Below are 72,089 nucleotides of genomic sequence, written 5' to 3' on the forward strand. Positions count from 1 at the left end.
AAAAATAATTTTCAAGCAAAACTCTCGCGACAAAGGAGCTCCTTCCCCCGCTGTGCTCCCTGGCGCCAAACTAATGTTAATACACTTGGGGAGAGTCAAGTCTTTTCAACAAAGCTGACATTTCAGAAAAAAATAGAACTCCTTTTCTGATCATTACTGAGTAATTTTTTCCTAAGTCTTCAAAATGTGACTCTAATTTAGAATAAGCTTCCTTTTTCTAAAAGGCCCGTCATTTTTGAAAGGATTCCTTTGAGCCGTGCCCCCCACTTCAAGTAGTCTCCCAGCTTGACAATGGGTGCATCTGCTCAGCCTAGTTTGGTGAAAAAGATGTGGATTGTAATCATTTGTATTTATACGACCCCTGAAAGCGTGTCTGGCATTTTACAGATAAATAATAGCAGATAGCCCCTGCATTGAAGAGCTTACTATCCAATTTAAACAGAAATGACGGGATGAGGAAAGATCAAGGTAGGAAAAACCCAAAGATAACAGAGCAATGGATAAGGGGAACAAGAGTTGCAAATACAAGGTCATAGTCCTGATTCTGATTCTGCCTGATTCTGATTCTGTAGTTACTTAAAGCATGATTCTGCTCCCATTGAAATCCATGGCAAAATCCCATTATCTTTAATTGGAGCAGGATCAAGCTTGTAGACATGTGGAAAGTGGAGGCTGCCATTCTGATCTGGTCTCCATTTTACATCCACTTTGCACTTGTTCGCTTTGCACAGGAGTAAATAGCTACACAAGATGCAAAGCCAGCAAGAATTGGCCTCCGTGAATTTATCTGGTTGCTCTGCCAGCATCTTGGAAAAGCTGTGTCTGTCTGTCTATCTGTCTGTGTCTGTTAATGGTATTTCCTCTTTGTGTTTCAGGATTTCATAGATTTCTAAAGGACCTAGTGTATTTATCATGAAAACCATAATTTCATAAACAAATAAAGAAAACAGATACGGTGCCAGCTTTGGACACGTCTCTTTTATTGTAAAGCACTCAAGTACAGTGTTGAAGTAGTTTGCTCTACTTGCTGCTTTGTTGTATAAAAGCAGGCAGCTTATTTTCTGACCTAAAGAGGTCTGGCTCCATATGAAAGGGATTCTAAAACGAGCAATAAAAAACGTAGCTATAAAAAGAGCTGGTATCTTTGCTGACATTTTGTATGTCTTGGGCCGAAGAGAGGTGATGGAAACAGCGCAGACCCAGAAGGAGGGAAGGATTAAAACGATAATGTTAATAGCCATACTGCATTCATTGAGCTTGTTAATGCTAAACCTTCTGGCTATGAATGTCAGTGTGCAGAGTAACCAATTTGTCTCACATAGTTCCATCTATGCCTACTCCACAGAGGACAGGATTCTGTCCCAGCACTCAGCTATGGGGCATAGTTTTCCAGCTCAAGCGGTAGAGGCTTGTCCTTTAGCTCTGGAGGTCACAGGTTCAATCTTCATTGACAAGTGAGATGACAGTCATTGAAACTACTTTACTCACTGTGAGGAGACAGTACTATATTATAGATGTTTCCAGTAGGAAATAGCTGTGGGTCAGATCATGCTTCTTATTATAGAAGTATAGTATTTTTATACTTCTATCATGAGGAGAATGCATTGTGGAGATATGTTCCAGTTATATGGATCTTCCTATCTAGGCATTTATTCAGTTTAATTTATTTAAATTAAACATATTTTTCTCTTTAAAAATAAACATATTGAAAAGTAAATTTGAAATTGTGACAACTTATATTAAGGCCTAAATTTACTATAAACTATTAAAATAATTTCCCAAGCAGTATGTGTCAGTTGCCAAAGTTTTAAAGAAAGTCAAAGCACTGAACTGGTGAAAGTTACTGGCTAAGGACTTAGAACGAGAGTTTGTTACAGTGATAAACCAGCTTTTGACTAGCATCTTCTGCAGGTGTCAAGAGAATATGTTCATTTCATTTCAGTTTATTCAAATTGTTAGTTCAATGACTAGTTCATTGCAAGCTGTGGAACCGGTTGGGAGTTGAAAAAGCAGGAAAACTTGTTTTCCTTTTCCAATCTATGAATAAAAACAAGGAGTGAGAAGGTGAGACCTACTAGTGCTAAAATCAGTTCAAGTCATTAACTACACATAATACTTCCTTTAGTTAATGTATCCGTTAATTTGAAATGCAAAATATGTTTTGCAAACTTACTTTTTCCCCTTCTATATCCACAAAATGTAAGGCTGCCGTATTTTAACTAATTAACAACAACAAAAAATGCTGTTTTGTGCATTTTAATTGCATTGCAATTTCCGGCCAAGTGCAGCTTAACACAATACAGAAGTAAAAAATGAATCATCTAGTAAATAAGAAATGTGTCATTCACCATTTTCTAACATCATAAAAATGTGAAAATTAAGAATCTGAATACATATGTTAAGCTACATAATTGCTTCAATAAATGTGTATCTGTATAGTATATCCTCCTTGTTAGCAAAAAGAAGTATCAAATTATACCAACCAGTGAGAATCAACCTTTCTTTAGGAAAATAACTCAAAAGTACTAATTCAACACAAGATTAAAATGGATGATTTAAATCAAGGTTTCCTGCTTGATGATGATTTAGATCATAATTCAAATTGGTGATTTAAATCACTTTGAATTAAATTAATCTAGCCAATGGGACCAGATTTCTGAAATCCATAGATACTGACCCTGAAGGCATTCACTTCTTGCTCCTACACTATAGAGGATGGTCTTTATATGCATATGTGAGCACATTTAGTCCTTTATTTTGGAATGATAAATATTTTATTCAAACCTGTCATAAATATAAAGGGAAGGGTAACCACCTTTCTGTATACAGTACTATAAAATCCTTCGTGGCCAGAGACAACATCCTGTTACCTGTAAAGGATTAAGAAGCTCAGCTAACCTGGCTGGCACCTTACCCAAAGGACCAATAAGGGAACAAGATACTTTCAAATCTTGTGGGGAAGGGGGAAGGCTTTTGTTTGTTCTCTTTGTTTACGTGTTTGTTCTCTCTTGGGACTGAGAGAGGCCAGACAGAAATCCATCTTCTCCAACCCATCCTAATCCAAGTCTCCAATATTGCAACCAGTATAGGTAAACCAGGCAAGGTGGATTAGTTTATCTTTTGTTTTCTGTGAATTTTCCCTGTGTTAAGAGGGAGGTTTATTCCTGTTTTCTGTAACTTTAAGGTTTTGCCCAGAGGGGGATCCTCTGTGTTTTGAATCTGAATACCCTGTAAAGTATTTTCCATCCTGATTTTACAGAGGTGATTCTTTTACCTTTTCTTTAATTAAAATTCTTCTTTTAAGAACCTGATTGATTTTTCATTGTTCTTAAGATCCAAGGGTTTCGGTCTGTGTTCACCTGTACAAATTGGTGAGGATTCTTATGAAGTCTTCCCCAGGAAAGGGGGTGTAGAGCTTGGGGGGATATTTTGGTGGAAGATGTCTCCAAGTGGTCTCTTTCCCTGTTCTTTGTTTAAAACGCTTGGTGGTGGCAGCATACTGTTCAAAACCAAGGCAAAGTTTGTACCTTGGGGAAGTTTTTAACCTAAGCTGGTAAGCTTAGGGGGTCTTTCATGCGGGTCCCCACACCTGTACCCTAGATTTCAGAGTGGGGAAGGAACCCTAACGAAACCCTTATCTCTTAATGCTGTTCTCCTTTTTTGTCTTGCAAATTATGTTCTGATTCCCCCCCCCCCTTGCAATTACAGTGTGAAGCTGTCAGAGAAAACTTGCATCTCTTTTGTTCAGCTAAATGGTATTATGCTAAATAAAATCCTGCAATCCTTGATGTGAGTAGCAGTTAATACAGGGCATGTCTACATCTGAGCTGGGATGTGTGATTTCCAGCTCACGTAGCTATACCTAAATTAACTCTGCTTGAGCTAGTGCCTGAAAGAAGCAGCCTGGCCATGGCTAGCCGCCCTGAGTACACTAGCTGCCCTGAGTACAATCCTTCCTGTCCCCCTGGGCACATACTCAGGCAGCTAGCCCGAGCTGCTACCCCAACACATTACTGACCATATTTTATGCAAAATGAATTAAAACTACAATTTCAAAGGAATGACTGAAACTCTATAGATCAATCAGAGGTCATGATACTTAGTATTTTATGGAAAATTAATCAAATGCATACCTGAAAATATCCTTTTTTCTAAGCTATAATGCATTTTGGTTTTGATATTAAAGGACTTCATTTTTATGAACTGAAACTGCACCATGTAATCCTGTAAAACCATGGAGCCACTAAATAATATGTGTAATGTTCAGATTTTAAAATGTGTTCTCAATACAATGTTGAGAGAGCAAAAGGTTCTGAACCAAGTAGATTCTTGTCACAATGTCCCAGCAGTGCAGTGTCCAAGCATTGAGTTACTAGAATGTACACTATATTATAGGCTATTAAAAATCTGTCCTTAATCTGTGCCCTTTTTCTGTTCAAGAGAAGCAAAATAATCAAGATGGATATACTAATTATTCTGATCTCACTTATATCTATATAGATCAGGAATAATCCCAGTGAACCAGTGAGAGTTAAGATTAGTTACAATATTACAACTCTACACGTGAAACCTACAAAACAGAAGTCAGCTATCTGAGCATACATGCGACAATTGCTCTCATGCTGTCGATCTTCAGGCTGCCTCCCTTTAAGCCTACCACTCCCTAACTACTTGCCAAGCTACAGCCCCTCATTTGGACTCTAGTGGCTCTGTGTTGTTCCCCATGTCAAAGATTCTAATTGCTATTTTAGACAAGTCAGTCTTCTAACCCAAATGACATGGAAAATCAGCATTTACATCCCTGTCCATAATATTTCTGATATCCAAACCAAAGGATGTTCTGTCTCAGGTTTCATGTATGGGATATTGAATAGATCATAGGTTATGTCTCTCAAGATGTTCATGTGAAATTACCATTCAGAATGTCCCTCTCTAGTAAACATTGTTTCAGCTAAACCCAGAATTTTTTAGGAGAGTCTTCCTAGATTTTAACATGACCCTCACTCTAGGTGGACTCCTTGTTCCTTTGATTGCACTGATGGGCATAGGGTGAACAGATGTCCCAGTTTTATAGGGACAGTCCCCATATTTGGGGCTTTTTCTTATATAGGCGCCTATTGCCCCTCCTCCCCTGTTCCAATTTTTCACGCTTGCTATCTGGTCACCCTAGATGGAAAGCCTGGGTGGGACTGTGCAGATAAAATTCAATTCCCTTTAGACAAAATGATAAATATCCTATATATTTATAACTAAAATTCATACCGGATTAACAGCCACTTTTTGATAGGAACATATGATATCTCTTACCAGATCGAAACAGTAGTATTTCCAGTTCCCTATTCAGTCTCTAGAGGAAGGTGCAAGAAAACCTGAAAAGGACAATTATGGAATAGCATGTGCACATAGAGAAAAAATTCTTCTTAACTTCTGTCTGGTAGTGGTTGGTTTATGTCCTGAAGCATGAAGATTTATACCTCTAAAAATTTTGAATCCTATGTAATGTAGCTATTGGTGTTCTCATTATCTACATAAATGTCTAATCCTTTTTTGAATCCTGCTAAACTCTTGCTAAGCCATATTAATTTTTATCTTTGTTTACCCTACAGGTATCGCCCTTCTGACTCTCTAAAGACATGACAGCAGGAGAGTAGGAAGTTCTGCAAGAATATTTGTAGTATCTTAATCATCTATGAATCTAGATTTGGACTCCGTGAGTCTCCTGTAGCTGTAAGAAAATCTCCCTGACAAGTCTTTTTAATTTTGCTAATAATTCTGCTAAGTTCTTCTCCAAGAAATTGGATGCATTTACACACTTTCTTTACTAAAATAGAATTTTGCCTTCCTTGGGCAGAAAATCAATACTTAAGTTTTAAAAAAATTTGGAAACAAATGGGTCTAAATTAGCTGTCCCACAGACAATGGTTCAGACTTTGTTGTCACTTTGGTTGCTTAACTACCTTCAGTTTTTGCTGTAAATATAAGAATGGGGGCTAATCTTTTGTGGTTTGATTCATCATGTACTTCAACTATTGCAGATATTCATCCACTTCTGTTATCTAAATGCAGAACACCATATGGGTTAGAATTAATTTGTAGGGTTATTTATGCGTTTCTTGCCATTTACATCTCATTCTTTGCTAAATAGTTGTGGCGCTGAACAGACTTATCAATGAGTATGATTTCAAGATTTCCACTCTTTTCTTTTCTTTTCTTTTTCTTTTTTTTTTTGTGGGGAGGGGGTGTAATTTGATTACAGTGTTATAAGTACCTACTTAGGGAACAAATATTTAATAAGGGTCTTTTCATTCTAGCAGAGAAAGGTATAACACACAATTGCTGGCCGCTACACAAATTCAGACTGGAAATAAGGTGAAAAATGTTAACTGTTCGGCCATGTCTACACTACAAAGTTAAGTAAACTTCATGTAAGTCACCATCGAGACTCCAGTTAAAGAAGTCTGTCTTGCATATCCACACTATGCTCATTGTGTGGACGGAGTGCACCCTCACTAGCAGGGCTTTCATTGACACACGGAGCACGACACTGTGGGTAGTTATCCCACAGTGTGTGTAGAGAAGTGGAATTTTGGGTTGGGCTTCCAATGCCTTATGGGTAAAGATTATAACACGGAGGTTGCGGAAGTCATGGAATCCGTGACTTCCAGTGACTTCTGTGACACTGGGGACCCTGCACTTGACCAGCAACTGCTGGCAGCAGGGGACCCCACAACAGCCCAGCCTCCACGGGTGGCAGGACCCCCTGCAGCTGACCAACCGCCATCACCAGCAGCGACCTCTGAGTTGCCCAGCCGCCACCGCTGCCAGGGGTCCTCTCTTCAGCAGTTCAGCTGCCATGAGCAGCAAGGGCTGCCCCTCAGCCCCCGTCCTGCAACTCCCAGCCGCCACCGCTGGTGGCAGAGGGACCTCAGAGCTGCTCAGTGGCCACGGGGTGCCTCCGCTGGCAGGGGCCCCCAGCAGATCCCTGCTGCTGCGGGCGGCAGGGGATCACCTCCGCAGCTCCTGACCCCGCAGGGTCGGGGGGACCTCTCCCAGCCACTAGGCAATGAGGTCCCTGCAGCTCCCAGCCACTGCAGATTGCTGGACCCTCCTCCCTCCCCATTTTGTCAGGAACGTTTTTAGTAAAATCAGGGACAAGTCACAGCTTCTCTGATTTTTCGTTTATTGCCGATGACCTGTCCATCACTTTTACTAAAAATATCCATGACAAAATCATAGCCTTACTTATGGGACCAAAACATTGTTGTGGATGGTTATGGGAACATGGTTTTAGCCTCCCATGATGCACTTACCTCCCTCCCTCAAACCAAGCCTTTTTCGCAAGCCTGGGTTACCCACACGGATGCCATGGCAGGATAAGCATGAATCCTGCTGAGCTGTACACTGTTGCTGTGAGCATGACAAACACCTCACAACTTATCCTGCAGTATTTACACAGCCAATACAGGAGCCTCCTCACAGAACAATGTGATGCCACGCAAGCAGCAATGCTGGAAGACATAAAGCAGAGCAATTCACAGTTGCTGGTGACAGTCATGCGTCAACTTGACATGGCTGAGTGCCATTTCTGGGCCCGTGAAACAAGCACTGACTGGTGCGACCACATCGTTATGCGGCTAAGGGATGATGAACAGTGGCTACAGAACTTTTGAATGCATAAGGCCACTTTTTCAGGAACTGTGTGAAGAGCTTTCCCCATCCCTGAAGAGAAGCAATACTAAAATGAGAGCTGCTCTGACAGTGGAGAAGAGAGTGGTAATAGCTCTGTGGAAGCTTGCAACGCTAGACTGCTACCAGCCAGTGGGGCATCAATTTGGAGTGGGTAAATCTACTGTGGGATCTGTCACGATACACATTTGCAGAGCCATAAACAGACTTCTGCTAAGAACGGTAGTGACTCAGGACAACATGCAGGATATAGTAGATAGTTTTGCCATCATGGGATTCCCTATGTGCGGTGGGGCTAGATGGAATGCATATCCCTAGCTTGGCACCACACCACCTTGCCAAAGAGTACATAAACTGAAAGGAGTACTTCTCAATGGTGTTCCAAGTGCTGGTGGATCACAGGGGCTGTTTCACCAACATCAAAGTGGGATGATCGGGAAAGGTGCATGAAACGTGAATCTTTAGGAACACAGGTCTGTTCAGAAAGCTGCAATCAGGGACTTTCTTTCCAATCTGCAAAATAACCATTGCTGATGTTGAAATGCCAATTGTGATCCTGGGAGACTCAGCCTACCCCTTGCTCCCATGGCTCATGAAGCCGTACACTGGCAACCTGGACAGCAGTAAGGACTGGTTCAACTATAGGCTGAACAAGCACAGAATGGTGGTGGAATGTGCCTTTGGACGTTTAAAAGGTTGCTGGCGTTGTTTGCTTACTAGGTTAGACCTCAGTGAAAGCAATATCCCCATTGTTATTGCTGCCTGCTGTGTGCTCTATAATATCTGTGAAACAAAGGGAGAAAAGTTTCCACTGGGGTGGGGGATTGAGGCAGATTGCCTAGCAGCCAATTTTGAGCATCCAGACACCAGGGCAATAAGAAGAGCACATTGACCGGCTCTGCATCTCCATAACACTTTGAAAACGAGTTTCAGTAGTGAGACAGAGTAATGTGACACTCATCTGTATTATTCCTTACCAAATTGTCCCCTCCAGTGCATTTTCTCCCCTGTAAACTCCACCCCCACCAACCATCATGTGTTGAATGAATAAAGAACCTTTTCTCCTCAATCCATTGTTTTATTATGTACACAAACACAGAGAGACAGCAAAGAAAAGTAAGATAACATGGGGCAAAAGGGCTGATAACACTGTGGTGGGAGAAAGAAGGAAAGCTTGCTTACAGATGCACTGTAATAACAGTCAAAGGGAATGGGTGCCTTCTAGTCCCTGTACCCTCCCCTGGTGTTGAGTGCAAGGGATATCTAACTCCCTGCCCCGCGCCTCATAGGCCATTAGGGAAGGAGGATGTAGAACTGGGCGATGATGGCAGCAGGTTCAGCAAAGGCTGCAGAGGCACTCTAGCATCTAGTTGCCTTTCTTGAACCTCAGCCAGATGCCTCAACGTGTCTGATTGCTCCTTCATAATCCACAGCATCTCTTCCTGTATGGCATGCTCTTGTTCCCTGCATGGTCTCCTGTCTTTCCTGTCCATGTCCAGGTTCTCAGACAGTGTAATCCTCCATGCGCTGAGCTCCATCTTTGTCACTCTCGGAGGTGTGCATTAACTTATTGAACATATCCTCCCGAGTTGTATTTTTTCACTTTCTAATCCGGGAAAGTCTCTGTCCTGGTATGGAGAATGCGCTGACGGACAAGGTTTCAGCTGCAAGGAATGCAAAGCACAAGGATAGCATTGTTTCTCGTGCAGGGTTCAATACACTTCACTGTAAGCCACAACGTAATCACAATTGCTGGCTATTGCAAGAGTCAGTTTGCTGCTCCAGCCACGGTGAGTGAGGTGACAAGTCATGAGTGAGAGGTCTTGTGCTGCTGCTTTTGTGAAGACAGCCTTTGGATCACAGGTTAGAACTTGAGAAAATCCCCCTATCTCCTTGCAATCTGGATGGTGATTGAGGACAGGAACCAGTGTAAAATCCCACAAATATTTTGTTTGAGACAAAGAGGAAGCCACCAATCCCCCTCTCTTTTTTCAATGCTGCTTCCAACCACAACCATGGCACATTTGGGAAAGCGTGGTTGTGTGACCCAGATTTCACCAATCAAGGGGTGGATTACCTGCTGAATTATTTGCGGTTTAAGGGCTAGCATTCAAAACTTCCCCCATTTCCCCTAGGTGACCCTATATGCTATCACTCTCCTGAGGATAACAGAGGCAGCAAGAGAGCAGATGTTGCAAGCATCTGGGGACAAATCTGGTCCTTATGCTGCAATGCTGTGTGCTGCAATAATGCCAGCAGAGTTAATACTGGAATGGCACAGGAAAGTGTCCTACGGTGGTGGATAAAATAAAGCAGCCCTTCCCAGAAACCTTCTGCAAAGGATTGTGGAGTACCTCCATGAAAGCTTCCTATAGATCTCCATGGCGGATATCTGGGCCATCCCCATGCACATAAACAGTCTTTTTTGGAGAGAACCTTCTGCACAGAGTACTGTAGAGTACCCACTACACCTACATTTTTGTGCAGATCAAACATAAAAAATAATAGCATGTAACCCCTACAGTTTGATTGGAAATGTGTACTTACCAGAGGTGCCTTCCCAGGCCTCACATTCTGCTGCAAACTGGTCCTGTGAAGGGACAGACTCCAGGGTTAAAAACAGTTCTGCCTCACATTCTCCTCCTCCTCTTCTTCCTCATCAACAATGTCCACCTCATTATTGCTCGAGGTCGCCCGGGGCTCCTGGGTGGTATCCACGGAGCGTTTTGGGGTAATGGTGGAGTTGCCGCCAAGAATTTCATGCCGCTCCTCATAAAAGCAGCATGTCTGTGGGGCAGAACAAGAATTACTGTTCACCTCCCTTGTCTTCTGGTATGCTTGCCATAGCTCCTTTATTTTCATGCAGCAATGCTGCGTGTCCCTGGTGTAGCCTGTCTTCCCCATGCAATTTTGGCATAGATGTCAGCATTTCTTCTGCTGGATCAGATCTCTGCCTGCACAGACTTTTCTCCCTACACAGCAATAAGATCCACCACCTCCTGTGTACTCCATGCTGGAGTGCCTTTAAGACCTCGAGTCTCCATGATCATCTGTGCTGGCGAGCTTTCCATGCTGATCAAATAGGAAATGAAAATTCAAAAGTTCCCAGGGCTTTAACAGGGGAGCAAATGTTTCCTATGTACCTGGCTGACATGCAGTGGAGTTGAAAGTGCTCTCCAGAGCAGTCACAGTAGAGCACTGTGGGACACCTCCTGGAGGCCAATTCATTCGAATTACGCAATGCAGTATCTACACTATCCCCATGTCAACCCCTGGATATCAACTCTAGTGCTACACCTCTCGCAGAGGTGGAGTACAGAAGTTGACTTTATAGGCCACTTAGGTTGGTGGAAGGGACTTGGTAGTGTAGACACATACATTATTAGATCGACTTAATGAGGCTTATGTCGACCTAAGTTTGCAGTGTAGACCAGGCCTCAGAATAATGAACCACTGGAACAATTTATCTAGGGTCATGGTGGATTCTCCATCACTGACAATTTTTAAATCAAGATTGGATTTTTTTTTCTAAAAAGTTATGCTCTAAGAATTATTTTGGGTAAATTCTGTGACCTGTGCTATACAGTAGGTCAGACCAGTGGATCACAGTGGTTCTGTTTGGCCTTAAATTCTATTAATCTTTTGTTTTCGTGGTGGGGCAGAGTCTTAAAACTAGTAATATTTATTTTTGATCTGTGTTTTTTAGACTATGGGCATTGACTTAGTAAAACAGTTAGATCCAGCTCCTCAAAGGTATTTAGTTACTCATCTATCTTTGATTTTAGTGGGAGTTTGGCACCTAAACATCTTTTTGAGGCTCTGGGCCTTAAACACATGCTTAATTTTGAGAACAAAAACTTTGGTTTCAACTGGACTACTCTTGTGCTCAAAATTAAACACATGCTTGAGTGCTTTCTGGGTTTGGAACAATGGCGATTCAGACTCAGATTTTCAAAGGATCCTGAGAGAAGTAGGCCCAAACTCCACTGAAATTCAATTAAATAAATTGATAAGATGTCCTTGGGCTTCAGTTTTGTGTTTAAGATAGGGATGTCTGAAGGGTGTATTTATTCACTGAAGGGCTGATCCAAAGTTCTCTGGGAGTCTTTCCTTTGTTTTCAATGGGCATTGTGTCACATCCTAAGGGCCAGATTCTGCAGTCTCTACTCACAATGGCGTGGAACCACTCGTGGAATAAAGGACTGTTCACCATGAACAAAGGTGGCAGAATCTGACCCTTAATGTGGAATGTCATGGCCCACATCTCAAAAAGGACACTCCTGCTACAGTGCCATTACTGTACCAGCTATGGTGTATAGGTGTTGTTGAGATTCATTGAATGACATAGAAGGGAATTACTAAAAGCAGGTTTGGAAATTTTTCATCAAAGCATTTTATCAAAGGAAAACCAGGAATAAGTTGTAGTGAGAATATTCACAGCAGTTTCTCTTCCTGTTTTTTAAGCCAGCTGGTTCCACTTTAATTGCAAAATGTGTTTGATGGAAAGAATGGGAAGTACTGAGCAGATTTCATTTTCACACGTAATCAAACATTAAACAGGATGTTGGGTTGTTTGTTCTCTGGCATTTGGGATATGAAGATTTCGTTTGATTGACTGGTTTTTAAATACAATCTTGGTACATATTGTAAGAAGGCGATACAAGACTTGATTAATTTTTATGTACCCATTTCAGCCACTTTTCGTTAAAGAGAATGAACACACATTAGCAATATAACAGCTGATTACCACTTCAAAACCTCCATTTTGCTGCTGCTTCTCTTTTCTAAATTTACAGCTCAGACTCTTGAAAGTTTCAGGAAGTCCATGATGCAAGAAGCAAATTGCTGTGAGGCAATACCCTCCATTTCTGATCATGGTCACTACAGGCTGGTCTACACTAGAAAGTTAGGTCAACCCAGCTACATTGATGTGGGGTATAAAAAATTCACAACCCTCAGAGACTGAGGGTTTGTCTTCACTATGGGGGTAATTCAACCTAAACTACATCGACTCCAGCTACGTGAATAACATAGCTGGAGTCCACATAGCTTAGGTTGACTTATCCCAGTGTCTTCACTGCACTGAGTCAATGGGAGACACTCTGCAGTCGAGTTCCCTTACTCTTCTCGGACAGCTGGAGTACTGGGGTCAACCAGAGAGTAGTACCCCATCACTAGACCTGCTAAATCGATCCCTGCTGCATCAATTGCATCAGCATTGATTTTCCCGTAGTGGAGACCAGCCCATAGTTAAGCTGACCTAATCCCCAGTGTAGAGATAGAGCTAGGTCAATGGAAGAATTCTTCTGTCCACCTACTAATAGATATCAGAGAGGTGGATTTAAAACAGTGATGGAAGAACCCCTTCCGTTGCCATATCAAGAGTCTACACTGGAGAACTATTGGGGGGCAGCTGTAGCATTTCTAGCGTAGACACAGCCTAAGTAAAAGAATGGGCCCTAAATACTGTACTCCATGAGGTAAACACCATTCCCTTTGGCTGTATTTTTTTTTTACTATTATTATTAGTACTGTAAAAGAAAATACTGAGTACTCCTATAGCACTTGTCTTCCCTAAAACACAATGTGCAGGGAACAAGGTGAATGTTGTCATTTCCATTTTATGGAGGAGGAAAATGAGATTGAGAGAATGTTTACTTAGAGACATATAGTGAGTCAGCAGCAGAGTCATGGGTAGCACCCATGTCATCTGACTCCCAGTCCCATTCATTATCTACTCTGCATCTAAATAAAGCTTCCTCATCACAGGCTAACTAAGTAATGAACCAAGCAAACAAAGAGCATATGACAGCTCTGCCCTCACATGAACCAGTTGATTTGCTGTGTGTATGACAGCAAGGCAATAACCAACAATTCGGAAGGATTTTGAATGCTGTGTATTTTTATGAAGCGACAAATGGATGTAAAGACATTTATAGACATGGCTGTGGAGTAAAAACAAAAAAATATTTTAACATTCTTGATTTGGTTCCAGAACACAAGTCATGTTCTGTTACGAGTACATTGGATGACTAGAAATGGGATGTGCACTTTGGTTCCATGCAAGAAAATGAAATCTACTTGTAAGAGATACTGAAGCTTAATTTTTCCCAAATGCTGTAATTACAAGAGTCACTGCAAAATGTTTTAGGAAAATATTGCAGAATCCTAGATAAAATATTTAAAGAATGTCTATGTTTCAAGGAAGGAGAGAAATGATTTAGTATCTTACATGTGTGTACATAGAATCATAGAACTGGAAGGGACCTCCAGAGGTCATTTAGTCCAGTCCCCTACACTCAAGGCAGGACTAAGTATTATCTAGACCATCCCTGACAGGTGTTTATACATAAGTAATACATATATATATGTAATATGATGAAACTTTAAGAAAAGGACAATGTTGGCTGAATATCCGTGAAATCTTTCTGACAGTGAGATGCATTTGACTGTAGAATCATCTCCCAAGGGGAGTGGTATAAATCCTATCCTTGACGAGATTAAAAACTAAATGGCACAAAGCATTTGAAAATGATCAAACAGTGAACAATCCTGCTTCGGTACAGAAATAGATTAGCAGTAATTCTTCTAGAAGTAGTTCTTTTACCACCCCACAACAATTTTTGACTTGCTGAAAATGTTTCTCATCTTGAATCAGGATGAAAAATAAATCTCTAAAATTTTCACAAATGGAGAATTGGGGGAAAAATGGATCTGGTCAAACAAAATATTTTGTTTTGATCATTTTGAAACATTCCATTTTGATATGGACCTTTCTTCTTTCTGTGTTTAACTTTTTTTAGTAAAAATTAACTAACTAAATTTTTTAAACAAAAAGTCATTTCAAACCAAAACCCCAAATTTTTTGTTTCAAAAATGTCAAACCAGAACCTTTCAACAATTTCAAAACTTTCTGAACTTTTTTTCATATCAGGAGATTTCTTGAAACAGATATTTTCCCATGAACAGTTTGGGTTTTGATGAATTGGCATTTTCCAACTCCCCCGCCAAAAAACGTTCCATCAGAAAATTGACCAGCTCTTGAGCCTGGTCTTCTGTTGACTTCCAGTGAAACTTAGGATCCTAAGGGTTTGTCTACACAGCATTTTTGAGCAAGCAGGGAAGAGCCTCCCAGGCAGGGTCAACGGATTCAGGGTAGTGGGATCATGCTAACACTCTAAAAATAGTTCTCTAGATCGTACTTTGAAGATGCTGCTTGGGCTGGAACTTGGGACCTGAAGCCCATCCTAGACTTGAGGGCCCGAACCCCAATCCAAGCTACAACCTCAAAGCACTGTCTATACAGCTATTCTTAGAGAACTAGTGTGTACCCTGCTAACCTAAATCTCCCAAGCCAGGCTCAGAGGCTCGCTCCAAAATGCTGTGTAGACATACCCTGAGTCACTTTTGAAAATCGGACTCAGGCTCCAAAGTCACATAGATTCCAAGGCCAGAAGGGACCATCATGATCCTCTCATCTGAGTCCCTGTCTAGCACAGGCCAGACAACTTCCACAAAAGAATTCCTAGGGCAGCGGTTCTCAAACTTTGTTGCACTGTGACCCCTTTCTGACAACAAAAATTACTTCATGACCCCAGGAGTGGAGACTGAAGCCTGAGCCTGCCTGAGCCCCATGGCCCCAGGTGGGGGGGCCAAACCCCAAGCCTCACTGTTCTGGGCGGGGGGGGGGGGGGAAGCTGAAGCGGAAGGGCTTCAGCTCCAGGCAGGGGTCCTGCAACCTGAATCCCGCCACTCAGGGTTGGAGCCCTAAGGTTTTGGCTTCAGCTCTGGGCACTGGGGCTTGGGCTCGAGCTTCAGCCTTGGGCCCCAGCAAGTCTAAGTCATCCCTGGCGACCCCATTCAAAGGGGGTTCTGTCCCACTTCGGGGTCCCAATCCACAGTTTGAGAACCGCTGTCCTACAGCATAACTTTCAGAAACATCCAATCTTGATTTTAAAATGTCAGTGATGGAGAATCCAATATGACCCTTGGTAAATTGTTCCAATGAATAAGGAGATATTAAAAAGACTGGGACTGTTCTGACATCTAAGAGGAGAGATGATATAGATCTATAAAATCATGAATGGTGTGGAGAAAATGAATAGGGAAGTGTTATTTACCCCTTCAGATGACACAAGAACTAAGTGAAATTAATGATGAAATTAATAGGCAGCAGACTTAAAACAAACAAAAGGAAGTATTTCTTCACACAACGCACAGTCAACCTGTGGAACTTATTGTCAAGGGACATTGTAAAGGCCAAAAGTACAACTGGGTTAAAAAAAAAAGGAGGATATGTGCATCAATGGCTATTAGCCAAGATGGTCAGGGATGCAACCCCATGCTCTTTGTGTCCCTAAACCTCCAGCTGCCAGAAGCTGAGCTGAACAACACAGCTCTCGATATTGGCCTGCTCTGTTCATTCCCTTTGAAGCATCTGGCACTGGACAGTGTCAGAGGCAGGATGTTGGGCTAGATGGACCATTGGTCTCACCCAGTACAACCGTTCTTATATGTTCCAATTCTTTTACCAGATTCCAATCTCCTTGAATTTATCCACTTGAATTCACTCCTCAGTCTGTTTTGCAAGCCCTGTTTAAAAACTCAGTGAATAACATTGACCATAGATCATTCATTGCAAGTATTTAGCAACCAGCATATACAATTTGAACTGTTGGTTAGTTGTGATGGATCAAAACACCATCATGATGGAAATGGCCCACCTTGATTATCACTACAAAAGGTCTCCTTCCCCCTCCCCACTCTCCTGCTGGTAATAGCTCACCTTTCCTGGTCACTCTTGTTACAGTCTGTATGGTAACACCCATTGTTTAATGTTCTCTGTGTATATAAAATCTCCCCACTATATTTTCCACTGTACGCATCCGATGAAGTGAGCTGTAGCTCATGAAAACTTATGCACTAATAAATTGGTTAGTCTCTAAGGTGCCACAAGTACTCCTTTTCTTTCAACATGGTTTTGTTTCCCATTCCCCGATTGGATGAGTGCATGTTCCTGTAATAGGATGACTTGTAGAAGGCACTGCAAATTTGACTATTTTAGGAGTAAGTGGCCATTTCATAAGAGGTTATGTAATAGCGTTGGATGCTACCCAAGTGCCTCCTTGTGGCTAGAGGTCACTCTGCAGTGCTCCATCCCTGTTGTCTCCTTCATAGGGTTCCTTAAACAAACCCAAGGCAGTCCAAAGGAAGGTAAAACTTTCACCACCTGGGGTCCAACTTATTCACTCTTCAAGTATATGCTGGCCCTCCCAGCCCCAACCCTAACCCTAACCCTAATTCAGTTTCTCTCTCTCCTTAACTGGGGGGAGGGAGGGTTTCCCAGCCCTAACCACAGTTCAAAGCATCTGCAAGAGCTAATCTTCCTTCCTCTTCTCAAAGTCCCAGAGCAAAGTAGCCATGGCAGTGTGTTTTTAACATGAACTAGCCCCGCAAGTACTTACCCAGGGTTCTGCTCGGGTTTGTCTAGCTCATGCTGAAGCCCATGGTGCTTCAGCATCACTGCTCTGGGACCTGAGGTAGGTAGTTTAAAGCTAGATCAGGTACATCTACGGAAGCTGCACTCACACCCTGTGATTGCACTGTAGTGAGTTCTAGTTCCAAAAAAGCAGCTTTTCAGGTCTCCATTTCTTGAACATCTCCCCACCTAGTGCGGGCACCTGCTGCCCTGTATAGGGAATTTCCTGACACACATGGGGCTTATCCTGTAATCAGAGCTGGGTTAGCCCCAGGCTATCCAGCCCCTGCGCAAGCCAGCCTATTAGAGTTTTCAAATAAACAAGATTAGAACGTTTTAAACTTTTTTCTGTATAGTCTACAGCAGATATCACCCAAGGCATCATTTATAGAGAATTTGGCCTACTGAAAGACTTATTGCTTGGTTTCTCAACTTTAATACTATATCAGTGATATATTGTAAACTGGAATACATATTACTTTAGAGCTCAAAATATTATTCTCACAAGACATAGTCACTTGAGGCATTTTGAAATGTAAAATCAATTTGTTTGGTCTTCTTTTATTGCCTAAATTTAAAATACAAAGTTAATATTTCAGTTTCAAATTGGCTTACATCTAATACATGCTGAGGAAACTTTGCATGGCGCTTTTAAATGAAAGTTGCTAGATTAAAGGAGTTTTAAGTGTTTCTTCATTGTTCAGTTTGTCTTCCCACTCACTGTATTTTAAGACCTGAGCTATTGATAATGTCTGTTTTCTTCTTTTTTTCAATACTGAAGATAAAAGGAAAGCATCATATTTTGTCAGTATCTTGCTGAAAATAGAAGCATAAGGGACTTAAAATGTATTGCAGAAAAATGTTGCATTCTGAATGTGGGTTATTAAAAGGTATATAATGTTTAGTGGGTTTTTTTATTATGGAAATTTTTTCTACTGCTAAATGTTAGTGATCTTGTTTTAGATGTGGTTTCAATTGCCAGCTTTGCTTCCCCCTTCCCGACAAGCAAAAACTATAAATATAAGAAAAATGCTGAATGAATATAAATATTGTAACAGAGAATCAGTCAAAAGAGTCTGAAGAAAGAGCAAGAAAAAAAATCCAACAAATACATTTTAATTGAATCCAGTGGTAACTGTGGTATCTGCCCTTCAAGAGCACATTTTGCTTGTTTTGATTTGAAAGTTTCCAAGACTGTCAGTCTCTGAAGTTGTTGTTGGTAACAGGGCTTGAACCCAGGATCTCTAGTTCTAAAAGAACAAGCTTGTACAGACAAAATGAAAAGACAAGGCTCTCTTAGCAAAGGCTGCAGCAGGCTTATCAATCGCTATGTGGCCCAACCACCACTAGAGGTAGACAGAGTGTCACACTGAGTGGGTGTGGATTACACTAGCTTCCGGCAAAGGTAGTTCATGGACTTTGTTCTGGCTTTCTGCACAAGAATTCAATTTCTCCCATTAAGGTTAATGATATGCACACCCTAGAATTTTAGCTACTTATTCAGATTAACTGGCCCTCTCTTGGGTCTGTAAATTTGGGCTAGTTACTGTGCAAAATGCGGGCTCTCTCATGAAGGTCTCCAAGACTTTGTGCTTTACGTTGGCAAGAAATACAGTCCTGTGGTGGTGCATTTCGGGTCCCAGCTAGAAATGAGATGGGCAGACAGTTAAAAAATGAGAAGAAATTAACCAAACTACTTCAAAGCTAGAACATATTCAGCTTGAACATGGGGGCTGTGAATGTTTCTTGCTTAACATGATCTTGTTTTATCTGAGCCAGTTGAGGGGCTGATATTGTGGTAAGCTAAATTAGCAGGGGGTTAGTGCCCTCTGTAAGTTGGCAATGCCAGATAGCTACTGGTCAATCACAACCACTTTGGGGTGGTGAAGTCCTCTGTTGGGATCATGGTGGGGCAGGTTTGCGGAGCCATCAACACTGTCATCTACCCGCTGGTGGTTGCCATTACCAAAGCTCTGGAAATTATAGCTGAGTTCCAAAGGATGGTGTTTCCAAACTGCATGGGGGCCATATCCCCATACTCTGCCCACCTGGAGGAGCGAGTGAGTATGTCAAACAAAAAGGTTATTAGTCACTCATTCTTCACTGCTTAGTGGACCATAAGTGCAGGTTCATGAACACTAATGTCGGATACACAAGAAAGGTCCATGACACTGAGTGCTGAGATCAGGCCTGTACTTCCAGGGGATGGAATGAATTTTATTCCCCCAAAATGAGATAGCTCCGTACAGTGTCTCCATACCCACGGTTATTCTGGGGCACTCTGTATACCCACTCCTGTCCTGGCTAATGAAACTGTACCCCTACATCAATGATTCAGCAAAACCATAATTCAACTTCCAACTAAGTAGCTGCAATACAGTAGTGGAATGTGCCTTTGGAACGTGAAAGGCTCATTGGAGATGCCTGTGCAACTGGTTGGATGCCGATGTGGCCAACTCCATCTGCATTATTGTGGCATGCTATGACCGTCAGAACACTTTTTAGACTTAGGGCATGTCTACACTTACAGGGCTGCTGTAGCACAGCTGCACCAGTGCCACTGTGACACCATTGCACTTAGTGAAGATGCTACCTATGCCCAAGGGAGAGCTTCTCCCATCGGCATAGGGACTCCACATCCCTGAGAGGCAGTAGCTATGTCAACAGAAGAAGCCCTCGCATAGACATAGCACTCTTTACACCCCGGATAACGTTGTTATTCCAACATAAGTTGGTAGTGTAGACGAAGCCTAAAGGCAAGTGCTTTAGGACAGACTTCAGACAGGGCAGGACTGGTTTGCCAACCCTTTGCAGAAAGCCTGATCCAGTGGATATTTGTACTGGTTCCAATGGAGTAGGGAAATCACAGATGCAATCTGTGCTCACATCTTGGAACAGTGGGCAGCGGGATGACCTCAGCCTGGTCCCAAAGAAAGCTCCATGTCCCATCCAAATGTTGTAAAAGCACAAGCAGGAACAGTCCCACTCATGTTTCCATGCACAGTTTTGTTCTCCTCCTGCAGATGGTCATTAGCCAGTCATTTAGGTAATAAATTACAGGTAACTAGGACAGGGTGCCTCCACAGATATAACACCTTCTGGTTTGTGATTGTTCCGCAGGGCATGTGGGGGGAACGTCTACCCAGTAAAATTGCACTTATTGTTCTTTCGTTTTGTGTTACTGTACACAACTGCTAGCCAGACCAGAGTTTAGTGAGGATTGCTTGATGCTTGTAGGACTGTGAGAATGTGACAGATTTATGTTACCAATCTGCCTGGAGCATCAGGTGGTCAGGCTGAGGCCGCAGGATCTTTAGGGGAGGAGATGAAGAGCCTACCAAGAGTCTGAATTTTAAAGCTTTATTAATAAAATAATAAAATAACAGCAGAGAGTGCTGGGGATTCCCCACGTCACTCAAGGAAGGAAAAAGCGAAGTGTTAGTGCCCCAAGCCCTAACCCACTTTCATAGTCACACCCACACTACCCAAGGCTGGCCAAGCCTGGGTGTAACGTAAGAAGAAGAGGGGGAAGGGTGGATGGGAGTTCTTGTCCCGTGCATGGGTCATCCAGGGTCCGCTGTTGATCTCTGATTTGCCTGAGCTCCCGGGAGGGTTTTTAAGTCCCTGGGATCTCTTGGGTGCGTCTCCTTCTGGGACCTTTGTTCCACAAGCTCTGTGTACAAATCCAAGCCAGCCTTCTGTGGCTCCTTCAGCTTTCCCAAAACACACCGGTTTCAGAGCTGTGAGACTATTATGTTTTTCCCTTGTTGGCCTTTGCCGTCTCGCTCCTTTTCACGGCCCCTGTGATTTCGTTCAACAACTCTCCTTTCTTAGGGTTGGTTGGTTGGAGGGGGGACCTCCCCTCTTTTGTCTTGGCAGGTAGCAGAGTGGCCTTGGGCTGGAGTCACTCCTTATCTTTGGGGATTAGCTGGAACATCAAGTTAACCCATTCTTTTCTTCTTTCCTCCCCCTTTGGCCTCTCGCAGCCTGCAAATAAATCTTCTACTCCACACTCACACCTTTGACCCTCCCAAAATGCTTTGCGATGCTTGCAACAGCATTAGCAACATGCAGTGTTGATCCACCTTCCCAGGGGACCCCCTGGGGGGAGGGGCCGTGGCGGTGTGAAAAGAACCATTGATGAATGGGTTTGGGCAGGGCTTTTACAACTGGTTTCTGGTGACTGTGATTGGGTGTGGTCCAGCTCTTTGAAGAACTGGCATGTTGGAGAAACCCCTCCCAGAGTGACTGCTGGAGTCCTTTGCACTCTGGTACCAGAGCCTAGGGTGCTTGATCTGTCCCCAGCACTGGGTCAGCAGAGTCTAGTGAATGCCTGCCTGTGCTTGTCCCAGCTTCTCCAAAACTTCCCAGGGGAGGTGTGGCTCCCAGCTCCTCCAAAACTTTCCAGGGGAGGTGTGGCTCCCAGCTTCTCCAAAACTTTCCAGTAGAGGTGTGGTTCCCAGCTTCTCCAAAACTTTCCAGGGGAGGTGTGGCTCCTAGCTTCTCCAAAACTTCCCAGTAGAGGTGTGGTTCCCAGCTTCTCCAAAACTTCCCAGTAGAGGTGCTTCAGGAGAAGTCATGGAGGTCGGTGAACACCAACCACACATTTATCAGGACCCGGGTGTGCTCAGCTGACCAGGTGACTGCTGTCAGAGAATGTTCTGTGTTCGTCTGTACTGGTCACAAGAGTGCAAAAGAAAGCTGTTATGAAGTGGACAGTGCAGCTCACTACTACCAGTGACAACATAGGTCCAGGGATCTTTATAGATTTGAAAGCCATGCTTTAGGAGGGGGTGGGAGGAGCCTAGCACAGCCACATGCACGGAGGTGTCCAGTCCTCATTTTAGACATAGTCCTAGTATAAGATGTAATCCAGCCAAACTAGGGAATTCCAAGTTAAGACTCCAATATGGCATCACATCCTTCGCCAGTCATGTATTTAGAATACACATGTAGTGTTTTATTTCACTAAGCTAAATTGATAGGTTTTTTTGGAACTCCTGGGAATAGTGTATGTATGGCTCTGTTCCCAATTGGGCATAAGGTGTTTGTTTGATTCCTGTTTCCAAAGTTCTTATTGCAAGTATTATATTATTGAAAATAAATGCTCTCGGACTAATGATGTTTGGAAATCATGTTAAGCACACTGCTCCAGCAGGGTGACAAGCATGTTCACTTTCCTCTTGTGTCGTCAGTGCCTTTCGGAGGCTGGCAGTGGATCCACAGTAAGAGTAGAAGGGAAGTTGTATCCAGGTCCTGATCTGAGAATGGAAGAATTGCAAAATGCCACCGCAAGACAGGTATGAGGCTTAACACGGAGAGACCAGACATGAAACAGCCCCATAATCATGACACCATATGCTAGTTGAAGTTTGATGAAGGTAACAGTTTGATTGGATAGAGATTCCACAAATTGGGTGAATCAATCACAGCAATTTATTTTACTGTTTAGCAAATGTATAGCAGGTGTAATACAGCAGTCATGATAGGGTTAACTGAGTTATCCAGAATATTTTCGGATGGTCCGCAGGAACACTTAGTCAGTGGGAGTTTTCCCCTCACTCTGTTGTGCTGCAGTTAAATAAAGCAGCAAGGTCTGAGTCTGCATTTCTGTGAGTAGATTTGTTTGTATGAGTGTGTGTTGTGTGTGTGAGTTGAACTATCTCTTTACAAAACTGGCAATCAGGAAAACATAAGAATGGTAACTTTTGCAAAAATTGAGGAGCTTCATGAAGCAATATATCGAAAGATCTGGCCACTGACTTCTTGCAAATGTAATGATAGCTAAGGACAAACAGAAAGAAATTGCCTTAGTATCTGTGGTAGGGCTGTCGATTAATCACTGTTAATTCACTCGATTCACTCAAAAAAATAATCGCAATTAATCGCAATTTTAATCACACTGTTAAACAATAGAATACCAATTGAAATATTGTGGATGTTTTTCTACATTTTCATAAATATTTTATTCTGTGTTGTAATTGAAATCAAAGCATATATTATTCTTTATTACAAATATTTTCACTATAAAAATGATAAACAAAAGAAATAGTATTTTTCAATTCACCTCATACAAGTACTGTAGTGTAATCTCTTTATTGTGAAAGTGCAACTTACAGATGTAGATTTTTTTTGTTACATAACTGCACTCAAAAACAAAACAATGTAAAACTTCAGCGCCTACAAGTCCACTCAGTCCTACTACTTGTTCAGCCAGTCGCTAAGACAAACAAGTTTGTTTACATTTAGAAGAGATAATGCTGTCCTCTTCTTATTTACAATGTCACCAGAAAGTGAGAAAAGGCATTTGCTTGACACTTTCATAGCCAGCATTGTGCCAGATATGGTAAACATTCATATGCCCCTTCATGCTTCGACCATCATTCCAGAGGACATGCTTCCATGCTGATGACGCTCATTAAAAAAAAAATGTGTTAATTGAATGTGTGACTGAACTCCTTGGGGGAGAATTGTATGTTCCCTGCTCTGTTTTATCCATATTCTGCCATATATTTCATGTTATAGCAGTCTTGGATGATGACCCAACACATGTTCATTTTAAGAACACTTTCACTGCAGATTTGACAAAACACCAAGAAGGTACCAATGTGAGACTTCTAAAGGTAGCCACAGCACTTGACCCAAGTCTTAAGAATCTGAAGTGCCTTCCAAACTCTGAGAGGGATGAGGTATGGAGCATGCTTTCAGAAGTCTTAGAAGAGCAATGCTGTGATGCAGAAACTATAGAACAGGAACAACCAAACAATAAAATCAACCTTCTGCTGGTGCCATCTGACTCAGATAATGAAAATGAACATGCATCCGTCCGCACTGCTTTGGATTGTTATTGAGCAGAACCCTTCAACAGCATGGACACATGTCCCCTGGAATGGTGGTTGAAGCCTGAAGGGACATATGAATCTTTAGCGCATCTGGCATGTAAATATCTTGTGACGCCGGCTACAACCGTGCCAGGAGAATGCCTGTTCTCACTTTCAAGTGACATTGTAAACAAGAAGTGGGCAGCATTATTTCCTGAAAATGTAAAGAAACTTGTTTGTCTGAGTGATTGGCTGAACAAGAAGTAGGACAGAGTGGACGTGCAGGCTCTAAATTTTTACTTTGTTTTATTTTTGAATACAGATTTTTTTGTACATAATTCTACATTTTTAAGTTCAACTTTCGTGATAATGAGATTGCACTATGGTACTTGTATTAGGTGAACTGAAAAATATAATGTATTTTGTTTTTTTACAGTGCAAGTACTTGTAATCAAAAATAAATATAAAGTGAGCACTGTACACTTTGTATTCTGTGTTGTCATTGAAATCAATATATTTGAAAATATAGAAAACATCCACAAATATTTAAATAAATGGCATTCTATTATTAACAGTATGATTAATCACCGTTAATTTTTTTAATCACTTGACAGCCCTAAACTGTGGTAGTAAAACCTACTCCATTTTAAGGAGTTCCTTATAATGTTAGAAACTAGGATATTAAAGTTTAGTGTACCTGGAAAAAAAAAAAAACTTTTAACCATATAGTACACACCAAAGGCAAACAGTATTGTGGAACATTTCAAGTCTCATAATCGAATGGGGAGTCAAGATGAAACTGTAGCTCTGTATATGGCAGAGCTAATAACATTTTTAACTGTATATTGCTCAGTTGAAAATGTCCTAGAGGATACGATGTGGGACAGTTTAGTTTGTGGTATTAATAATGAAAGACTTCAAAAACACTTGCTGGCAGCGGGGAACTTAACCGGGCCCAAAGCAGTAGAATTAGCAAGAGCAATGGAAGCAGCAGTGACAAACTTACAAGATTTGCACTCAGAATGCAGGGGCAATCAAACTGATTCAATAAGCAAAATGTAAAGCCATTTGCAGGGGATTCAGGCTCCTGAGGGGTGTTTCTGCTGCTGAGTCGCTCACTTTGCATCAATCTGTGAATTTAGAATGGCCCAGAGTCACAAATGCCTCAAGATTGGACAAAGTGGGTGAGGTACTATATTCTATTGGACCAACTTTTGTTGTGAGAGAGAGACAAGTTTTCCAGCTACATAGAGCTCTTCTTCAGATCTGGGAAATGTACTCCAAGTGTCACAGCTAAATACCAGATCAAACAAATAATTTAGCACAAGTAGTTAGCACATATTCTAAGGAACCATTCAAGGTGAAGTGGCCCATTAGCACCCCCATATCACAAAAAAGGGGGGAATAGTGGGTTACAGATTGTTGCAATAAGACATAAATCCAATGTCTCCATTAAGACCATGATTTTTAGTGTCTAGCAAAGTTATGAATGACAGGTTTCAGAGTTATGAATGTAAACTCCCAGGCTTGTCTTTTGAAAGCATTGTTCAGGATTCCTTTGAGGATGAGGAATGATAGGTCAGATCTAGATTGACCACATTATGAAAAGTTTTCACCCACAGGTGATAGAGTGTTTTTGTCTTTTATCGTTTTCCTGTGGGAGTTAATTTGAGAGACTAGTGATTGTTTGGTTTCACCTACATAGTTGCTATTGCGGCAGTTAGCACACTGGATGAGGTACAACATATGTTGTGTAGGACCCAGGTAGAGCTGTAACTAGGGCATTTTTGCACCTGGGGCGAGCAAGCATATTGGAACTCCCTACCATTTTGTTTCCTTCATTTTTCTGTCCCATTTTTGCACCCTTGCAGCTTTGCCCCAACCTGGTTACAGTGCTTTACCCAGGGGTCTTGAGAGGTGTATTTTGGGGTGGGGGAGTGTTGATCATTTTAGCAATGGGCATATGTCTGAAGATTGTGCAGGGTCTGGTGGCCCTTTCAGTTGGTGTCTTCTGGTCTCTGGGGAGCTAGCTTCTGAAAATGAGCTTCGTGAAGTTGGGAGGGGGGTTGTCTGAAGGCCAGAAGAGGGAGTTCAGAAAAGATTTCTTTCAGGATAGGAGTATGGGTTGTAGTTGCTTGATAACACCCCATAGGCCAATTCTTCCCCCTGGAACTCAGCTGGTCACTGAGGTATTCCAAAGGGTGAAAGAAGGTAGAATTCTCCCTCCCTCCCAGATCATGACATGCAACTGCTGTGAAGAAGCTATTGCCACCTGAAGTGTGAAGTAGTGTTGATGGCAAGGGCGCCGGAATAATGGGGGCCATGGCCCTCCCACTTTTTGAAAGTGAATGGGCCTGGTCTGTCCACTTTTTGTCACGGGCCCTGCCTCTCCTCTCCCCCTCGATGCCCTCCCTCCCCCGGCCAGGCCAGCAGCTGGAGCACAGGCAGCCGTGAGGCGCCTCGCTGTGGACCCTCCAGCAGCCCAGGGGAGCGGTGAGAGCCTCCCCCGGCCCATGTACCTGTCCTGCACTCCCCAACCCCACCCACAGCAGGAGGCAGGTCCATGGCTCCCCACGGCTGCCCACACAGTTCTTACCATGGCCAGGCTGTGGCCCCCCACAGCCACAGCCAGGTTGGAATAAGAGCTGTGTGGGCAGCTGTGGGAGCCATGAACCCTCCTGCCCTGGGCAAGGGGAGGGGGGAGGGCATTGCAGGGACACGGGCCGGGGGCTGCTCTCAGATCCCCCGCCCTGGGCTGCTCTCAGATCCCCCGCCCTGGGCAGATGGAGGTTCCCTGGCTTGCGGCCCGCTCCGGCTTCCAGTTTAGCCAGGGGTGGGGCCTCAAGCGGAAGAGAAGGGGTGGGGCCACAGAGGAGGTAGGGGCCTCTCCTCCCCCCCCATACTTTTGGGAAGGCTCTGCCGCCCCTGATCTATGACCCTGGGAATGGCAAGCTGCACCCCAAGCTGTAATGGTGTACCTGGAAGCTCAGCCTTTCCCTTGCAGAATGCCTGGGTTTGCTCAGCTCTGCAGCATCCCCATTGCAAGGCTGTGCCTTACAAGACTCAGCTGGAAACCTGGCTGTTTGCTGTTTTCCATATCCCAATCTGTACATACTCAGTCCAAATGCTTTGTATGCAGCGCATGGTTTGACAGGCTCACTGTCATGTATTACAGCACCAGGACTGTTTGGAATTGAATCCCCACTTTGCAGTCTGTGATTTAGGGGGTTGCTATAGCAGGAGCTCATTTCAACAGTCTAATTAGAGTTGGTCTGGAAAAATAAAATACTCCAGGGCTAATTGCGGAGAGAGCTTGTTCTGCTGATGATTCTGCCATAATTCACTTACTCTGATGCTTGTAAAATGTTAACCTGTCTTGCGTGTTAATTTTTATTTTTTTATTTTAATGCACTATAAAAATTATATCTTCCTCAATATTTTATGCTTTTATTTATATTTGATGCTTGTAACATGTTACAGAAAGCAGATTTTTATTTACCTGTCAGGGAAGCTTGCTGTAACTATTAAATCATGTTTTGAAGTTGAGCAGTGTAAAGTTTGTGACACTCCAAGTTGGTTTTTGGTAACAGAACAAGAAGCAATGGTCTCAAGTTGCAGTGGGGGAGGTGTAGGTTCGATATTAGGAAACACCATTTCACTAGGAGGGTGGTGAAGCACTGGAATGGGTTACCTAGGGAGATGGTGGAATCTCCATCCTTAGTGGTTTTTAGGGACCAGCTTGACAAAGCCTTGGCTGGGATGATTTAGTTGGGGTTGGTACTGCTTTGAGCAGGGGGTTGGACTAGATGACCTCCTGAGGTCTCTTCCAACCCTAATAGTCTATGATTCTATGAGTCTAACACTCAGGGCCTGTTTCTTCATTGCTTTGGCTCCTTGTGCAGTTACGTGTCCTTGAGCAAGGCAGGGATAAAAATGTTACTGTCATTGTTCAACTGCTAATTGGTAAAACCACAGAATTTCATTTTTGTCACCCACACCTAGCCACTCAGGCCCAAATCCTCAAATATATTTGGGCCCCTAACTCCCTTTGATTTTAGTAGGAGTTTGGTGACTAAATACCTTTCGGCATCTGGGCCTCAGCTACTGTGGTGACAGGATTGTTTTAAGAACCTATATAGAATGGAGTAGAATTGTTTTCGCTTCGCTTCTTTTGTTCATTACTCTCATTGGTTCTTCCTGTCTCGATTTATATTTTCTGGGCAGGGACTGTCTCTGTGTGTGAATACAGTGTGTATCACAATGGGGATCTGATTGTGAGAGCCCTGTGCAGACACAAAAATTTGGGTCCACAGCCGTGATAATTAACTTGTATCCAACCCGCGCTCCACCTTTTACACGTAACTACATCCACACCAGCGGATATCCACAGATGTGCAGGGCTCTCCTGATTGTTATTTTGGACTTGGGGCATGACTGTAATATAAGTGACAATAATAATTGTGATGGAGTTAGTATTTAACAACCATATTACATTCCATTTGCCTCCATGGAAATTACTACATAGCAGTGGTATTGCTGAGTCCTCTGAGCTGTTAGCTCAGCTCATGATGTTCCAAGTGCAGGTGCAGCAATCCAATGACACAGTGCTTCAAGGCTTGATGCTAACATGGCTTTATCAATCCATCTGTCTGTCTCACTCATCACTATAGTGTCTGAGGCACTGTTCCCGCTAACCTGTGCGTATGCGCGCACACACACAAATCCTAAACCCAGCGCACACGGCGAAACACCGCGAGCACAAAAAATTGCATGGAAGAAATTTTTTTCACACAGGGCCTGTCAAAAATTTGCACAGAAGAAATTTTTTGTGCACCTGGCCTGTCAAAAATTAGAGGGAACATTGATCTGAGGACCTCTGAAATCAGTGCGAGACTGGTCAAACCAGACAGTAGAGTATTTTTAACACCAAGTACTCAGTACATCCCATACTACAGTGGAGACCAGATCCACCATGTACCCTACTGATGAGAGCATAATCAGAAACAAATTCTTTGGTTGCCACAGATGACATATAATGGCAACACAGCATATATGTATCACAGTTTGCAAAACAAGAGCATGGTTTGGATCCAAGTCCCATATTAGCTGGGGAATTTGGGTAAATGGTTTTTGCTTTGGCCCATCCCGATCTAGAATTATAATTTTTGAGAGACATCATTCTAGAGATTTATTTAAATAAATAAATATTTTTTGCATAGAATGGCTTCACGCAATGGCAAATCTCTTTAACTCTTTTAAATGTTCAGGATATTATTAATCTGGAGTTAGCTGTAGTTGAATATCCGTTTGAAATATCATGTTAAGAAAGAGATTTATCCTTAAATGCAGTCAGATCAACACAGGACTAGGCAAAACTGATCAGCCAATTCTGGCACATTACATGGGGACACTAAAATTGCCACTGTAAGAGCTCAGTTAACTTTAGGAGCATATCTGTTGCCATTAGCAACAGGCTAGAGATTTATAGAGGGGAATGATATTTATCACTCAGTGTTGCTGTGCATTTTTAATGCCTTGCTTAGAAAAAAAACAAGTGTACCATGGTGTTTAGTTTACATTTGTAAGTCCTTCTCTGGTCTTGCAGCAGCTGGGATCTAATTTCCTGTGCAATACAATGTAGAGGTTTGCAAAGAGCCTAGTGTTTGTGTTGTTTTTGAAAGTATTTGGGGGATGGGGTTCTATTTGGATTTTGTACTGTCTTTCTCCCCATAATGTCTCCTATAAAGGAATCCATTTATTGGGGCCACAATATGGAGATATGGAAACAACATTAGATGCTCCAATCTTTCATATTTTGGCCACATCTTACTTTTACTTCTCTGTTGCTTTCGATACTGCCAATTATACCCATTCTTCTCACATGGGCTTCCTCACTATATCCTTCTTCTAGTTTTCCTCCTGCAAACCAGACCAATCCTGTGGCATGTCTTTTGGTGGGTTCACCTCTTCCAGTTTCCCATGGTCTGTTGGTGTTCACAGCGGTTTGTCTTTGGTTCCCCCGTTTCTCCCTATACATCATCTCTCTGGATCATCTCATTTGCTGCCATGGTTTCAACTGTTAAGTCAATTCTGCCTATGTGCACATTTGTCTCTCCTGTCTTGACTACATCCATCCAATCTCATATCTCAGCCTACGTGGATGTTTTGCCATCAGTTTAGCAGCCAAAACTGAACTCCTCTTGATCGTCCCCCTCCACTCCACACTTCCCTTTCACTGCCAACACCATTAACAACATCCCCCTGACTTTGGCCTGTAGTCTGGAGGTTACCATTGTTCCCTGTCTCTCCCTTGTCCCAACTCATCCAAGTTGTGTCCAAAATCTGCCATTTCTTCCTCATTATCTCTAGAATCTGTTCTTGTCTCTTCATCCCCACCTTGAAAGTTCTAATGAGCTCCCACTTTGACTACTGCAACATCCTCCTCTCTGGCTTCCTGCACACCACCATCTGCTCTCCTTCACGCCATACAAAAGACTGCTGCTGAAAGAATCTACCTTGCCTATTAATTACATCATTTTTCTTTCAGCTTCAAATCCTTCCGCTGGCTCCTCTCCTTCAGAGGAACAAACTTCTTGTTGCTCCCTTCAAAGCCCTCCCCTACCTATTTAACCTCGTCTCATTCTGTGTCCACGCCTCCATGTCACCAGCCAAGACTGTTTGTTGGTCGGCTTCTCACGTGTGCCTACTTCCACACTGCTCCTGAAACAGGGCATTATCTTACTGAGCTCGTCCACAAAGTCCCTTCCATCTCCTTCTTGAAGACTAATCTCCGCCATAATGCCTATAGGACATTGTTATGCTTTAGGAATAAATTGGATACAATTTTATTGTCCTATTTTTATTTGTTTGTTAATACAACCATGTATTTGTTGCCCCCCTTCCCCTGCTGTCTGTTTACTTGTCTATTTGAGACACTAATCCTTCTGAGACTTACACAGCAGAGTAGTCCCATTGAAGTCTGTGGAACTGCTCCTGTGCATAAAGTTAAGCACCCATAGAATCATAGAATATCAGGGTTGGAAGGGACTTCAGGAGGTCATCTAGTCCAACCCCCTGCTCCTTAGCAAGGGATGCAGAGAGACAATTTTATACACACCATTCCTAACTGCTTCTTGGAGCAGCTTGTCCTGGAACCCAAAAGGGGAGAGGTAATTCTTGATTTAGTCCTAAATGGACCACAGGATCTGATCCAAGAGCTGAATATAGCTGAACCACTCAGTAATAGCAATTATAATGTAATTAAATTTAACATCCTTGGGCGGGGGGGGGGGGGGGAGGCAGGGAAATGCCAAAGAAAATCCATCATGGAAGCATTTACTTCAAAAAGGGAAACTACACAAAAATGAGGAATCTAGTTAAATGGAAATTAAAAAGAACAACCATGAAGGAGAAAAGCTTGCAAACTACATGGAGGTTATTTACAAACACCCTAATAGAGGCTCTACTAAATGTATGCCTAAAAAGCAGAGAACCAACAAGAACAGTGCCTAAAGAGAATGTCTAAGCATGGTCAAAAAAGATGAGTAAAAGAGGTGGTAAGAGGTAAAAAGGCATCCTTTACAAATTTGAAGTCAAATCCTAGAGAGGAAATTAGAAGCATAAATCCTGGCAAGTCAAGTGTAAAAGTATAATGAGGCAGTCCAAGAAAGAATTTAAAGAGCAACCAACTAAAGACACAAAACTAACACCAATTATTTTTTAAGTATACCAGATGCAGGAAGTCTGCCAAAAAGTCAGTGGGGCCACTGGCCAATCAGACTGCTAAAGGAGCACTCAAGGAAGACAAGGCCAATGCAGAGAAGCTAAATGAATTCTTTGCATCCATCTTCACTGTGGAGGATGTGGGGGAGATCCCCTCACCCAAGCCGTTCTTTTTAGGTGACAAATCTGAGGAAAGCGCGTGACATTGTGGATGGGCTTCCCTAACTGGGAAGGAGTGATATATGGCACACATATTCCAATTCTGGCACAAGACCACCTAGCCACTGAGTACATTGATCGGAAGGGGTATTTATCAATGGTTGTCCAGGCGCTTGTGGATCACCCTGGGCATTTCACAGACATTAACACAGGCTGGTCCAGAAAGGTGCATGACACACACTCCCTTCAGAACACTGGCCTGTTCAAGATGCTGCAAGCAGGGACTTTTTTCCTGGACCAGAAGATCACCATAGGGGAAGTCAAAATGCCCACTGTGATTCTGGGAGACCGTACCTACCCTTTAAAGCCATAGCTTATGAAGCCATACATGGGACAACTTGACAGCAGCTAGGAGGGGTTCAACAGCAGGCTGAGCAAGTGCAGAAGGACTGTTGAATGTCCTTTTGACTTTTTAAAAGCCCACTGGCATTGCCTCTATGGGAAGCTGGACCTGGCTGATGACAATATTCCTATGCTTATAGTCGTGTGCTGTACGATCCATAATATTTGTGAATGGAAGTGTGAAAGCTTCACTCATGGCTGGACCGCAGAGGTTCAGTGCCTGGAGGTTCAGTTTGAACAGCTAGAGACCAGGGCTATTAGAGGGGCACAGTGTGGGGCCATAAGGATCACGGATGCCTTGATGCAGCAATTCGAAGCTGAAAGCCAGTAATCTTTGTTTCTGTGCTCGGGAGTGCAGTGCTTGTAATGCTAGGAGGTGATTGGTGCACATGATGCAATAAGGGAGTTTAACATAATTGTATGTTGCTTTGCAGTGCTCTTTTTGCTTTCAATTAATAGAATAAAGATTGCTTTCAAACCAACACAATTCTTTTATTAAAAGATGTCAAACGAAAAAATACATCCGCAGGGAAAGGGATGGGGGAAGGGAAGGTCCCAGGGGGAGGAAGGGTCCCAGGATGGCTAAGGATTTGTGTATGTCCAGGGATCAGATCCAACCTTCTCCTTTGGAGTACAGTGCAGTGGTTACCTGTATTGCAGTGGTTCGTGTCACCACAGTAAGTGCCATGGTTCATGTCAACTTCTTCTGTCAGCGGTGTGTGTCCTCACTAGGAGTGCTTCCACCAACTTAAGAGGGAGAGTGTGGGAGGCTGAAAGCCAGGGCTTTCCGCTCTGCACACAGCTCCCTGCCAGCAGCCTGGCTCCCTTCCAGGAATTAGGCAGATGCACTGGGCTTCATGGCTCCCTCCTGGGAGCCGGGCTGCCCACTCCCTCAGCTCCCTGTTCCCTGCTGGGAATGGGGCAGCCCATCAAACTCAGGGTGCAGCGCTCCCAGCTGGGTGTAGCCATGCTTCCAGTGAAGAGCAGGGGAGCTGGGAGCCTAGACGGCAACCTGGCTGAGAGCAGGGAGTTGGGATTCCAGGTGGTAGCTTGAGCTGGGAGCCTGGATGGCAGCCTGGCTTGGAGCAGAGACGGGACAGCAGCCCACCTAGGGCACCGGGAGCCAACTTTCTTGTAAATTTCATGGCTTCCGCCCTACCCCTCTAGTGGAGTTGCAATTGTTATATCAGTGTAGTAGGTCACTTACGTCAGCACGAACAAGGCTGTAATGTGTACACTGACATAATTAGGTCAACATAAATTGCTGTACGTCAATCTAACTCTGTAGTGTAGACCAGGCCTTAGAGACCTTACAGTCTAAATAGACAAGATAGGGGAAAGGTACAGAATGTACTTTACTCTGCAGAGAGAGACTGTCTTCATTTTGTTTTTCTTAAAGCACTGAGCATATTGTTGATTCTTAACAAATAAATGGTAATATACTGAATGAACAGCTTTAGCAGATATCTTTAAAGCTGTTAGAGAGATAAGACTTGCCATACCGGATCAAACCGTCCATCTATCTAATATCTTGGCAGTGAGCAGTAACAGCTGCTCCAAGCAAGGTTAAAAAACATTGTAGAATGAACAATGTACAAGTTGGATATTTCTTCTGAACCCAGGCAGCTAGACCAAGATCCTCAAAGAGTATCTCTTGAAAGCTTGCCTCTCTCACCAACAGAAACTGCTCCAATAAAAAATATTACCTCACGCATATTGTCTGTATAGTGTTTTAAGTGCTACTTAGCCACAAGTACACTTGTGGATGAATAGTATGGATAATCCAGAATTTTCAGAATCACCTTTTTCTCCCCACCGGCATGTGTGGTGTACAAAGTGGCACATGTACATTTGTTTTTTCACACACATGTAGCAGGCAGATTCGGGGTGTGTGTGGGTGCACGTGTGTGCAAAAAACAATACACATTTTTTTTCCTCTGGAACAAAATTCCCATTGTAAAAACGGAGTAGGAAATGCATGTGAATAACTTGGTACAATCAGGCTTTAAGTCAGATCAAAAGCTGCACAAAAACTCTTCACATTAAGTTTACAAAAGCTAAACCAAAGCAAAAGACTCTTGCCTTTCTTTTTTTGGCCTTCTTCAGGTTTAGCATCATGGTGCAGCTGTGAAACAGTAAGACCTCCAACATGTCAATAACCCCCCAGATTGATAAAACACATGCTGGTGGGTGCTGTTTTACCTCTCTTTGGCCTGAAGGTCTTTTAGATGCTATTCCACTGCTGAACCATCACATTCTTTAGCTTTGCTGATTTAGGGTACACAGCGATACTTACTATATGTTTCAGACACTAGATGGTCTGCAGCTGATTATTTTCACTGTCACCAATTTAAGCAGTAAATTCAGATGTGGTGCAACTCCTGTGAAAGATTGCAGGACAAAAGGGATGGCATAAACGGTGGGCTAACATTCTTGTCAGGTTGCAAATCAGTATAACTTCTACCCATTTGGCATTCAGTGGCTTTGTATTAGTGGGAGGGGGAAGTGGGTTCATTAAAATTCATGTTTTGGAAGCTAAATAAAACTGGCCTGATTTTCAGATCTGCTCAGCACTGGAGCTGTGTGGGAAAGTGTTCCTGTCCTGTGAAAAATTCTGAGATTGAGAAATTTACTGATGTCCCGAAATAGCATGAAAAGTTATAATCTCAAAAATCATCACAAGCCAAAAATCAGAAACCAGTTCAATTCAGGCCTATTTAAACATTTTGTTTCAAGCATTTTGAAATTTTTCATTTTGATTTCAATTGGGTTTTGTTTTCCTGTAATACACTTAAATTTCTAAATGAAAAGTTGTTTGAAAACTGGAAACCTCGAAGTGTAGACGTACTCTATGTTTGAGAGCTTGGCACTGAGTTTGCCTCAAGACCACAGGTTATCCACTCTCCCTTTATAGCCTCTGGGGTCCAGAGAAACCATAGCCATGGGTCCCTTGAATTTTTGAGGAAGATCCTAGATCAGTTCATAGCTCTGAGTATCTGTGCCACTCAAGCTAGCATTTGTACTTTTAGGGTATGTCTACACAGGAATAAAATAAACCCTGTAAAAAGAACAGGAGTACTTGTGGCACCTTAGAGGCTAACAAATTTATTTGAGCATAAGCTTTCGTGGGCTACAGCCCACTTCATCAGATGCACAGAATGGAATATATAGTAAGAAGATATATATATATATATATATATAGATAGATAGATAGATAGAGAGATAGATAGATAGATAGATAGATGATATACACACACACACACACACATACATACAGAGAAGGTGGAAGTTGCCATACAAACTGTAAGAGGCTAATTAATTAAGATGAGTTATTATCAGGAGAAAAAAACTTTTGTGGTGATACTCAAGATGGCCCAGTTAGACAGTTGACAAGAAGGTGTGAGGATACTTAACATGGGGAAATAGTATCCTCACACTTCTTGACAACTGTCTAAATGGACCACCTTGAGTATTACTACAAAAGTTTTTTTCTCCTCCTGATAATAGCTCATCTTAATTAATTAGCCTCTTACAGTTTGTATGGCAACTTCCACCTTCTATCTATCTATCTGTCTGTCTATCTATCTATCTATCTATCTATCTTTCTTACTATATGTTCCATTCTATGCATCCGATGAAGTGAGCTGTAGACCACAAAAGCTTATGCTCAAATAAATGTGTTAGTCTCTAAGGTGCCACAAGTCCTCCTGTTCTTTTTGCGGATACGGACTAACACGGCTGCTACTCTGAAACCTTTTATTCCTGTGTATACATACCCTTTGTGTGCTAGCTCAGTCAGGGTATGGCTCCTCGAGCTGAAATTCACCCCCTCCAGCTCAAAGTGTAGACATAAACACATTGATCAATTTTGCTTCTGTTTTTATTTTTAAGGCTAACTTTACATGGAAAATCCTACACGTTTCTCTGGGCCAATTTTTCAAGTGCTCAGTAGTATATTGGGTGCTGAACTTTCTGGACAGTCTGGCCAAAGGTATCACAGTGGGAGCTACTAGGTACTGAGCATTGCTGCACGCTAGGCCTTAGTGAGGTGCCTAAAAGGGACTCTAGCTCTTTTAACAATCCGGACCCAAATGTGGGTGCCCAGGACTTAAAAACCTGGCACTGAATTCTTTTGAAAATTGTTTACATTAAGAAAAAAAATTAAGCTTCACCTTTTCCATTTTAAATTTCCCGCAAATATGGCTTTTGTGGGCCTTGCAAATGCTAGCTTTGCCTACAGACTATTAATTGCTTATGTTCCAAATACAGCACCAGCCATTTAGGTTTACTTCTCCAATTGAAATGGTAAAATAATACGCTTAGAATTTAACAACTCTGTTTTTTCTGTGTGGAATAACTCCAGATATAAAATTTCCTCTAAACCTTCCCACAATACCTTAATTAACTATAATTCACTCACAAAAATACAGCATAGAAAGACAGAAACAGCACTAAGATTTAAAATAAAAAGTTTGGACAGTATCATTTCATCAATAAATATTACTTTCCCATTGGTTTATAGAAGTAGGCACTCTGCTGGAGAAAGCTGCCGTTTGGTTGTGAGTTCAGATGCAGCCTGATACCAAGAAGGTCATCCACTGTGCTCTCTTGTGAACATTTTACTTTGGTTTGTTCTTGGGTTTTGTTTTGTTTTTTCTTTCCCATTTCTCCTTCATCTGAAATTAAAGTAATTCACTACGAAAAGATACAGGTTTTATTTCTGGGGTGGGGGAGGGAGAAGTGTAGATTTTCTGTTGTGGGGGTCCCCTTGCTGTAAGTCAGTTCCAACCTCCCACTCCACGGGTTGGAGTGGAGAAACCTACAGCCTTTGGCGAGACAGGAGTTCACTTGTACAATAGCTATATTAATAACAATTGGCTTCATCGGCAAGTCACCTTCATCAGCCAACACAGAGCCCCAGTGCCCACCAGCATCAGTCTCTCAGTCACCGCTGAGCTGCCTCATTCCCTTTGGGCTCTGACCACACGTCAAGTACAGTGCAGAGCTACACATGCTTGCAGGGGTCAAATGTTCAGGAGGATCCCCTGGCTTCTCTTCGAGGCTGGAGCTCTGCTCTTGGCCTGCTGTGTCCCAGCAGCAGCATATGACTTCTCTCCCAGACCATGCAGTTCCTCCTCCAATTTTAGGAGAGCTGGCTGCATGAAGAGGCCAGCTTCTCCTGTTTGCTCATACCCCCAGCAATCAGGGTTTGAAAGCATGAGTACAACTAGTAAACCTGAGCCCTCATCCAGGATTGGGGCCTATAGGTGCTACTGTAGTACAAATAATATAAACTCTATTCAGGTGCAAAACATTTTCAGTTTATATATTGGAATGAAAAGTTATTTTTTCATGTTTATGTATTCATCTTCCCAAGTGAGGTCTTGTAGTGGGATGGCTGCCCCACTCCAGTAGGCAGGGGTTAAAAGCAACTCTGGATGGGAAAAGCAGTGAGGGCAGCTGAGTGAGTAGCTCACCACAGACGTGGCCAGCTCAGTCAGGGCCCAGGTGTCTAGCTGGGATCTAGCTGTCTGGGAGCAAGGTACCTGAAGCAGAGCAGCACTGGGGAAAGGCAAGAGGAGCTGGGGAGCTCCAGCCTGGTAAACCCCCAGGCTGCAGGCCTTGCTGAGGACCTACAGAGGTACTGGGGTTGCAGAGATACAGCCTGGGAATAGGCAGAGGCAGCTTGTCCAACCCCCTTGCCAGTGATGAGTGGCCTTTATAGTTTTCCCCAGTGAGAGGGGGCTAGATGACAACTGGCAGTAGCCACTGAGGGAAGGTGGGTGTAGAGCGTTGGGGGTTCCCTGGGGAGGGGAGACCCAGCATGTGGGGGTTCTGCAATGGGCAGAACCCCAGAGCAAGAGGCACCCGTATCTGGGAGGGACATGGGGCTTGAGGCAAGTGAGACATCGGCCAGCAGAGGGTGCTCCAAAGCTGGAGTTGAGCTAATTCCCTGGACGACCAGCAGGAGACACTGCACCAGTTAGTGTCGATCCACTACAGGCCTCTTATAAAGCCTTGTTATTAATTATTAGAGCTGGTCAGGAACAAATAGTTTTAAATGTTCATTTTTTTCCACCAGCCCTGTTAATAATACAGCACCAGAAACGTGCATCATGCTCAGCAAGAAATGTGCATGACAGACCCCTGCTCTGAGGAGTGAATCTAATTCTTAACACTAGCTGTCCCCACGCCCTTGACAGCCACGATGCCAGCCACATGACGTTGCTATTCCCCACAGATGTCCACTCCACCCACATTGCCTTAGGCGGGATAACTGATGCACAACAGATACAGCCTGCCCAGATGCGAAGATGCTAGACAGATGGATACACGTGCGTATCCTCGGATATTGTTATTTATTCTGCAGTAACATCCACAATATGCTAGGCTCTTTCCAAACACAGAGGAAAAGGCCGTCTCTTTCCTGAAGACTGTGAAATCTTAAATAAAATAAAAAGATAAATGTTACAAAGAATTAACAACCCAGGACTTCCTGTTTGTAATGGACACTCCCTGGAAGACATCTTCCGAGTGCCCATGAAACCAAGTGGGCTCCCTACACAATGTAATCACCTGCTGTAATGCTGCTCCAACTTCTCATTCACAGCTCAAAGAAAAGCTACCCCTCTTCTGTGTGTGAAGTTATCAGCTGCCAGCCTAATGAAACTTCAACACTTTCTCCAGATACTTAATAGCACTCCTTATGAAGTCAGAACACCAGTGAGGAGACAAATGGTGTGCAAACCATTATTCAACCCCAGGCATCAGAGAACAAAAAACAAAGGAAAAAAAACCCTCCTCAACACAACAGCTTCCTGCTGTGAAGGGACTTCTCAGTGAAGCAAAAATATGTCTGCTCACAGGACTGCAGGGTGGGAATTTGCTGCTTTAACTGCATCACAATGGATTACTGGGGAGGGAACTCCCAGTGACTAACCAGACATTAAAGTAGGGTTGGTGCATGGTACCATTCCCTAATACTCTGCTGCAGTGGTAATAGGAATTTAGTCCAATAATTAAAATAGAGATCAAGGAGCTATTAAATTATTTATCTGTGCCACTAAATAGATAGTATTCTCAAGGTAAAGTTTTGAGAGAGGAAACACATTAGCAAAGCTACTTATCTGGGTGGGGGGGGTGAAAAATCCATACTCCTGAGAACTGTGGATATGCCAACTTAACCCTCAGTGTAGTCAGAGTTAGGTCAATGGAAGAATTCTTCTGTTTACTTAGCTACCTCCTTTCCGGGCAGTGGATTAACTACAATGATGGCAGAATGCCTCCCAGCGCTGTAGTGAACTTCTACACTGAAGTTCCCAGCCAATGGGAGTTGCGGGGGTGGTGCTTGCAGGCAGGAACAGCGCACGGAGACCCATGCCCCTTTCCCCTCCTGCCTCTCCCCCCCCCGTGGGGCATGCTGGACGCTTCATGCTCACTGCGCCGCTGCAGCTGGAGATCACTGGGTTGGTGACCACTGCTCTACCGCATGAGCTAAAAGCCATATGACTGTTAGCTAAGGCTATAAATCAGACTAATTAATTTCACTTTAAGAGGTCTCGGTGTCACTAACTGGGACAGAACACCACACCCAGGAGGTGTGTGGGTTACAGATACAAAATCAATTTCATGTTGTTCTCTTCTTAGGCTATGTCTTCGCTAGTATGTCTGTAGGAAAAAACACACCCCTGACCAACTTAAGTTTCACCGACAAAAGTGCCGGTGTGGACAGCGCTATGTCTGAAGAAGATGCTCTCCTGCTGATATAGATATTGCTGCTCGTTATACCTACGGGAGAGTGAGGGGGTCAGGAGAAGAGATGGGTAAGAATGATGCTACTGACCTCCCCCAGTCCCTACCACCCAAGTTTGGATCACACAGCTTTTCATCCCTTTTCCCAGAGACATCCCTTTTTCCTGTTCAAAGGGGGCGTATCTCTATGGCATGTCTTTATTTTAGCTAACACACTTCCTGATTTTAGAACAGAGAGCTATTGTCAAGGTTCCTTCCCTACTCTGAACTCTAGGGTAGAGATGTGGGGACCTGCATGAAAACCTCCTAAGCTTACTTTTACCACCTTAGGTTAAAACTTTCTCAAGGTACAAACTATTTTACTTTTTGCCCTTGGACATCCACTGCCACCACCAAATGTCTAACTGGGTTTATTTTATTAGGAAAGAGCCCATTTGGAAACGTCTTTCCCCCCAAAATCCTCACCAAAACCTTGCACCCCCCTTCCTGGAGAAGGTTTAATAAAAATCCTCACCAATTTGCATAGGTGACCACAGACCCAAACTCTTGGAACTTAAGAACAATGAAAAAAGCATTCAGTTTCTTACAGAAGAATTTTAATAGAAGAAACAGTAAAAAGAATCACCTCTGTAAAATTAGGATGGTAAATACCTTACAGGGTAATTAGATTAAAAAAATAGAGAATCCCTCTAGGCAAAACCTTAAGTTACAAAAAGCCACAAAGACAGGAATATCCATTCTATTCAGCACAGCTTATTTTCTCAGCCATTTAAAAAAATCATACTCTAATGCATATCTAGCTAGATTACCTACTAAATTCTAAGACTCCATTCCTGTTCTCCCCAGCAAAAGCATCACACAGCCAGACCCTTTATTTCTCCCTCCCTCCAGCTCTTGAAGGTATCTTGTCTCCTCATTGGTCATTTTGGTCAGGTGCCAGTGAGGTTATCCTAGCTTCTTAACCCTTTACAGGTGAAAGGGTTTTTCCTCTGGCCAGGAGGGATTTTAAAGGTGTTTACCCTTCCCTTACCCTTCCCTTTATATTTATATTTATGACAGCTATAATAATCTCTCATACAGACAGGGAAGTTATATGCCTTACTTATTACTTACAGTTGAGAGGGCAGAGTGGTGACATTGTTGGAGGTAGACCATGTCCTCAATTTTTCTCTTATCATTTGGTGTTCTCCATCCAAAACATTCAGTTTGGTTTTTTGTTTTTTTAAAAAATCCATTGTAGCTTTAATACAATCTAATCCTTTATGAGTAATCCCAAATTCTCATAAAACAAACCCAGTGGGTCCATACTTACCCTGGCATAACTCCATTAACTTTACATCAGTACCAGGAATTAATTTGTACCAACATTTTGAACTGAGTCAATTCCATATTTTCTGAAGACACATGAGCCCACCTTACAGCTAATAGAAGATGAAGTCTTTTTGAAGTCAGTGAGACTGTTAAGGCGAGTCAGAGTTTGCTGGATAAGGCCTGTAGGCTAGGGATGTTGACTTTTTAGCAGCTTCGAGTTTTTTTTTTTAGGAAGCCTATTGATATTTTCTCACCATCAGATGAATAAATGAAGCCATGTAACTGCAAAGGAAAAAAGGAAAGAAAAGAAACAAAACAAAAATAAAGAAATACAGATGCTCCCGTAACAGCACATTTCACAAATAGAGAGAGAGAGAGAAAGAGAGAGAGAGAGAGGTTGTTGAATTTTTTTCATTCCATTCAGTGGGAAGCAAAATGACTTCTTTGGAAACAAACATTTTCAGTGACAACTTCATTCCCTTTGAGATTTTCCAATACTTTTTTTTCCAACAAAGAAGTGAAAACAAAGCAAAATCCCCCCAAAGGTTTGGTCTTTCAATGAAAGACTGGAACATTTCCGCACACAACCAACCAACCAAAGAAGTTATTTGAGTATGGAGATACAGAGTAAGATACATAGTACCTCAATGCATAGTGAAGCATATATGGTGCTCACATATATACTCAGATACTTTAGTGAAAAACCATTGAGACTTAGCAGTTATATATTATGGAGGCATCAGTAGTGACACCATAGTTAAGGTTGAGTTGAGTTTTGCATTTAAAGCCAAGATTCAGCTTCTTATGTTGGAAAATTATAGTGTATCTTCCCCAAAATTAGAGCATTCTTTGAGGACAGAATGAATTTCCTGAGAATTTACAAGAAAATCTGTTAATTAGTTTTGGAATTAAAATTAATTAAAAATGGGTCCTTTACGAAATTTAGCACCCAGTGTCAGTTTTTTTTTACTTTACCCCTAATAATCTAAGTAACAGAATACACAGACACGTCAATCTTACAGTATTGTTAAAAATCACTGAAATCTTTGTGCATAGGCTACATATTTATTTAGGATCGTTGGTCATTTCCTCCCACATTCTTCTTCACAACTGAAAAGTTCTCCTTCAGCAGAGACTGAACATGGCTGAGAATGCCATGAAGAAATGCCCTCTTTCAAAACCTCTCCATCCCTGGATGGGACTGAAACCAGAGTAGACCTCAGTCAGTGGCCATTTTGAGGAGCCCTCCTGCTCACTGTTCTCAGTGTGTGAGTGAGTATCTCCTCAAAGAACAGGAGGCCACCACCTTCCCTGTGGGTAGTTTGCGGCTTCAGTTCCATTAAGACCAATGGGAGATGGTGACCATTTTGAAGGGGGCAAGTCTTTGTGACAAAGAAACTTGACACTAAGAAAAACAAAGCCAATATGTGATTTTCAGGAGTAAATACATTTGGTCCCTGACCTGCTTTTTGAACTCTTGCCATTGGCTATACTATAATCATGCTGCCTGTCAGGGCACCAGCCAGCTAGCAAAGGGCTGAATCATCCCTCCAGCATAGCAAAGGGAAAAGGAAGCTGGCTCAGGAGGGAGCTAAAGATGAGCAGCAGCAGCAGCATGCTGGAGGCAAAAGCTTGGGAGCTGGCTGCAGAGAGAAGGTCAGAGATCTGGGACTGAAGGGTTGGGAGCCAAACTCGGGATCAGCCTGTTGTTGGCAAAAGGGCCGGGACTAGCAGATGGCTGGGAGTGGCCTGCATACAGAGGGGCTGTGTGGCTGGGCATGAACGAGGCTACACATATCAGACCACAAGGCTGGACTCTGGATGTGGGAATCTTCCTGATGCCTCCAGTAGAAGGGTGGGCTGGACTAGGGTGACCAGACAGCAAATGTGAAAAATTGGGATGGGGGTGGAGGGTAATAGGAGCCTATATAAGAAAAAGACCCCCAAATCAGGACTGTCCCAATACAATTGGGACATCTGGTCACCCTAGGTTGGACTGAGTATCCCTGGCACTAGGCCAGAGAAGCCTCACTTTCATAGCCTTATATTGCCCTGCCCCTAAGGGCTGGGCAAGGACCCCTGTGAGTGGCATTTAGCATCTTTCTTTTGTAATTCAAACCCAGTGCCCAGTCATCAGATTCTGTGAGTGTTTATGGGAACCCGCCAAGGGCTTGACCTTGAAGGGCTTAGTGCCTATACTGCTTTGCTCCCCAACATGGGGTATACCCAGCACACGGTTTAATATCTAGGTGATGCATGTGCCACAGCCCACACAGCACCACCCTGCAGCAGGGTCACATATATCATCTATCAATCACTTTTCCTATCAATATCACCCCCCCCACACACACATACACAAACTCTATGTTAAAAATCATTAAGAGTGAAAAGTCAAGCACTAAAAAGTTAGTAAAATGCCAGGATTAAGGTTCCTTAATTCAACCCATTGTGATCCAATCTATAATTACATGATCACATACTGTTGTTTTCCATAGGACTTCTGCTTCATTCAGTGTACAGAATGGATGGTGCTCACTGAATAAGCAGCTATTCAATATTTTGTTTCCTCCTCATTGTTTGACGCGTGGCACTAGGAGTTATTTTCTGCACACTATTGAAACCCTGGTTCATGCTCAAATAAATTGGTTAGTCTCTAAGGTGCCGCAAGTACTCCTTTTCTTTTTGCGAATACAGACTAACACGGCTGTTACTCTGAAATCTGCTCTCTATTTAATATTATTATTCACACTATTCAGACCCTGATATTAATTTCCTCATGGGCTTTTCTATGATGCTCATCACTAGTGCTTCACAAACATTAATTTATCTTCAAATATCTCTGTCCATTTTATAGACAGAAACTGAGGCACAGAGAGATTAAGATCAAAAGTATCCACTAATTTTGGGTCCCCAATTTGAGATGACTAAAATCAGATTTTTCAGAGTTGTTACCAGATTTGCCATTTACTTTGGGGTTTGCTCATTTATTAGGGTTAATCTTCTTGGGAAGGCGGGGGTTTCTGTAATTCTATCAAGGTACTGCTTGTATCACTTGTGTGTTCATATGGAGCTCTACTTCTCCCTTCTGCAAGTCCCCTCCCAATGGAGCTATCCTGCAGGACCTAGGTTCCCCAGGACTGGGTTCCTCCAGTCCCAGAATCAGATGAACACACACACATGCCCACTAACAGAGCACATCTGAGTGGACCGGGTCAATCAGCACTTTCAAGCTGACCCCCTCATATGTCCCTGGACTTAATGGGCTGGGTCAAGCAGCACTTTCAAGCTGCCACCCTTATATGCCCCAGGGTCAGCACGTCCCTAGCCCCACTTTCACGTTACAATTATACTGGTAGTAACCCACTTGATGAGCAAACCCCACATTATTTTGGGTACTACAGGGATCTTTAGCTTAGGTAGAAGAAGCATTGCTGCAGAGTAAATGGGAAACTAAAAACACAGAAGAGTAAAGTTCAGAGAGAGAGAGAGAGAGAAGCAGCCAGCTTCACCATAAAAGTTATTTATTGAATAATAGTGATAACTACACAAGGAAGGCTAAACAAACATAACAATTACATTATTAAAGGTTAATGCCTGAGGTAGAGAAGAAAACAGAAAGAGAGTGGGAGGGAGAGATCTCACCCACTCCATGAGGCTTGAACTGGTCAGGGTTAGCAGGTGATGGTGGCAACTCAGGGTCCTGAGCGCTGGAGACAGGCGAGCCCCCAGCACGATCAGTCAGGAGATGATGGAGTCACAGTGGAACTGCTGCGAGTTTGGGTCTGTGCATCAGAAGACTTACTTGGGCATAGGTTGGGGTTTTTGTAGAGAAACAACAATGGTTCAAGGGAGAACACTAGATTTGTTTATGGGTAAACTGATGACTCAAAGGTTTTCTTTAGGCTAGACAATAGGAGCTGATCACTCTTGGCTATGGGTGGTGTTTCTTACCAGGGAGCTCACAATGCAATTAGGCTGCTTCAGTATTTTGGATATCAATCAAGGATTCATTATTAGAATTGATCTGAAAACTGCTGAGCTGGGTGTGTGCAGGCGCAGCTTCATTAACATCTGGAGCAGAGATCCCCCCATGATGCCGTGCTTCCCTGCTTTTCTGGTCCCAGAGTTCAGTGCCATTCTCTGTTCTCCATTCTGTATGCTAATGGAGATGTCTTAAACTTGTCACCCTTGTCAGGAGGAGTCTAGGTGCGTCTCCCAACACCCTTCACTGCTCTCTGCAAGTCTTTTCTCTGATCGGTTTTAGTTCAAGCAGAGACTGGGTTGGGGGGGGGGGGTGTCAGACAGGCTAGATACTGCGCCCTGGTTCCCCAAGAACACAAAGCTGACTGGTATCAGAGTACTTAGCATTATATAGCACTTTATATATTCAAAGCACGACTTCCATTACAGCTGAGAGTCGTGGCATATCTGCAAATCAGACCCCAGGGTCTCAGGTCAGGCATCCAGAAAATGAGAAACACACAACTAGTGGCCGCCTGTGAAAAGTTTGGTTTACGTGATTTGCCCAGACTCACACAAGAACTCAGTGACAGAGGCAGGGAGATCATCTTTCCTGTTCCTGGAGTATCGTGGTTTAGTCATTACACACCTTCCAACTTCCACCACAAATGAAGCAGGGACTTTCAGATGACACTCTACTTCACTACACAACCCTAATTCATACCCAGAGCACATCCCCATCTGTGCACTGAATGAGGAAGGGATCCTGTGGGAGAAAAAGACAGTATGCATTCAGATAATTAAATACTATCATAATGCTTAGACACAAAGGGCCTAATTTTTGCAAACTATAAAAATACAAATCCCATTATGTGGCCACATAGACATTCAGTTAGTGTTGAAACCTTTAAAGCCATCAACACAGACCTGTGCCACTTGAAATAATGGAGTAACTGATAGTAGTAGTAGGTCATCATCCTCTGTGTGGATCAGCACTAGAAGGGGAGGGAACACATTGCCACTGGGTTTCATAGTTATTTCTTGGCAGCAAAGGAATGGTGAGATGCAGGAATCTTGGGATCTATTCCAGGCTTTGGAAGAAGGTGTGCTCTAGTGGGCACAGACTCTTCTGCTTATTTTCCCCAAGCTTGACCCAATTTGCCCTATTCCCTTTAACATGTCCTTGTACCCTCCTTATCCTTGGGTCCATGTCCTAATCCCATTCTCCTTGCCTACCCAGACCGAGCCTCTACTCCTCAAACTTTTCATCACAGTCCTAGTATCTTTGCCCAGCTAGTCCTAACATCCCGCTATGGCTAACTGTCCAAGGCCTAGTCTTCCCCACCCCGTCTCCCCCACTTCCTACACCCTGTCCTAGTCTGTTTGCCCACTAAGTCCCAGTTCTCCCCATGGCTCCGGGATAGATGTCCCATCCCCCATTCCCTCTCACCCTGGCTCCTATTCTCAGTCTTCTTGCCCAGCCAGTCTCAGTCTGTTCCCTCTACCAACTCCCCATCCAAGCCCCCAGCCAAGTGGCTCCCAATCCCTTCCCTCCCATTTACCTCACCAGCTCTCAGTCCCTATCTCTTCCCCCAGCACCCAGACATAGCTTTCTTGCCCAACCAGTTCTAACCTCCCCTCTAACCCTCCCTTCCACTCCAAGTTATAATTTCCTTGTCCTACGAATTGAGCTTCTCCTTCCCCTCCAACTCCCAGCCCCAGTGTGCTGCTCCAGATAGTCCCCGTCTCCCCCTGCTTTCAGTCTCGGTTTGTCTCCCACCACTCCAGTCCAAGTAACACCAGATTCCTCAGGTCTACTCCTTTAGCCTCCCCCTGGTCCTGCATTTGTCCCCTCTGCACTGATGTGAAGCCGTTTCCTTCTTCATGCAGCCTGGGCACCAGCAGCTGTGGGAGTCAGCTCACTGCTCTCAGTTCCATTGCCTGGCCCCACTCTGGTTTGGAGCAGCTGACAGCAGCAATAAGAGGGAAAGTCTGTTTTTTGCCCTTTTAGCCTTGGGCTGTAGCATGCTCAGTTGCTTTGTGGAGACGCCCAGCCTGGTCAGCACTAGGAGCTCTTTGCTGCTCAGGTATGTTCAGTGAGGATGGCCCCTTCAGAGATTTTAGTTGTCAAACTTTAGCAAGTCTCTATCAAACTTATGTGGCCTGTGATGTTTTTCAAAGGCTTATAACTAGGCCAAATTTCAGTTGATTTTCAGAGATCACAAACAGTACATCCCTGACACACCAGTTATGGGCCTGCCAAATGTAAAGTCCCTGCTTCAAAGCATGGATGTTGTGGAATTGCTAGAAAAGGTTGCCAGAATTTTTCAACGTGGGCAAAACAATGTAGCTTTCCCGAGCCTCCTTCTCAGAAATGTCTGAACAGTTCTGGCAAAAAAAAATCTGGAAAAATTCAGACTGAGGCTGATACTCAGCATGGATGGTCTCCCACAGTATTCTTGTCAGCAAGTTAAGGAAGTATGGGCTGGATGAATGCACTATAAGATGAGTAGAAAGCTGGCTAGATTGTCGGGCTCAACGGGTAGTGATCAATGGCTCCATGTCTAGTTGGCAGCTGGTATCAAGTGGAGTGCCCCAAGGGTCGGTCCTGGGGCCGGTTTTGTTCAATATCTTCATAAATGATCTGGAGGATGGTGTGGATTGCACTCTCAGCAAATTTGCGGATGATACTAAACTGGGAGGAGTGGTAGATACGCTGGAGGGGAGGGATAGGATACAGAAGGACCTAGACAAATTGGAGGATTGGGCCAAAAGAAATCTGACGAGGTTCAATAAGGATAAGTGCAGAGTCCTGCACTTAGGATGGAAGAATCCAATGTACCGCTACAGACTAGGGACCGAATGGCTAGGCAGCAGTTCTGCGGAAAAGGACCTAGGGGTGACAGTGGACGAGAAGCTGGATATGAGTCAGCAGTGTGCCCTTGTTGCCAAGAAGGCCAATGGCATTTTGGGATGTATAAGTAGGGGCATAGCGAGCAGATCGAGGGACGTGATCATTCCTCTCTATTCGACATTGGTGAGGCCTCATCTGGAGTACTGTGTCCAGTTTTGGGCCCCACACTACAAGAAGGATGTGGATAAATTGGAGAGAGTCCAGCGAAGGGCAACAAAAATGATTAGGGGACTGGAACACATGACTTATGAGGAGAGGCTGAGGGAGCTGGGATTGTTTAGCCTGCAGAAGAGAAGAATGAGGGGGGATTTGATAGCTGCTTTCAACTACCTGAAAGGGGGTTCCAAAGAGGATGGCTCTAGACTGTTCTCAATGGTAGCAGATGACAGAACGAGGAGTAATGGTCTCAAGTTGCAGTGGGGGAGGTTTAGATTGGATATTAGGAAAAACTTTTTCACTAAGAGGGTGGTGAAACACTGGAATGAGTTACCTAGGGAGGTGGTAGAATCTCCTTCCTTAGAGGTTTTTAAGGTCAGGCTTGACAAAGCCCTGGCTGGGATGATTTAACTGGGAATTGGTCCTGCTTCGAGCAGGGGGTTGGACTAGATGACCTTCAGGGGTCCCTTCCAACCCTGATATTCTATGATTCTATGATGTTTTCAGCTCAAACTGTTACATTTTGGCAAAATTAAAGGAAGTAAAAACCAGGATCTTATACTGGGATGCATCAGGCAATGTTAATAATAGGCAAAGCTACCAGTCTTGACAACAGTATGGTATTCCATAATTTGGGGGGGGGTGTTAATATCGATAGGGTTATATCATGATCAGTCAAAAAGTAACTAAAATTCTAATCTAAATAGAATAATAAATAATTCTATTCTAAATAGTATAGACAGACAATATAGTATCATAGGGGTAGCCATATTAGTCTGTGTCCACAAAAACAATGGGGAGTCTGGTGGCATCTTAAAGACTAACCTATTTATTTAGGTACAAGCTTTCATGGGTGAAACACCTACTTCTTCAGATGCATGGAAAAGTGCAGCTGAAGAAGTGGGTTTTTTACTCATAAAAGCTTATGCCTAAAGACATCTGTTAGTCTTTAAGGTGCCACTGAACTCCTCATTGTTTTTGTAGACAATATAGTGCTACTCACTGGAATTATTCAGACAAAAACTGGACATAAAATTCTTGTGCATGAATGAATGCTAGGGAATAGTCATGAATTGGCAGATGGCTTCCACAGTCTTATCTGCCATTATAATATAATAAGGTTTTATGGGACAAATAAAGTAATATATTTTTGCCTCTATATTTTGCTTAACTATCATATTCAGAATAATTCTTTATGGAAATGTATTCAAATCTTTGACTCTCTACTGCTTTGTTTATAGCATTACTTCCTTCCTTGGGAAATTCCTTCCAGAGGCTGATGTAAAATGTGCACTTTTTCTAATGACATTCAGAGCCTTCTTGATGGCAAACTTTACTTTTTATCCTTCTGCTTCGCTTCTGAAGTGGGTGGACAGACTTTTGGGCTGCTGAAATAATATATTTCCTGTGTCAGTTACATGACCGTAGCCACCTGTCTTTTTCACAGGCAGGAAAAGGCTTGTAATTTTCCAAAGGAAAACATTTATTGTGAACATATGACATATACAGGAATACAGCACCATGGAAGTGCTAAGCCTTATTTTGTGCATTAATAAGATACATCTATATTGTGACAGTGCCTCAGACTTCCAGTCATGTACCAGGACCCCACTGTGTGAGGTGCTGTACGGAAAACACAATCCGGGTCCCAGAGAGCTTTGTCAGATATTTAGGACTGTAAAGAAAGCTGGGTCCAAGTGACACACCAGTGTTCCCTTGGGGACATTCTAGACTGAGATACTTCCAAAGGGGAAACTCTGCTGCCTACCTCCTCCATACAGGGTTTATAGCACCCAACAGGCAGAAGGACAGGTGCTGTTCTATTGTGCTGAAGAGTAGAAGGCACTTCATAATAATACTGCCTAGCTATTGTAGAATGCTTTCCAACCATAGGTCTCAAAGAACTTTACAAGGAGGTGAATATTATCCCCATTTACAGACAGGGAAACTGAGGTATAGAGAGGTCATGCAGCAGGCCATTGGCAAAGTCAGGACTAGAATCCAGGTCTCTGAGTCCTAATCAGAGTGCTCTATCCACTAGGCAACAGCGAGGAAGTCTGCATCCTCTGCACGCTACCGAACTGTAGTGCAGGGTGGGCTGCTCACTTCTGACCCAGCATGATTGGCGGTGGGAGGAAGATCTTGTGGTTTCATAGGTGCTTTGCATTCCATTTTGTGTATTGAGTGCCAAGTTTACACCTTCTTGTCTGTAGCAGCGTTTCTGTCTTTCTTGAGTAGGACATTCAGGCTCTGTGCTTACCTTTCTCAGTGCCAATGGATTATGCTTAGCAATTTGGAGGGCACTCAGATAGTTTCTGTGCAGAATCACACTGGACTCTGCACTTCCAGCTCTATAGTTTTAATGAGCTGTTAAGCTTGGAGGTGCCTAGCTGATTTTCTGTTTTCTCTATACTCTCTGCAGCCGCTGGATCATTTTGTGTTTCTCATTTGATCTGGTCAGCTTCTTATTTTGGAAATGGGCAACAACTAAGTCATATTTACTTCACGTTCTTGTTCCTACGACTCCTAGTTTTCATTAGTTACAGGTGCTCTGCTATAGGAAAGTCATTATTGGGCTTGTATTCCACATTTATAATACTTTTGCTATTTCAGCCTCACCTTCTAAAGCCAAGACTAAGGCTTTGGTGGTCTTGAACCTGAGAGGAGCTGAATGCTTCCCATAAACTACTGTATCCCCTGAACTCCTTTGATAGCAGTGAGAATTCAGGGTGCTAAAAACCTCACAGGATCAGGCCCTGTTGAGGCTTCCACCTGTTAGTCACTCTGTTTTAGGTGCTCTATTAATCAATGGCTGAACCTGCCAGTGTAGCTGGTAGAGAAAGAAAATCCTTTAAATTCCTAAACCTCTTTCGTATTGCTACTAAGCTGCACTTTGATCACTATGTTTTTCTGTTTGCCTAAAGATGTTCCTTGCGCTTTAAACATTTAGCATCTCTTGGATGGTGTCTGGGAGAAACATGCACGATGCTTTTTCCTAATGGGAAATCTGTTTTGTTTTGGCCTTTTGACATCTGTTAGTTTAAAGGAATAAAAAGACTTAAACTTAAAGACATGAATAATTCCTGTGAACCAAGAGTGCTTTAATGCTGAGCAGCAGGGGATGGGGAGGTAGTAGCTCTCTTAATTAATCCCATTTTGCATCCCTACATTTATTTACCTGTGGCAATCCAACCACAGTTTAATTGGAGTATTGTTTAATGAAAAGTGAGGCATCTGAACAATTGCAGGCAGTATTTATACGTAAAGCATAGCTTACTTTTTTATTTATTTTTTTAGCAGCAAAACCAATTGGAGGAGGTTTGCGGCAAACATTCCCCTCACGAGGCTATTTCTTCTGTGCATCTAATGGAATAATTCACAACTAGAATTTATTCATGTGTTTGAAATTGCATCTTATTTTTCACCTCAGGTGTCTGCATTTGACACTGGTGCCAACAATAATACATCAACAGCTGCCCGATTTCACCACACACTGAACCTGTTTTTCACACGCCTGCCTGTTCAATACACAGTGTCACCCAGATTTTCTGCCAGCATAAATAGAGAGTGCCATGACTGAGAAACTACTGAGGCCTCACACTTCTTTGGTTTTGGGCAGGGGAGGGTTCCCCTCCCCCCTCCCCCCTCCGTTAAAGGGATACTGTCTATAAAATAAACATCTGATGCTCAAAAAAGATAAATATCCTATTCTGGCGGTTATTGTTGGCACCTTAAATCATTACTGCTTTAAAGATTTTTTTAGATTGTAATTCCAACTGTTTATTTTTGTGGCCTGATTTATGCTGAGGGATTGGCCCAGCACACTGCAAGCCAAACCTAGATTGTGAGTCGAATCCCCACATTCCTTAGCCCTGCTAGAATACAGCCAAGAATCTGGGCCCTTATATTTTTAGGTACTTCTCTGGCCCTATCAACATAGTATCTGAGCACCTCACAATAACCCTCTGAGAGAGGGCAATGCTATTATCCCCATTTTACAGACAGGAAACTGAGACAAAGAGGGCTAGAGCCACAAAGGGGACTTAGACTCAGCATTGTGATGCCTAACTTTAGGTGCCTGCCTCCCAGTGGAATCCTTAGGCCACAGATGGGTGCCCAGGGTCCCTAAACAATGCACGGGGAGAGTTAGTACCTAAGAATGGGATTCACAACAGCCAGCACGCTAAGTGGGGAGCTGTCTAAACAAACCACTAGGATGCGCCAAGGAGAAGTGTGAGGCCTATGTAGTGTCTCTCAAATGGAGTTAGGCGCTTATCTCTTCTAGGGATTCACAACCATGGACATTCTTCTGGTGTTAGGCCAGAGGCGGGATATGTGGGAGGGGGTATGTGGCGTTATGTGCCCCCCACAGATTTGCTTCTTGGCTTGTACTGAGCATGCTCAGTAACCCTACTGAGGCTGGCTGCCCTCACTCTGCGCTCGCCTCCCCCCCAAACACACACTACAGGCAGGCATGGGTCATTCCTGGGACAGGCACTAAAGTCAAGCCAGGTCTTTCTCATGGAAAATTTAGGAGGAGGAAGAGGTGGTCATATCCCCCTCAAACTCAACAGCCCAGAGATTAAGGCATTAACCAGGTTCCAAACCCCGCTCCAATGATTTTTTTAAGTATTTCATACTAAGTGGAACAAGTCTAACAGGAGAGACTGAGACACATCCATCCCAGAATATCCCATAGTCTGGGGTTTAGGGAACTCACCTAGGATGCAGGTAACCTGGCTTCAAGTCCCTGCTCTAAATCAGGCAGTGGAGATTGTAACCCAGGTCTTCTTCAGCACAGGTGAGTTCCTCATCACTGTGCTATTAGGTGTGGGGGTGACACCATCTTCTCCTTCAATTAGACATGCTCAGAGCACACTATCAGACTGGGGCCCAAAGGCAAGAGACCACCCAGTGTGAGAAGCCCACCAGGGCTTAGCTGCCAAGCAGCTCAGAGGTATCAGAACTTAAGCAGGTTTGTGCATGCCCACAGCTGGAAACTTATGTACCTAGGGACTTTCGGTTTATAGGGTTAGGCAACAACTGAACTGGTTCTGTGAATGCCGTGACACTCTAAATGTTGGTCTTAGGCACTTAAGTCCCCCTTTTGAATCTCCCCCTCCCCCAAATGACTTCCCCAAGGTCACACAGGAAGTCTGTGGCAGAGCAAGGCATCCAACCTGGGTCTCCCAACTTCCAGGCTAAAGCACTAACCATTGGGAAAGACTGTCTCTTCTTTGAAACAACCCATGGAACACTTCCTGTTTGTAACCCACTCTTCTGCAGCATGTGATACCCTTACCCCTTCCCCCATCAGGCTGCATGCATTTCACATGGCCCTGACTAGGCAGTGCTGTGTAGTCGCACCACGCCAGGGGAGCTCATGGAGGGAATCTGTGCTTCAAGAAGGAATAAAATCCTCCACTCGCAACCCAGAGTGCGACAGAGATGCAGTATCCTCCCCTCTCCATGGCTGGTGAGCTCCACAGGCTGGTATCACGGCTCTGCCCTTTTCTCCTTCCCTCACTCCTTTAAGTTGCTTTGCAATTCACCCTTATCAATATAGCATTATCACTGAAGGCAGTGGGCCAGGTCCTGACACACTGTAAGCAATGAGGGTTATTTACAGAGTAAGGCCAGGTCTACACTACCTATATCCGTATAGCGTCGCTCAAGGGTATGAAAAACCCACCTCTCCGAGCGACGTAGTTATATTGACCTAAGCCCCACCCCGCGTAGACAGCGCTGTGTTGACAGGAGAGCTTCTCCCAGTGACATAGCTACTGCCTCTTAGGGTTGTGGACTAACCACGGCAATGGGAGAAGCTTTCCTGCCGGCACTAAAGTGCTGTGGTTCCGCAGCTGCACTGATGCGATGTTTTAAGTGTAGACCTACCCTAAGGTTCTACGCAGCATAAATAAGGGCGGCAGACTGGATCCCAGAAGGAACTGACCTCAGTGCTCCCTCAAGTGCAGGACTTGTGATGGTATCTGACTGCCTAAACGGGGGCAAGTTGCTTGGATAGAGATAAGCTAGCACATGTGCAACAGTCTGTTTGTTATTCCCATTGTGTTAAGTACAGTTCTGAGTCATAATATGATTGTGGGTTTCCTTGCTCAGGGAAGTAAACCTCAGCGTTTTACAGAGTAAAACAGGATTGTTCCCACCCCATCTCCTCCCAAAAGGTCCTGATCCTGATTTTATTACACCAGAGCAAATCAGGAGTAACTTCACTGAAGTCAACAGGGATATGTGTCACCGTGCCTCAGTAGGTCACAGCTGGGAATATCAGATTCAGGACAAACTGCTGAGAAATATCGCAGACTCACTCCAAACTGGTGGTTATTCTGTCATTAGATATACCAAGCCAGTAACAAAAGTAAGCTTCTGCCTCACCACACCAGTTAACAAGAAGTCAGAGATTCAGTCTCCTTAGGCATCCCAGCCCTTATCTCACCACCCAGACACTGAACTCTGTGATGCATGGTTACTGAAAATCAATTTAATCAAATATAGGGTTCTTCCAATCTCAAGAGATCAGCCACTTAGCCAGATCAAAATATAACTCAGATATCATCCAATAATCACGCTGTTGCCAATCCTTTAGTAACTGAAATCTAAAGGTTAGTAATAAAAGAAAAGAGGAGAATTAAAAATGGTTAATAGATCATATACATACAATGATTGCAAAGTCCTTATATCTGGTTTGTAGCAGCGATGTTATAGACTGCGGGCTTCTAAAGTCTCTCTGGTAACTTCCAAAAGATGGGAATGTTCTCAGTCCATAGTTCACTATGTTCCTTTTAGTTGTAAATCCACCATCTAGAGAATCAGGGCAGGAACGAGGCAAAATGGAGTCATCCCAGCGGTCTTTTGTACCCTTTGCCATGTGCCTAGAAATGTTTTGTTTCCAACAAAGCTCATAGTCTAGTTTGTGGAAAGTTACTGGCACAAGATGGAGTCCAGGGTCACATGAGCATATCACATGTCCTTACTGGACTTGATGACTTAGAGGGGCAGCCATTGCCCATATCTGTGCTGAGGTGTCCACAGGAAGATCTAGCTGGCCGGAATAAGAGTCTTCTATGGCCCATTGTGAGAGCTAAGTGTCTTTGAATCAAACTTGAATAGTCCACTCACAATAGGCTGGCTAGCCTGGATGTACACTACCTTGTGGGTGCTACCCCAGGAACAACACATTTGAGATATAGATACATGACCAATAATTTTAACTTCAAATACAGTGATGATACAGGCATTTAAACAGGAGAATCTTATTTAGGAAATCATAACTTTTCCATGGACACACTTTATACAGGACCTGTTGCAACTCCATGATACAAATGGTTATATTTCAATCATACAGCATCACAATATGCAGCTGCCTAACTGGTGGAAAAGGGCACAGAATCTGGCCCTAAATTATGACTCACTGCCCATATAAATGGCCTCCTTTAGTAAGAATGCTATATTCTGGTTTCCTATATTTAACCACTATCTTTACATTTAATCAGTAACAAGTAAATGGTGATCATCTGTAAGTGGGAAGTTTGGAAACACAAAAGGACAGTCTAAACTTGAGACACTGGACCAGGTACCCAAAAAAGAGTACAGCTGAACCGCTGTAGCACTTAAGTGAACATGCTCCTCTGCCGATGGGAAAGCTTCTCTGGTCAGCATAGTTAATCCACCTCCCCAAGAGGATTTTTCACACTCCTGAGTGATGTAGTTATAACAACAAAGGTAGGTCTGTAGTGTAGGCCTGGCCTTAGTCAGCATAGCTTCATTTAACAGTTTACACCAGCTAAGGACCTGTCTACTAAGCATTTGCAAATTACTCATTAATTACTCCACTTTCTCTCCTTAACCGGTCTCACTGCCTGCTTTGGAACTTCTGCAGTGATGTCTCAAAAGAGTCCCTTGTTGCTCATCAGCCAATATGTGCAGATGGTTATTTTACGTTGGTGTACTATATGAGTAATGTTGGGCAAGAGTTTTTGTGTAATTTATATGAAAACTGACCTTATGCTGAGCTTGTGAGTTCCTGCGGAACAGTGCCCTCAGGGGAAAGTTTACTGAGGGACATCAAATCTTGAAAGGGAAGAAACAGATGAATTGTTTGAGAAAACTACTAATTAGAAAACATGAGGTCATGGAGTGAAGTTGAGGGCAAGATTAGCACAAAAACTATGGAGGGTTTCAGAGTAACAGCCGTGTTAGTCTGTATTCGCAAAAAGAAAAGGAGTACTTGTGGCACCTGAGAGACTAACCAATTTATTTGAGCATGAGCTTTCGTGAGCTACAGCTCACTTCATCAGATGCATGCCGTGGAAACTGCAGCAGACTTTATTTATACACAGAGAATATGAAAAAATACCTCCTCCCACCCCACTGTCCTGCTGGTAATAGCTTATCTAAAGTGATCATCAGGTGGGCCATTTCCAGCACAAATCCAGGTTTTCTCACCCTCCACCCCCCCACACAAATTCACTCTCCTGCTGGTGATAGCCCATCCAAAGTGACAACTCTTTACACAATGTGCATGATAATCAAGTTGGGCCATTTCCTGCACAAATCCAGGTTCTCTCACCCCCTCACCCCCCTCCCAAAAACCACACACACAAACTCACTATCCGCTGGCAATAGCTCATCCAAAGTGACCATTCTCCCTACAATGTGCATAATTAAGGTGGGCCATTTCCAGCACAAATCCAGGTTTTCTCACATCCCCCCCACCCCCATACACACACAAACTCTCTCCTGCTGGTAATAGCTCATCCAAACTGACCACTCTCCAAGTTTAAATCCAAGTTCAACCAGAACATCTGGGGGGGGGGGTAGGAAAAAACAAGAGGAAATAGGCTACCTTGCATAATGACTTAGCCACTCCCAGTCTCTATTTAAGCCTAAATTAATAGTATCCAATTTGCAAATGAATTCCAATTCAGCAGTTTCTCGCTGGAGTCTGGATTTGAAGGTTTTTTGTTTTAAGATACCGACCTTCATGTCTGTGATTGCGTGACCAGAGAGATTGAAGTGTTCTCCGACTGGTTTATGAATGTTATAATTCTTGACATCTGATTTGTGTCCAGTTATTCTTTTACGTAGAGACTGTCCAGTTTGACCCATGTACATGGCAGAGGGGCATTGCTGGCACATGATGGCATATATCACATTGGTGGATGTGCAGGTATACGAGCCTCTGATAGTGTGGCTGATGTTATTAGGCCCTGTGATGGTGTCCCCTGAATAGATATGTGGGCACAATTGGCAACGGGCTTTGTTGCAAGGATAAGTTCCTGGGTTAGTGGTTCTGTTGTGTGGTATGTGGTTGTTGGTGAGTATTTGCTTCAGGTTGCGGGGCTGTCTGTAGGCAAGGACTGGCCTGTCTCCCAAGATTTGTGAGAGTGTTGGGTCATCCTTTAGGATAGGTTGTAGATCCTTAATAATGCGTTGGGCTGTTTCCACTCTGATTCAGTGGGTCCTTAGCATTGCACTACACTCTATATTAATTTAGGAGATAACTGAAAGCACACTTAATAATATTCATGACCCTTAAGCAGAACATTAGCTGTTATCACTAACAAATAATATAAAAAAGAGGAAGTAAAAGATTTTGTCCAATTTTATCTCTCCCTCCAACTCTGCACCCTTAAATGGAAATTTTATTTTATCGTTAAAACAGAATAAAATAGATTATATAATGCAGCTCTTTCCTTTTGTGGAATAGTCATCCCATTTTAAATCTAAGATAAAACTATGTTAGCCTGAGAACACACTGGTAAAATAATATGATATTCAAATCAATGTATTATATGTTATTAGAATATCTGTAGATCTACAATCTAGATGATTATTTTAAGCATTATTTGATAATTATATATCTCTGTATATAGATGTCTATGTCTATGTATAATAGATAGACGGTGAAACTCATTGCCACAGGATGTCACTGAGGCCAAGAACTTAGTAAGACTGGAAGCGGGACTGGACAATTCCATGGATAACAAGAATATCCAGAGTTAGAATACTTAATGCAAAAAAAAAAACATATTGGAAGAGACAAAAACCGTGTTCTTCAGGTTTTATTCCAATCTCTAACTCTCAAGGATTAGGATGAGATGCCCATATGTGTAGTAGGATTTATGTCTCAGTATTCCTGAGATATAAGCCCTTGTATTAGAGGCCTGGTATAAAGCAGTACCTGCTCACAGAATCTGACAACAAAAGGGCTAATATTGCAAAAATATTGTCAAGGTTCCTCCCCCACTCTGAACTCTAGGGTACAGATGTGGGGACCTGCATGAAAACCTCCTAAGCTTACTTTTACCAGCTTAGGTGAAAACTTCCCCCAGGTACAAATTAATTTTATCCTTTGTCCTTGGAATAACCACTGCCACCACCAAACTCTAACTGGGTTTACTGGGAAACGTAGTTTGGACACGTCTTTCCCCCCAAAATCCTCCCAACCCTTGCACCCCACTTCCTTGGAAAGGTTTGGTAAAAATCCTCACCAATTTTCATAGGTGACCACAGACCCAAACCCTTGGATCTGAGAACAATGAAAAAGCATTCGGTTTTCTTACAAGAAGACTTTTAATTGAAATAGAAGTAAATAGAAGTAAAGGAATCACCCCTGTAAAATCAGGATGGTAGATACCTTACAGGGTAATTAGATTCAAAACATAGAGAATCCCTCTAGGCAAAACCTTAAGTTACAAAAAGACACACAGACAGAGATAGTCATTCTATTCAGCACAATTCTTTTCTCAGCCATTTAAAGAAATCATAATCTAACACATACCTAGCTAGATTACTTACTAAAAGTTCTAAGACTCCATTCCTGGTCTATCCCCGGCAAAAGCAGCATATAGACAGTCACAGACCCTTTGTTTCTCTCCCTCCTCCCAGTTTTTGAAAGTATCTTGTCTCCTCATTGGTCATTTTGGTCAGATGCCAGCGAGGTTACCTTTAGCTTCTTAACCCTTTACAGGTGAGAGGATTTTTCCTCTGGCCAGGAGGGATTTTAAAGGGGTTTACCCTTCCCTTTATATTTATGACAAATATATATTCCTAAAACATGCTAAGCACAGAGTACTTAAGCAAACACATCTCGATATAAAGTGGTACCAGAACATCCCAATATTAAGGGTGGTACCAAAACATTCCCCAAGGATAACAGGAACACACTGACCCCTCCTAAAAGATAAGGCCAGGATAACATTACCTAATAAACACTTTTTAATCAAACCAACATGTACAAGGTGATACGTGATAACTAGCACTAGTTATGTCAGGGGGCAGTAACTAATTATGTTAGGGGCAGTATGTAACACGTTTGAATCAGGGTATAAAGACATATCTCAGAGGGAGTATCTTTGTCCAGCCAAGCAGGGAATGGAAAGTCCTGCCATTCACTGAGTTGCATCCATTGTCATGGGCATACATGTCTGAGTATCCTCATAGAGTCTGCCAGGTGCTATTACTGTGCTTTGTCAACAATAAACCTGGCCTGGTGCCTTCACACCTTAACGACTTTTCTGGTCCTTGGGCAGTTTGCTCAAGGTCTGTCCTGCCAGCTGTCTGCACAGAGCTGGGATAGCACACAGGAAGAACACACACACACGCAGCCAAACATCTAGTCACAGCATGGGGCAGATTATCCCACAACTAGCTGCCTATTGTGGAGTTTCTTACACTTTTCTTGGAAGCAGCTGGTGTTGGCTACACTCAGAGAAAGGAATTGGACTTGATGAACCACAGGTTGGTAATCTTCATGTTAACTGCATATGGTGATATTCCAGGTGCTCAGATATTATGGTGTTGATGGCTGTACAAGTATTTGGTTAGGTAAATCTCAACAGATAGGTCTTGATAGATTAATTTGTTCAGGGTTTGATTGCCCTCAACCCAGCCTAAATTTACAAAGGTGGAACTGCACAGAATATATACAGTCTCCCTTCCATTATCCACTGCACAGGTGCTGGCCTTGCGGGAAGTGGATGGAGCCACTTGTCCAGCCTGGGGTACGTCTACACTGCAATAAAAAACCTGTGGCACCGGGTCTCAGAGCCCGAGTAAGCTGACTCAGGCTTGCAGGACTCAGGGTATGAAGCTAAAAATTGCAATGTAAATGTTCACGCTCGGACTGGAGCCTGGGCTCTGAGACCCTTCCCCCTTGCAGGGTCTCAGGGCCCAGGCTCAAGCCCGAATGGCTACACTGCATTCTATAGCCCCACAGTCCATGCCTCACAAGCCCAAGGCAATTGACCCAGGCCTGCAGCAGCCATGCCACTGATTTGTTACTGCCGTGTAGATGTTCCTCTAGTGTTTCCACACTCATTGGGTACTGAAAGGCAGCAGAGCAAGGTTGAGACTATGTCAGCACCCACCCTTACATAGGCCAGCTGGCCAAACACCACAGGGACCACATGCCAGACTGGAGCTGCAGCTCTGCTGTGTATTCCACGGCACTACCAGGAGGAATACTGGCTGAGCCAGTGAGAATTCCTCCTTGGGAACGCCAGCTCCTTCATGACCTCTCTGCTGCGCTGGTTCTTCATTTCTACACTGCTCGTGCCATGGAGTCCTGGTCCAGGACTAGATCCCTTAGGCTACTACAGTATAAATAACGTCATGATTTCCATGATAAGAACATTAGAATGGCCACACTGGGTGAGACCACTGGACCATCTAGTCCAGTATCCTGTCTTGTGACAGTGGCTAGTGCCAGGTACTTCAGAGGGAATGAACAGAACAGGGAAATTATCAAGTCATCCTTCCCCTGTCATCCAGTCCCAGCATCTAACAGTCAGAGGCTTAGGGATACCCAGAGCATGGGATTTCATCCCTGACCATGTAGGCTAATAGCCATTGATGGACCTGCCCTCCATGAACTTTTCTATTTTTTTTTAACCCGGTTATAGTTGTTGGCCTTCATAACGTCCTCAGCAATGAGTTGCACATATTGACAGTGCATTGTGTGAAGAACTATTTTATTTTGTTGGTTTTAAACCTGCTGCCTGTTAATTTCATTGGGTAACCCCTAGTTCTTGTGTTACGTGAAAGGGTAAATCACACGTCCTTATTCACTGTCTCCACACCAGTCATGATTTTATAGACCTCTCTCATATCCCCCCTTAGTTGTCTCTTTTCCAAGCTGAGCAGTCCCAGTCTTATTAATCTCTCCTTATACGGAAACTGTTCCCTACCCTTAATTATTTTTGTTGCCCTTCTCCAGGACTGGCTCTAGGCACCAGCAAACCAACCATGTGCTTGGGGTGGCATAGGTCCAGGGGCAGCATTCCAGCCACCCTTTTTTGTGCTCGGGCGGCATTCCGGACACCCTTTTTTTGGCTTGGGCAGTTCCACTCTTGGAGCTTGGGGAGGCAAAAAACATAGAGCCGGCCTTGCCCTTCTCTGTACCTTTTCCTTTTCCAATTTATCATTTTTAAGATAGGATGACCAAAACGGCATGTAGTATTCAAGGTGCTGGTGTACCATGGATGTATATAAAGACATTGTGATATTTACTATCTTATTATCCATCCCTTTCCTAATGATTCCTATCATTGTTCGTATTTTGACTTCAGCTCCACATTGAGCAGATGTTTTCAGCGAACTGTCGATGAGGAGTCCAAGAACTCTTTCTTGAATGGTAACAACTAATTTAGACCTCATCATTCTATATGTATAGTTGGGATTATGATTTCCAATGTTCATTACTTTGGATTTATCAACATTGAACTTCATTTGCCCTTTTGTTGCCCAGTCACTCAGTTTGGTCAGATCCCTTTGTAACTTTTCACAATCAGCTTTGGACTTAACTATCTTGAATAGTCTTGTATCATCAGCAAACTTTGCAACATCACTGTTTATCCCTTTTTCCAGATAATTTTCAATACGTTGAACAGCACAGGTCCCAGTACAGACCCCTGAGGGGACCCTGCTATTTACCTATCTTCATTCTGAAAATTGACCACTTATTCCTACCCTTTGTTATCTCTCTTTTATCAGTTATTTACCCATGAGAGGACCTTCCTTCTTACTCCATAAAAGCCTTTGGTGAGGGACCTTGTCAAAGGTTTGCTGAAAGTCCAAGTATACTATATCCACTCAATCACCCCTGTCCACATGTTTGTTAAAAAAGTCCACAGAATGTTTGATAGAAATGCAAATGGACAATCTGGAAATGCAACTGCACTATAGTAAGGCATCTAATTCTTTTGTCACTATGACTGGTATGGATCACAGCTGAGAGGGTAAATCTCAGGTTAGATTGTCAAAGAACTGGACAGACACCCCCACTCTGGTGGCATATTCTATAATTAGATTTAACCATACCAGCAACAGATGTATGCTCCTGGATCACCATAGTAGCTTAACATGGAGACACAGACAAGCCCCTTAGACAATCTAGCCTATATTGCCACCCACACAAACTGGATTTCTGTGATGAAAACTTGATAAAACCAACCATCACCATACATTAGGTTCTAAAATAGGGAAATAAAAAAATTCTTATAGAAGTTAGATGTCATCTAGTCACCCGGGCCTGATGAAATACTTCCTAAAATACTCAAGGAGCTAACAGAGCAGATACCTGAGCCATTAGCGATGATCTTCAAAAAGTCATGAAAGATGGGAGAGATTTAGAGAACTGGAAAAGGCAAATATAGTGCCAATCTATAAAAAGGGAAATAAAGACAACCCAGGGAATTACAGACCAGTAAGCTTAACTTCAGTACCCGGAAAGATACAATTTGTCGAGAACAAATTGTTTCAACCCACCCTAATAGCTTTCTTTGACCGGGTAACAAACATTGTGGATGGGGGGAATCAGTAGATGTGGTATATCTTGACTTTAGCAGGGCTTTTGATACAGTCTCACATGACCTTCTCATAAACAAACTAGGGAAATACAACCTAGACGGAGCTACTATAAGGTGAGTGTATAACTGGTTGGAAAACCATTCCCAAAGAGAAGTTATCAGTGGTTCATAGTCCAGCTAAAAAAGTATATCAAGTGGAGGCCCGCAGGGATTAGTTCTGGGTCCAGTTCTCTTCAATATCTTCATCGATGATTTAAACAATGGCATAGAGAGTACACTTACAAAATTTGCAGACGATACCAAGCTGGGAGGAGATGCTTTGGAGGATGCGATTAAAATTCAAAATGATCTGGACAAACTGGAGAAATGGTATGAAGTAAATAGGATGAAATTCAATAAGAACAAATGCAAACTACTCCATTTAGGAAGGAACAATGAATTGCACACATACAAAATGGAAAATGACTGCCTAGGAAGGAGTACAGTGGAAAGGGATCTGAGGGTCATAGTGGATCACAAGCTAAATATGAGTCAACAGTGTAACACTTGCAAAAAAAAATATCATTCTGGGATGTATTAGCAGGAGTGTTGTAAGCAAGACACAAGTAGTAATTCTTCTGCTCTACTCCACACTGATTAGGTCTCAGCTGGAGTATTGTGTCCAGTTCTGGGCACTACATTCCAGGAAAGATGTGGACAAATTGGAGAAAGTCCAGAGAAGAGCAACAAAAATTATTCAAAGTCTAGAAAACATGACCTATGTGTTAGAGAGCTTATTCCTTCACTCTCCCACTTCCCTGGTCCTTCTCGCATGAACAGAGAGCAACAATACCCAAAGTCCGAAGGTGCAAACAATTTGATGTTTATTGGGGTGAACTTCCAGCAAGCTTAAATACAAGTTCCTTTTTCCTTATTTTCGAATCCCAATTTACTTCCTGTTTGCCCCTAATTTATATAGTAATATTCTTAGCTATACCTTAACCAATCATTCTACTGACATTTAACTAACCAATCCTAACATATTGTAACATGATTAGCTAACCAATTATATCCCACCACAATAATTAGATTACACCCAGCAAAATTAATTATACAGCAGACAGAAACAATCACAGAACCAGACAGAGATTATACAGACAAACAATAGCAAAGTGGGAACTATAATGACAAAACGATACAGAAGTGAGGATTTCACATCCCAGCTATTGATAAGTGAGTTCTTGCCAGACAGGATGCTATCAAACTAAGTTTCCTTTTACATTTTCTAGGCAATCCCCTTTCTCTGGAGGCGATAGGAATACAATCCTGTCCTGATAGTGCCTGACAGCCCAATAGCACCTTATTTCAATGTGACTAGTTTGGAATGTGTGGATGTGACCGGTCGCTTCCCAGCTTATGGCTGCCTCTGCTGCTTAGCCAAAGGCCTTAGCCTAAGAACAGGGCCTCAGGCTGTCACAGTAAGAGAAGGACCTTACACTGGCAGACAGTGATTTTGATTCTTTCTTTTATACCTCTAACTAGCCAAGTGATAAGAATACACCTAAATTCTTAAAGTATAGGCCTTTACAGACAGGCCTGAATATCTATATCCTAACACTATGAGGGAAGATTGAAAATAAATGGATTTGTTTAGTCTGGAGAAGAGAAGACTGGGCGGGGGAGGGGGGGATATGATAACAGTTTTCAAGTACATAAAAGGTTGTTAGAAGGAGGAGGGAGAAAAATTGTTCTCCTTAACTTCTAAGGATAGCATAAGACACAATGGGCTCAAATTGCAGCAAGGGCGGTTTAGGTTAGACATTAGGAAAAACTTCCTGACTTTCAGGGTAGTTAAACACTGGAATAAATTTCCCAGGGAGGTGGTGGAATCATCATTATTGGAGATTTTTAAGAGCAGGTTAGAGAAATACCTGTCAGGGATGGTATAGATAATACTTAGTCCTGCCATGAGTGCAGGGGACTGGACTAGATGACTTCTCGAGGATCCTTCCAGTCCTATAATTCTATTATTCTTCCAGCCCCAGGGAGGCAGTCACTTATCCAGGTCAATGGATGTTCAGGACCTTACTAAAGGTAATGCTGTAGTCAATCCTTTTGTAAACTAACTAAAGACTTATTAACTCAGAAAAAGAAATGAGAGTTACTAAAAGGTTAAAGCAAACAAAATTTATTACAGTGGGATCAAAGTATGTAGTCCAAAATGACAGCAGGGATGTTAAATCTCCTAGTTTTCTATAAGTCTCACTGGGTTGCCCAAATAGTTTTTAGAGACCTCAGTCCTTTGGTTCAAAATTTCCCCTCTCAGAGATGGGGTAGGAAAAAGGTGGCGAGGGGCCTTTGTTCTCCCTTTTTATGTCTTGACCCTTTTTGCTGAAAAAATTCTGGCTATGTTCTGGGGTCAGGTAGTTCCATGGCATATTTGCTTTGCCATCAGTCCTTCATATGAACTGCAAATTCCAGCTTGTGCCTTTTGCATAATTGCCATTTGAATTGTCTTCGGGAATGACGTGCAGAGGCTCTTGTTTACAATTCCTTTGTTATTTCTGAAGACCTAACTTGTGGGCGTTTCTCAGACTCACAACATGTTTGAGTTACAAACATATAGCAAAATGTCATAACTCCACACACAATGTCAATGCACATATTATCATGAGATAATAATACTCAGCAGATTACAACTTTTCAAAGGCATACTTTGTACAAGTTTTATCAGAATTTTGGAACCGTGCTGACCCTATTAGTGTAGACAGTCACTGTCCCCTTTAAGCAGTATCACACCTTCCTCACATGAATGGCCCCACTGACTTCAATCAGACTACCTGCAAGAGTTAATGTTGCAGGCTCAAGTCAGTACAGAACAGAATTGCTGCCCTACAAAAATTCAGTGTGTGCACAGTCAATGGTTTATTCAAGGCAGGAGCAACTGAGCACTTTTCCTGTTTTGAGATGTTTTAGGTAGGCTGACTGCATGGTTGGGAGAAGGGAGATGATTTTGGTGGGGTTGGTTGATAAAGGATTCTGGATTGCTGCAAGGGTGAGGAGCATAGCCTTTTATTTTAAGGGAAAGGAACTTGTGTATCTGTGACACGATTCCCAGGGTGCAACATGGAACTGGGCTACTACTGAGCCCTCTGTCCCACTGACCTGGGCTCCCTCTCACCCTGTGATACTGTGGCAAGATGCACATGTCTAGCAGGTACTGCACTTACACAGATATCCACAGGCAGGGGCACATCCAACTGAGTTACATGAATGCTTCTCCCAGCCACTCATGAACTAACAACGGAGAGGTTCCAGCCATTTCCCCCAGCTCCCCAGCCTTACACCCCAGAACTATATTGTCTTGCCCTGGTCAGAAGCCTGACCAGTGTACGTTTATTACCCAGTCCACCCCTCTCTAAGGTGGAGAGGAGATTCACAAGCCTTTGTGACTGAGCTGAGATTTCCCAAGCACTTCCACCAAAACACACTGTTTTAGGTAAAGCATAAAACAGATTTATTAGCTGTAGAAAGTTAGATCGTAAGTGATTATAAGTGGTAGGCATAAAAGATCAGAGAAAGTTGCCAAAGAAAATTAAAAAAAAAAACCACACAATCTAAGTCTTAAACCTTGTTACATTAGACAGCATTTAGATCAGCAATTTTCTCACCGCACTGGATGTTACTGTTCTTCATATACAGGCTTCCCCCTAAGCATGGAGGACCAGTCTCCTCAGGTGATGTTGTCATCTCAGCGTTCCTGCAGCTTCCAGCATAGGTGGAGGAAGAGAAAGTCCAAGACATGCTGCAACTGTTCCTTGTTTTATACCCTCAATCCATACCCAGACACACTTGCCCAGACATGTCCCAGTGTGTCACAGTGATCCAATAAACCCCCATTGCGTGGACTTGGGCAACTAGCATTGAATTGTAAATCCCTTGATTACAATTCCCCTGCTGATTGATGATAGTGGAGCACCCTTCTGGGCAGGGGTCCTTTGTATGTCACTAGCAAACTTACCTGACAGCGGTGAATGTGTGGGTTACAGGGTGCTATTTTGAGGTACAGTGTGTCTCAGGATCTATACAGTGGTTTCCTGGCATGCTGTTTGGAAAACTCTTCATTACTTATAGTGGGGCAGATTGAATTGTGGTGATCTTAGTTTGTTTTGTTTGAGACACCAAATGCATGTGTTATATGTCTCTCTAAACTTCCTGGCCATTGGCTCACCTTACTGGGAAGCAAGATGGGGAAATATTTATGACCCAGATCCAGGGAACTTTGAAAGATCTGCTGGATTTGGGTTGATTTTGGAAATGTGGAATGACAAGCATTAGAACTTTAAAAATCTTTGTGTGACTTTAAAATGCCCCCAGGCTTTTCTGGTGCACCAGTCACTTTGAATTACAAGAGAGGTTCAGACTGTATAATTTATAACCTGGTTTATCTGAGTGAGATTAGGATCTGGGGGAGAGGAGATAAACCTGTGCATTACACTTTGTGGGTGTATACAGGATGAATGTGCAGCTTTGTGGTTATGTACAGAGGGGGTGAAATTAATGCCTCCTCCCTGCCCCTTCTGGCATGATTTGCATCCTTGAGGGTATTCGGAAGGAGCTATGCCCATACTGCCTGTAGTTGTTATTGTGTCCAGTCCTGGCACTTTCCTCCTCACCACATGCACCCATGATTGTGTAACCCAAGTGCCTAACAGGTAGATATCTCTTTAAGAGCTCTATGGGGAGGGTCTGTGTGTGTGTGAGGGGGTGAGTTATGTCTGGGTTACTGTTGCTAGGCAGATGCACAATTAGCACTCCACATCCAGAAGTTTGCTCAACAGGTTCCCTGTTGCTGCACTCAGACTCCATGAGGGCGAGCAGTCAGGGCAGTCGCTCTGGAGAAGGCCATGACCCTGTGTGAGTTAGAGGAAGCTGAGCCCATGAGCAGAAAGCCTGCTGTTTACCCTAGCTCTGAAGCATTTTGCAGCAGGTTTATCTTTTTTAATTGATATGCTCTTTATTTATTTAGCATATACAATCCGGTCAAGCCAAGCCACCACAGCATTCTTATCTATGATGTTTAAGGCATGAAGACATCCAGGAAGTAATTTTGCCATTCTCAACAATCTGTGTCATGGTTTGTGGCTGCCCACATTGACATATACCATATACTTAACTGAGTTGTAGATTAATAGCTGATTAGAAAACTCAGTGATTTCCACAGAGGAAGAGGAAGAGTTGGCATGGATTCCAGCTGTAGATTTCTATAAGCAAGTGGAGAGAAGAGTCTCCTTACTGGGAAGCAAGTTGACTGCTTGACTATATCAAGTTGACTCAGCAGACTATATCGATTTGGGGATCAAAGACTTTTACTGATACTCGAGTGAATTCACCCTAAACTTTTGGAAACTCTGAGTTTCTTCTCACTATGTTTCTGTGGGAGCTGACCTGTTTAGATTTAATCTGTTTTCTTAATTTATGTTTATGTATAACTGTGAAGATAATGTGTGCGGATTATAAAGGAGCCATGTTTATGTTGCAAACATTAATTATTATATCTTATGTTTCTTTATCATAAGAATTTTATAAAGTTGATACTTAAGAATTAAGTTAATTCCTTTTGTTCTTTTTGGGACTTGAATGTGGGGAGGTTGACCCCGTACAATCCTTGCTGAAAATCCTTTGAGACTGAATTCTGGGTCTCCAGGTGCTTTTCTATGGGAGTTGGGTTCCTTAGGCATTGGAGAAGGGCAATGAAGTAAACTCTAGCACACCCAAAGGTAATACCACTAAGATCCAATAACACTGTGATCTCTGAAGGGGGCTGCGAGGATCCCTGCAGTAGAGCAAATCCAAAAGAGGCAGCAAGTCTCTTCTATCCACACCACGAGGGAGTTTAATTTTTATAAAATCATTTTCTCTTAGTGAAAAAATGAAACTGAATTATTTTCTTCCCCGTTAGCCAATTCTTGTATCCTGTGCTCTTCAAAAATGCACCCATCCTCATGTACCCAATGTTACGTACCACACAGAAAAGTTAGCAATTTTTATCCAGATTTTCCCTAACCTTTCATGACTTTAAAAATAACAAACCCTCCATAAAAAGAAAAGGAGTACTTGTGGCACCTTAGAGACTAACCAATTTATTTGAGCATGAGCTTTCGTGAGCTACAGCTCACTTCATCGGATGCATGCCGTGGAAACTGCAGCAGACTTTATTTATACACAGAGAATATGAAAAAATACCTCCTCCCACCCCACTGTCCTGCTGGTAATAGCTTATCTAAAGTGATCATCAGGTGGGCCATTTCCAGCACAAATCCAGGTTTTCTCACCCTCCACCCCCCCACACAAATTCACTCTCCTGCTGGTGATAGCCCATCCAAAGTGACAACTCTTTACACAATGTGCATGATAATAAAGTTGGGCCATTTCCTGCACAAATCCAGGTTCTCTCACCCCCTCACCCCTCTCCCAAAAACCACACACACAAACTCACTATCCTGCTGGAAATAGCTCATCCAAAGTGACCATTCTCCCTACAATGTGCATAATTAAGGTGGGCCATTTCCAGCACAAATCCAGGTTTTCTCACATCCCCCCCACCCCCATACACACACAAACTCACTCTCCTGCTGGTAATAGCTCATCCAAACTGACCACTCTCCAAGTTTAATTCCAAGTTAAACCAGAACATCTTGGGGGGTGGGGGGGTAGGAAAAAACAAGAGGAAATAGGCTACCTTGCATAATGACTTAGCCACTCCCAGTCTCTATTTAAGCCTAAATTAATAGTATCCAATTTGCAAATGAATTCCAATTCAGCAGTTTCTCGCTGGAGTCGAGTTTCTACAAGCCATTACCCTATGATCCCACTGAGAGTTACCAAAAGCAACTACAGCATTTGCTCAAGAAACTTCCTGAAAAAGCACAAGATCAAATCCGCACAGACACACCCCTGGAACCCCGACCTGGGATATTCTATCTACTACCCAAGATCCATAAACCTGGAAATCCTGGGCGCCCCATCATCTCAGGCATTGGCACCCTGACAGCAGGATTGTCTGGCTATGTAGACTCCCTCCTCAGGCCCTACGCTACCAGCACTCCCAGCTACCTTCGGCACACCACTGACTTCCTAAGGAAACTTCAATCCATCGGTGATCTTCCTGATAACACCATCCTGGCCACTATGGATGTAGAAGCCCTCTACACCAAAATTCCACACAAAGATGGACTACAAGCCGTCAGGAACACTATCCCCGATAATGTCACGGCTAACCTGGTGGCTGAACTTTGTGACTTTGTGCTTACCCATAACTATTTCACATTTGGGGACAATGTATACCTTCAGATCAGCGGCACTGCTATGGGTACCCGCATGGCCCCACAGTATGCCAACATTTTTATGGCTGATTTAGAACAACGCTTCCTCAGCTCTCGTCCCCTAAAGCCCCTACTCTACTTGCGTTATACTGATGACATCTTCATCATCTGGACCCATGGAAAAGAAGCCCTTGAGGAATTCCACCATGATTTCAACAATTTCCATCCCATCACCAACCTCAGCCTGGTCCAGTCCACACAAGAGATCCACTTCCTGGACACTACAGTGCTAATAAACAATGGTCACATAAACACCACCCTATACCGGAAACCCACTGACCGCTATTCCTACCTGCATACCTCCAGCTTTCACCCTGACCACACCACACGATCCATCGTCTACAGCCAAGCTCTGCGATACAACCGCATTTGCTCCAACCCCTCAGACAGAGACAAACACCTACAAGATCTCTGTCAAGCTTTCTTACAACTACAATACCTACCTGCTGAAGTGAAGAAACAGATTGACAGAGCCAGAAGAGTTCCCAGAAGTTACCTACTACAGGACAGGCCTAACAAAGAAAATAACAGAACACCACTAGCCGTCACCTTCAGCCCCCAACTAAAACCCCTCCAACGCATTATTAAGGATCTACAACCTATCCTAAAGGATGACCCAACACTCTCACAAATCTTGGGAGACAGGCCAGTCCTTGCCTACAGACAGCCCCGCAACCTGAAGCAAATACTCACCAACAACCACATACCACACAACAGAACCACTAACCCAGGAACTTATCCTTGCAACAAAGCCCGTTGCCAATTGTGCCCACATATCTATTCAGGGGACACCATCACAGGGCCTAATAACATCAGCCACACTATCAGAGGCTCGTTCACCTGCACATCCACCAATATGATCTATGCCATCATGTGCCAGCAATGCCCCTCTGCCATGTACATTGGTCAAACTGGACAGTCTCTACGTAAAAGAATAACTGGACACAAATCAGATGTCAAGAATTATAACATTCATAAACCAGTCGGAGAACACTTCAATCTCTCTGGTCACGCAATCACAGACATGAAGGTCACTATCTTAAAACAAAAAAACTTCAAATCCAGACTCCAGCGAGAAACTGCTGAATTGGAATTCATTTGCAAATTGGATACTATTAATTTAGGCTTAAATAGAGACTGGGAGTGGCTAAGTCATTATGCAAGGTAGCCTATTTCCTCTTGTTTTTTCCTACCCCCCCACCCCCCAGATGTTCTGGTTGAACTTGGATTTAAACTTGGAGAGTGGTCAGTTTGGATGAGCTATTACCAGCAGGAGAGTGAGTTTGTGTGTGTATGGGGGTGGGGGGGATGTGAGAAAACCTGGATTTGTGCTGGAAATGGCCCACCTTAATTATGCACATTGTAGGGAGAATGGTCACTTTGGATGAGCTATTTCCAGCAGGATAGTGAGTTTGTGTGTGTGGTTTTTGGGAGAGGGGTGAGGGGGTGAGAGAACCTGGATTTGTGCAGGAAATGGCCCAACTTTATTATCATGCACATTGTGTAAAGAGTTGTCACTTTGGATGGGCTATC

This window comes from Lepidochelys olivacea (assembly GCF_965140295.1).
Source record: "Lepidochelys olivacea isolate rLepOli2 genome assembly, chromosome: 4".
NCBI classification, from domain to species: Eukaryota; Metazoa; Chordata; order Testudines; family Cheloniidae; genus Lepidochelys; species Lepidochelys olivacea.